The sequence below is a fragment of the Anas platyrhynchos genome, chromosome 4 (genome assembly GCF_047663525.1).
Source record: "Anas platyrhynchos isolate ZD024472 breed Pekin duck chromosome 4, IASCAAS_PekinDuck_T2T, whole genome shotgun sequence".
Taxonomy (NCBI): domain Eukaryota; kingdom Metazoa; phylum Chordata; class Aves; order Anseriformes; family Anatidae; genus Anas; species Anas platyrhynchos.
In genome coordinates, this window is record NC_092590.1 from 74,920,273 (window position 1) to 74,992,361 (window position 72,089).

General features: G+C 36.4%; 1 long non-coding RNA gene across 2 annotated transcripts; it reads right to left on the reverse strand.

Annotated features, from left to right (window-relative positions):
* Positions 1–2,132: 2,132 nt before the first annotated feature.
* LOC106017942 (uncharacterized) lies at positions 2,133–27,137 on the reverse strand. Of its 2 annotated transcripts, none has more exons than XR_001191727.5 (3): positions 26,978–27,137; positions 26,724–26,781; positions 2,133–2,192 (listed from the first exon to the last, which is right to left on the reverse strand). It is a non-coding gene; the product is annotated as an uncharacterized lncRNA (long non-coding RNA). The 2 variants fall into 2 exon arrangements; XR_011809288.1 differs by lacking the exon at positions 2,133–2,192 and adding an exon at positions 23,036–23,453.
* Between the last annotated feature and the right edge of the window lie 44,952 nt (positions 27,138–72,089).

A 72,089-nucleotide genomic window follows, 5' to 3' on the forward strand; every position in this document is an offset into this window, starting at 1 on the left:
ACCTGCACAACTGGAAGTCCTAAGCAGAAGGAAGCACATGCAAAAGCTTCTTGAAAACAATGGCCTCTGTCTTTCTTGTTTCCCAAATAGCTTTTCAGAAAGACAGACTGAAAACCTTCCTGGTTCTCAACAGCAGTTAACCAAAAGTTAACCAAAATCTGCCACAGATCAGAACTTTTTTTCTTCTTCTTCTTTTTTGTATGAAATGTAGACACATTTTAACTGAAAATTCTGAATTAATTTTATTCCCTAAATATGTTAAATCCAAGGTATGATTTCTGAGGAAAGTATACCTCTCAGAGCGTGTTGAATAAACATGCACAAGTTTCCACTAAATTCCCAGCTTTCCCATGCTCCCTCCTAGGCAGTGTTGTGAGCCTTGAAAAATGTTGATTCTGTGCTATGAGGCTGTCTGCAATGTGGGTGCTTGACAATTGAAGTTAAATACATATGTATTGTCATATTCATTATATATAAAAGATATATAACAGCAGGAGAGAGTCAGACTTTCAACCTTAAGCAGGAAACAATCAGAATATGATCCAAAATATGATAGCACATGTCACCAATATAATACAGACAGAGAACAAAGATGCAGGGAAAGAAGAAAAAAAAAAAAAAAAAAAAAAAAGAAAGTAAGAAAGAAAAAAAAAGAAAAAAGATGAACAGAAACATGAAGAATGTCTTGAATATAACCAGTGAGAAATACTGAAGAAAGGCATAAATACCAATTTATTCACTATCCGGTTCCTGAGTCTAGTATCCATTCTTTATTTTAGACTTTAATACATATATTTTAAAAGAACTAAGAATGAATAAAGCTTCTACCTTCCTAGCCTAGTGGTTAGAGAACTCATCTGGGAAAAGCAATTTCAAGTTTCATTCCTCGACCTCTTGCAAAAACCGGACCAAAAAAAGAAATGAACCTTAGAGCAGACAACACAGCATCCATCTCTTGCCTGAGCTCCTTCCTGGCTGCAGGAAGAAGGTAATACCAGTCCTACCTCTGCCTCCAGTGGATAGTAGAGTGATTAAAAAAAGAATATATATATATATATATATATATATATATATAAAATAAAAAAATCACTTATGAACAGAAGAGAGTGTTAAGCTTCCCCTTGCTTTATTTCTGATACTACAAGCATTCCTTTCCTTCCAACACAGTGACCCAAGATTAACAAAACTTGGAATAACCAAGGACACATTTTCTTTGAGACAAACATGAATATTCATGCCATGGTAGATACATAATTTTAAAAGCCATCGTCAGTCTATCCATCCATTCCAGTTCAAGGCATACTGAATACTATATTTAGTCTCCAGCTTCCCAGATATAGCATGCAGCAGAGGGAGAAGAAATATGGGCTGTGTGGAAATTGTAAAGGGATGTATTACACAGTAATTCATGAATCTATTGTAGCTAATGTTGTTATCATGAATCTACTGCTATTTACACTGCTATGATACGCACAGAAGCACTCTATTCAGTTTTACATATGTAAATTAAACATATAAAACTGTACATTTATCCTTATTAGGCTGTGAAATGTTATGACTCAAATGTGACAAATAAGTTATTCATAGGTAACAGTGGCTATCCATTTTGCACAATTCCCTGCAGACCACAAATACCTTTATAGCCTGATGAATTTCCTGACTCCATGGCAGAATGAGCCAAATAGGTTTTAAATATTTCAAAGCATTTCTGAATAAGATAGTGGAGAATCCATTCCAGATCCTATTATATTCCCCAGAGAGAATAAATAAATAAATAAACAAACAGACTTTTCCATTTTGTTTCTTTCTGGGTTCAGTTTCTTTTTGTTTTGGCTAATCGAAGAAAGTATTGCTTGGCTTTAACAGAGATAAAGAGTCATTTGGGTTAAAAGCCACCCTGATGACTGCCAAAGTCCATCTTCCTGCAATGATACGGAGTTGAGACTGCCTTGTGTAAATAAGTTTTTTATATTTTGTCAGTCAGTATTCTCAGATTTGAAAATGCAAGGCTGGGTTCCCTTATTTGCCACTGAATTTGCTCATGACATAAAGAGGCCCTTAAATACTTTGCATCTCATACTAATATATGGAATGCATATCTCACAGTTCAATGTAATGTATAAAGAATAAAAGGTACTTACACAGTATCATAGGCACGCCCTTGAAATGTCCCAGGCATTCAAGAACTTATCCTAGGTAATGGAACAAGTTCAAGAAAAGGAAAGAAATGTGGAATTGATGTCAGCGATCTGTTCAGTTTGGTAAAAGAGCTAAGTATCAGAGACATTGTGATCCTCAAAGTATTATGAAATTAATCATTATCTGTTCTCTGGAAGTTCAGCTTTTCCTGTTTGTTCTAGGATTGGGAACACTACACAATGGAGGAACTGTTAATCAAGAGTTACTAAATAAGCAGAGAAATTAGATACTCCCGGGTAGTCATCTCAATCTTTTAAAAGTATTTGTTTATGGCCAGTGGCCCTAAGAGAATATTAAGCTTGAATGATGTTTGATTCAGGCATTCTCTAAATCTTATGGTATGTAAGAATAAGCCATTTTTCCTCCAAGACATAAGTTTGAAAAGGGTAATTGGGAACCATTACAAACTTTTCTCCTATACAAAATACTTCACTCTATTTGAGACATTAAATTGTGCTTCAGTGCTTTTAGTAACACAGTGTTAGATAGCATATGCTGAAACACGTTATTATGTTGAAATGTCATATTAAGCTAACTTCTGAACAAGATATAGAAGCCAACTTGATAGGACTCACAACAGAACTGCCAAATGTTTTGACAATGTTAAAACAGAATGTTTAAACTTCTTTCCCTTCTTCCCCCCCCCCCCTCCCCCCCGTCAGAGATATTCCATTGACTGGCTGCTGTGAAACATTCAGATTTTGATGAAACTTCATTATACGGTAGTACCGTGCTATATATTTGGTTAATGACCTCTAGTGAAGATAACACAGGCTCTAAGTGAACATGTGCTTGCTGGCTAAAACATCTACATGATTTTACCATCAGTTAGGGAAATTTGATAAAACATTTTGTGATAGATGTTGGAGGCTGCCAAATCTACCTACTAGTCCAGTAGAAGTGAAGCTGCTGCAGCTCTGTGTCCCCATGCCCAGCCCACAGGACAGCTGCACATGGATTCCCAATAGGCACACATATGCCTGCCCAAAATATACATATACACTGCTGACCACACGGTAGTACAGACAGAAAATACAGCATACATGCAAACATGAATGGAACCAATGGCTTGATCCTGTCCCTGCTCAATGTCTGACCAGGATGGAAATCCATTGGTAGAATATACATATGTGTGTATATACACATAGGTATAGATACAGATATACGTATATAAATCAACACACAATATGCATCCCTCTAGTAACTGCCTCAAACACCCAGCCTAGCCTGTAGCTGACCTCCACGTCCCAGGTCACCCTGATTCTGGCATCCTGTATCCCACAACCCCACTTCAGCTACAGGTACTCAGATTTACACACATGCAGACACATAAATACATGGGCCTTTTGGATCTGGTCTAGATCTATGGTCTTTGAAGTAGCTAGCTCTTGAATTTGTGGTCTCCCCAGTAGCTGGCTCCTAGACCCCTTTAGCCTACATGACAGCTTCTCTAGTTGTGTTTACTAAAGAATTACACACGTATAAACACATAGGATTGAAGTTACACAGGGAAACATACGCACACCAGTTGTCTCCTGTTGGTGGCCTCTTAGATCTGTGGTCAACTGTGACCAAGGTCCCTTCTCCAGCTGCTGCCATTTAGATTTCCTCATACATACATAAATACATATATAGATACACACACACACACACACATATACTCACACACACACAAGTCCCTCTCCTAGGACAATACTTTGAAATGGATATTAATAATAAGTCGTAATTGGGTGCAAAGCTTCATTAGGCAGGTGTCACCAGCAATAGGTCTATACCCAGCTGGCTCCTTTTATCCAGTTTTCACTGTATTTTCACATTTACACCTTTCCAATCCAATCCACCTTGTTTCCTCTCTTTTCCTCACCTCCAAGCCTTCTCCGTCCACAGCCCTGGGAGAAGCCAAGATGTTCCTTTTGCCTTGGATAGGAAACCAGGAAACCTTATAGCTGTTGTTACTCCTTGTCAAAGCCTCATACTCCTTGTCAAAAGACACAAGAAACCACCTAGAAGTAGTGGAAAAAGTCTGGGAAATGCTGATCTACTGATGTACATCTAATTATAGTGAATAATAATCCTGGAGATTTTAGCTGTCCCCAAGGCATAATCAGGAAAAAACACTTTGCAAACTTTTATCTACTGACAAAATTCCTTATGCTATTTACGCTAACACACAGGCTTTTGCTTAAAAATTAAAAATGAAACAGCAAGTGAAAGAAATATATGTACAAAATACGTAATGGATAATAGTTTCTTTGAAATTCTTTTTCATTCAGTGTCACAGTTAACTGATGTCTTATGAGCCACCCACCAGCTGATTTTTATGTAATCGCTGAGCTCATCTCACAGTTTGGAATTCACCCAAATCGTCATATACTTTATAAATTCATTGATCCTGAGCTACCATCTCCAACCTTTTGAAATGCCAGGCCTGCTTGTTTTTGCCATCTCTTTCCATTATCCAATTAACGACCACTTTTCATTCAGTAAAGTGATTCTAATCCACTTACGTCTGACTACATGTATTCTTTGCAGTTTGTGGAATAGAGGGTCAGATCTTAATCTTGTGTAAATAAGAAAAATTCAAGCAAAACTGAGGAATACCATGATGTCAATGATTTTAGACTTCTTTCTACCTAGTGAGGACAAGGCCATGATATGTCACTTTTTTTTGTACTGAATTTTCCTTTTTTTTTTTTTCCCCCTTCACGGAGAATAATAGTGATCTAGTAGTAAAATAGCTTACCATCTTTCTTCTATATTCTGTATTGCTCTTAACTCTGTTTCCTGGAAATTAAGTCTACCACCTCATGAATCCTGAATATTCTGCTTGGATTTTCTACCAAATTCTACTCTTGGCTGCATTGATTTACATCAAAAATAATTATCCTGATTATTAAATGTGATATACATTGTGCTACTAGGAGATTTTTTCATTTTATTTTATTTTATTTTTGGAGGGGGGGGCAGGACAGAAAATTAAAATTACAAAATTGTGTCTGATAGCTGTTTAAAAACTCTTCTTGTTTACGTAAAGGAAGAAGACACCATGAAAGTAAAACAAGCAAATTGAAACTGTAAAATTAAAGAATTTAAGTCCTAAGTCCTGGTGAAAGACTTAGATAAAAATATGTATAATTTAATAGGCACATTCAGAAGAAATTCACAATAGAACAACACAAATGGCTATTTCTGAAATCATAAAAAAAGCACAGACAGGTGAGGGAAGTCCTTGTAGCAATTGCATTTAAAATATGAATTTTCTATAATTTATTTGTAGCTTTACTATTTCACATCTGATTTGTCTTTCTTCTCTTTCTTCTTTTTCTTTTATTTCTTTATATGCTTATAGCTTTTTTATTCTTTGGATATTTTAAGACATATCTGACCTTTAGAATAATTCATTTATTTTGAAGGTTGTTCTGTATTTGTCACAATACATCTGAAGCATTTAACATTTAAAATAAGTTTTATTTTTGATGCCTAGCAGGAAGGAGAAGGAAAAAAAAAAGGAAAGAAGAAAAAAAAAAAAAAAAAAAAAAAGCAAGCTGTGGTTATGTTGTTGTGTTTGACAATTGTTTTTTATTTCTAAATATGCCAAGTCTAGATTCTGTAGAATGAATGGCATTCTGCAGTTGTTCTCATCAGTGTCTCTGTCTCATGGCCTGTTGAAATTTTTTAAACGTTCTTACAAAAGTGCCAGTATTCATTCAGTTTTGTATGTTTACCTTTTATATCAGAATTTATATGGGACTCATCCCTTTCTGCACCCTAGTAAACTAGATAGCAATATGGTATCTGCTCAAAAGACCTACAGTATGTAGTATGTACATTCAGCTTGAGCTCAGGTGTATGGGGGAGCACAACAGAGTAATGAAATGTGAGTTGATATATAAATCATAATATCAGCATATTTTAAGCATAATTATTGCAAAAATATGAAAACATTATTTTCTAAGAGACCACTAATGAAAGAATGAGTTCCAGAGGTGAGCTAGTGCCCTTGACATAATGTCATCTCTGATAGTTTCAATACCAGCCCTGAAAGCTTTACATCTCTTTACAACATTCCCTGGTTTTGAGGTTTTATTTTCCAGGTAATCGATCCTACAACTTTTTCCACTCATAAACATGCCAGAAGACACTAGCAGAAAACAAATCTTCCACTCCAGGGTCTCTCAGTCACGAACCCTCATGGGTTCATTCTGGATTTACAGAGTAGGAATAACTCTGATGTTCTTGTACTTATTAGTTACTAACTGGGCTTGAAACGAGAAATTATACTTATTTCCTGGAATTTCCTGAGTACAATAAGCAGGGAGACTCTGTTTTAACTCTCTCAGTATTACATTGTATATTGATTGTTGGTTCTGAATCTGCTGACTGGATTCACTGCTCAGTTGACAGTAGTGCTTGGTAAAAATCAGTTTTGGTAAGAAATACCTAATGGAGTTATTCAGACCCAACACATAATGGCTAAGAAGGCAGTACCAATGATAACAAAACCAAGTTTTTTTTCCACCACACATCTTATTGCATCTATTTATTTTATTTTATTTTATTTTTGATTTGATAAAAGCACACACATTGATGTGGGATAAGCTCACGTCACTTAGACTGCCCCTAAGGACAACAAGGAGACAGAGAGATGGGGCAGGAGGTACCTTTGAGACTGTTGCTATTGCAGTGGATTTCTAAGAACATGGACGTATCCATAGGTCAGAATATTCAGGTCAGGTTTTGACCTGAATTAGTTGGAAGGTATAGATTTTGTTGAGCATATCAGGGAAAGCAACGGGAATATAAACTGAGAAAATCTATTAAGAAACTCCCTATTTAGTGCATTTCTGGACTAAATATATTACATCATACACTATCAGATCACTCAGGGGATTATGTCTTCGCATTCTAGACTAATGCAATGCTTGTTACACACTAGGAACAGAGGTGAAGTCTTGAGAGACATGGGATTAGACAGCTGAAATCCATAGAAGCCTATGATTTATGTAGGTTTGCTTACTGAGCTGACAATGTAATTTGCCAGTTTGTACTGGAATGGGGTATGAAAAGAAGTGAGATCAGTGATCGATTAAAAGCAGACAAAAAGAGCAAGAAAAAAATGATATGTTTGTATTTTTGACACTATAATGTTGTTAGAAATCTGTGTGCTATCAGAGGATGAAAAAATATTTAGTAAAAAAATTATTTAGTAAAAATAGGCTGGTTTTTTTGTTTGTTTGTTTGTTTGTTGTTGGTGGTGTGTTTTTTGTTTTTGTTTTTGTTTTTGTTTTTCAATAGCTTTGTAATAGAAGAAATAGTATTTTTTACTGGAAGACCAAGTAGCTAAGTTAACATTGTAGGGCGAAAAATTTCAAAAATTATGCAATTAGCAATTTACGAGATTTCATAATTCACGTCAATGTCAAAATATATACTTGGACTGCATTGAGTGGCCATCCATCATAATTTGAAATGTATTTTCTTGAGGGTCTCATTAATAGCACCTTCAGTTGAATGTTTCAGACTGTCTAGATACAGTGGCTTGTTATGTTTTTGAACATCATACTTTTGCCTTTTCAAGTTGCATGTGGGTATAGAAAACTAGACCCATTTCCTCAGGCATGTTTTTCTACTTCTACAAAGCTAAAAAGATCTTAGTAATATAATCTAATATTCTGTCAAGTTTAGTATAACATATACTCCACATATTAAACTATAAACCTAAAAAGTGGATTTGGAAAATAAAATAGGATAGAATGAAAAGAAAAATAATACTTGAAACAGAAAGAACAAGCTTGTCCTCAATGTTAAACATTCTCTTAAATTCTCCATTGTATTGCACTTTATATGGCAAGGTTTTGGTAGCTGGGTGGCTGTAGGGTCAGCTTCTGTAAGAGATTACTAGAAGCTGCCCCATCTCAGATCAGAGACAGCTCCAGCCAGCTCCAAAAGGGACCCAACAACAGCCAAGGCTTGAGCCAATGAGCACCTCTGTGAGCATATTTAAGAAAGGTGAAGTACAACTGCAGAGCAGAAGATAGGAGAGGGGTGACAAAATATCAGAGAAGCAGCCCTGCAGTCCCCAAGGCCAGTGCAGCAGGAGGGCAGGAGGTGCTCCAGGCATGCAGCAGCAGTTCTCCTGCAGCCTGCGGAGAGGCCCCTGGTGCAGCAGGCTGTCCCCGTGCAGCCCATGGGTCCCACATGGAGCAGATCTCCACGCTGCAGCCCATGGAGGAGCCCCTGGTGGAGCAGGTGGATGTGGCCTGGAGGAGGCTGCGGCCCATGGAGAGCCCCTGCAGGGGCAGGCCCCAGGCCGGAGCTGCAGCCCATGGAGAGGAGCCTACGCAGGAGCAGAGGGTCTGGGGGGACCTGCTGCCCATGGGGGACCTGTGCTGGAGCAGTTTGCTCATGGGGGAGGAATCCCATGGTACGGAGCCATGTAGGAGCAGTTCTTGAAGAGCTGCTGCCTGTGGGCAGCCCCTGCAGGCTCAGTTCGGGAAGGACCCTGCATGGAGCAGGGGCAGAGAGGGACTGTGATGGAGTGGCGGAGGCGAAGATTCAGGGACTGATCACTGCCCTCATTCCCCCCTTCCCCTGCACCGCTCAGAGGGAGGAGGGAGAAGGGATTGGGTAGGAGGAAGGTGTTTTTAGTTTGCTTTTAGTTTTGCACTGCTCTAATCTGCTAGTGATAGGCAATAAATTATATTAATTTCCCTATGTTGAGTCCACTGTGCCATAATTGTTGAGTGATCTTGACCTTATCTCAACCCATAAATCTTTTTTTTATCCTATTTTCTCCCCTAGTTCTTTTGAAAAGGGAGAGTAAGAGAGCAGCATGGTGGAACTTAGCTGTCTATTAGGATGAAACCACGACAACCATCAGGAAAACACAAATATTGAACACGACTTTTCAGAAGTAATATTAAACAAACATCATGTGCAGTGGTCTACTTTAATCAAGATCTGTGAAACTGCCACTAACGGTAACTCCCTGTAAAAAGAGACATAAGCAAAACACTAGTTGTATTCTAGAGAATAAAGTGAATTCTAGAGAATAATTATGAGGCCTTCTTACCAACTACCATAATCAATATTAGAAGATACACAAATACATCTAAGTTAGATTAGCTCAGCTTGTAAACCAACATTAGCATCACTGGATCTTTCCCAAGGATGTTTAATAAAGGTCACTGTGTCCTGGAGCATCAAGTCAAAGGCTAAATGTGGGTTAAGAAAGCAACAAATTAAACAGCCAACATTATGGAATGCTTATTCATTCTTACAGTAATAAACATTTGGGACAGCTTACTTCATGCATTTTTTTTTTTTCTCTTTAAAATACATGAGAACCCAAAAAATAAGATTTACTCCAGAGAGAACTACATACTGTTCTTGATGATTGCTAAGTTCTCCTTGGCCTGTATTCTGATTTGTTTTGTTATTTGGGTTTCTATAACATATTTTCAGCAAACTAAAGACCCATTAAGTCAAAGAAAACAAATCTCAGATTTCTTTTTCCCAGAACCTAGTGACTGAGAAAACAAAATTAATGTCTAATCATGAAACATGTTTTGGTCAGTATCCACAGAAAGGTGCATCCCCTAAAGAGCAGTACTATGCCAAAAGACTAAATTATCTACTCCTAAATGCCTGTCTATCCCTTTCAAAGACATTCTCTTTTGATATTTCAAGACTGTGTATATATATGAGTTAAAAGCACTAGTAAAAATATACACAGAATTTGAAATAGCTAATTAATGATAAATGGACATTACATGAAAAAAAAAAAAACCACATTATTTTCAGTATTGTTGTTGTATTAATCAGCAATTAATAATATATTTTTTTATAATTGGATATGTAATAATCCAGAAAAAGAAAAAAAAAACAGTTAAATATTATGAATAATAAATTTTTTCAGGCATTAGTAATAAGATGTTCTAAGCTGCAATGATATTTATAATTCTCATTTTCATAAAAGAATTATTCTGCAGCTTCCATTCTGGCAAGGCAAAAGAATTATGCATGGAATTTTTACTACAAACTCAACATTAAATCATATATTAAATCAGAAATTAAAATATTTCCACTTTTTAAGATTGGTTTATTTAAGATAGCCTTCCTTACTGATTTCTTTGGGTTCTCTTCTGGCTGTATTTGGTGAGATTTCCTTTGGTTGGATCTCAATGTGTCTTTAAATCTGTCCAGTGCAGTCTTTTACCCTCTGTGTATTCAGGGGTGTGTAGTCAGGGATGAATCTGGTCTAGGCATTTACTACTCCAGTCTTATCAAAAATTTCAGTAATATCTGGGGAAAGCCCTGCCTGATCAGCTACTATAGCCGCTTCACCGCCACGGTGAGAAAAGCAATCAAGAGGAGAGGCAGAGAATATTCTCTCAAATGTTGTGCTACTAACATCATTTTCATCAGAAGAAAGGAGCACCTATTAAGACCCAGAAGCTCAGACAACTCTGTTTCCTCTTGTCTTACAAGAACTGCAGTCTGTTCTCTGTCCCTTCAGTGCACCTTTGCACTGACTTGGGAAGATATAAAGTGGGTAGAATGTTTTCCGGTTCCCAAAACACTGTGAATAATGTGTGTGGAAGACAAAGGGATGAGCACAAGCTCCCAGGATCTCAAATTGGTCAGTCCAGGAGAAAAGATTCAATAAAAGATGTGGAGGAAGACGAAAATTAAGGGAATTTGCACAAGTGAAATAGGTGTTGTTTTTTTTGTTTTGTTTTGTTTTGTTTTGTTTTTCTGTTTGTTTTGTTTTGTTTTTTAATTGCATCAAGTAATGATTTTCCTGCAGTTGAATTGACTAAAAATGACATTAGAAGTTAAGGTCAGGAGAGAAAAGTAAGCAGTTCTCTATTTCTTGAGAAATTCATCACACAAGATGTCCTGGTGTGGGAACCGTGGGAACCCTCACAAGACATATGTAGCTGATTACTTTAAGGGAGAAAAAAGAATTCAGACTTGAGTCCACCTGGAAGCAAACCTTCTTTACTGTACAGAAACAATAAAAAAATAATATTCCAGGAATTTGCAGATAGTTTGAGACTGATTTGACCCCCCCCCAAAAAAAAAAAAAAAAAAAAAAGGCTTCTAAATATGCATATGCACATTTACTTGTTGAGTTTGTGTTTGAAGTTTGGTGACAATTTAGTTGATGCTTTCCCTTTTGTTGGCTACAGATTTACTGGGTAGGAAAAGATAATTCTGCTCTTATCTGGCCTGAACTCACTTTTGTGCAGAGGCCATCAATGTATTAATAAATACAGGATGCTGGCTGGCAAGGAAAACTTATTGGAATAAAAAAATAAAATAATACTAATAAATAAATAAATAAATAAACTAAACAAGTAACAGAAAAGCAAACTCCATCTTCCATATGGATAACCAGACTATTGTTTTGTTCCAGCTCATCATAATCCAACATGATATAATTGAAGTAATTTGTAACATAATTTAAAGTGCTATTCCATTTATGCTGTGCTGTCTCTCAGAATATATTTCAGCAAGTGCTCCTTATTGGATTAAATCTTGCCTCCCAACCAAAAACAGATGAAGCAGTTCATGTAAGGTGAATGGCATCTGCATGTAAATAAAATACAAGAGGCCCAGCAATCCCCTCTGTAATTCCTCTGACATCAGTGTGTCTTTAATTCATAATCATACCTAGACTCATAATATGTTTTTTCTTTTTTTTTTTTTTTTTTTAATTATCAAAAGCTCTAGTTATTCTCAAAATAATAATTATTACCCCCTCAAAATAATAGCTATCACCTCCTCCCAAATATTTTCACACCAGAGCCTTCTGATGATAGGCTCCATTCAGTTATGAATTCTGTTAGTGATGATCGTGTTTGTGAGCAGAAACTTAGAACATCATTATAGCAGACAGCTAGGACATTTACACTTTAAAACAAGTTATATATTATAACAAAAGCAGCATAAATTGAAATTGATTTCATTAGAGGAATTTAACACCAGAACAATAATGGCACTGATTTTTCTTTAGGGACACTGTTGCATTACAGTGTTGCTTCACTAAATTAAAAATGTTATCAAGTTGGCAGTAAATTCTGGAATGTGTTACTGTGCTAACTACATGTCTGTTTAATGGCTGAGAGCTCATATATAACAATGGAAACATATAGCACAAATTAAAAATAAATAAATAAGTAATTCCAGGAAACTTTGAGGGCAAATATTGGAAAAAAAAAAAAAAAAAAAAAAAGGAAAGAAAAGAAAAGAAAGAGATACATTTATTTAGTGAGTAGCTTAATGATCCAGTAGCACTGTTGCTGCTGCAGTTAGCTTTTACTGTTACTGGAATTGTTTATTGATTGGAATATTGGAATGACTACATCGTTCACATACTGAACTAGGAATATTTGCAATTCTACAAAAAGAGATGTTTCACGCAAATGAGTGGGGAACTTTTAAGACCATTCTGGAACTCATAAAGTCCTTAGTACTGGTGTGGAGAGAAAATAGTCGTTGATATGTTAGATTTTAGTTGAAGGTGAAAATCCATTTGACAGGTTCCTATTCTCCTTTACTGGTTGAGCAGCACATGGAAATGAGATGCCTGTCAACAGCTGTCCCAAGGATATACCTTGAGGACCAGGAACATACAGTGGAGTGTTTTCTCCACTCCAAGCTTCTTCCTTATAAAGTGAACTATGTACGCTAAGACATACACACACACAAAACAAAACAACAACAACAAAACATGATATTATATGTGTGGTGGAATTTATCCTGTTAGAAATACCCATATTCCTCTTCATTGACAAGCTTCAGAAACACCCATAATTTCCAAGAACCCATGTGAAGATCAGTAAGTCCTGCTCGTGTTGTCTGTTTTGTATTAAATAGTTGAACTCACTTAAAAATGAGAAACCATAAATCTTAATTCATGCAAGCTGCACTGCAAATATTAAGATCGATTCACTTACCAAAACAAAAGATGTCTAAAGTGAATTAAGATGTGTAAAGGTGGTCAGCCTGGCATCCACTTGCCATTTGACAAGCCTAGAGACTTCCTGTAAGACTTCTTTCTGAGACATATCCCAAAAATCCCAGGACATCTCAGATGCTGATAGACTCCTATTTCTAGGTACCTGAATTGCTTCTATTGCATAAGCATCATGAGACAGCTTTTCATTTTATCACAGTATTCTCCTTTTCTATTTAATATCATGTGTTTATAAGGTTACCTGGAACTTTCTATTATAAAATTATGCTTTCAAATATTTACAATACTATTCAACTTTAGCCACTGAAGCTGAAATTTTCTATCTCAGGCTTTGTATGGAAAGCATCTGCAAACACGGCATGATAATATTGGAGACCAGAATCACTGGATCACAGAAAGAGAGATATCACTTTTTCTACGTTTTATAACTATCCCTTGAAAAATTCTGTCAATGGCATAATTTTGAATGTGACATTGTGCCTCTTGCCAAACTCACAACAATTTGACAAAATTACAGATCTTTGGGGAAAAATAACAAATAAAATAAAAAATCACATATCTTTAATAAAGACTTCCAGTGCCTAACAGAGACTGTGTCTACTCTAAGCATGCTTCAGTTCTTCTTGGCTTCAAAGTTACCCTCCCAAGAAGATATTAGAAGCTTTCACCTGATTTAATATAGGTCCTACAGTTTAGATGAAGTAGATTTTTGCTTGCATTCCCAGTTAGTGGCCTGGAAAAGGGAGGATGAAATTTGATTTGATTTTTAAGATGTATGGGTGTAGGGAAAATTAGCTGATGAGAGGGCTAAAGCTGACAGCAATCTGATGAAGCAAAGCAGAAAGTGGTTAAAATTATATAGTGAAGCCCAGAAGTTTTGGTGGTGAGACTTGAGGGTCAGGATGTGAGAAGACTTCAAATTCCATTTTTAGAAGCAGTTGCTCCATGAAACATAGAACGGATGAAGCTTGATTTTCCTTTTATTTATACATCCACAGAGACCCTACCTCAATTTCATCTCCTTATCAAACTTACCTCATTCCCAGGACCTCTACATTTGCCCTCTGCTCTTCCTTGAGCTTTCCCCTACACTGCAGTGTTCCTTTGGCCAACTTGTAGAGAAACAATTGTGAAGGAAGCCATATGTGTAAGGTAGAATTATGAACTCACAAAGCGGCTAGCCAAATATAACAGGTGAGACTTTTTATCTACTTGCTTTTCCTCAACAGAGGATTTAACTAAATTTTCACATAAACTTCCTCAAAACAATCAGTAGCTCACACACACGCAAAAATTAAATAAATAAATTAATAATAATAATAATAATAATAAAGATTTATTGGAAATTGGGGAATAGATTTAAAGTTTACACGTGGACAGATTGCCAGCTTTTTTTCCTTGGAAAACCGAACTTGAAAGGATGGCATGTTGTCTGAGCATAAATTAAAATAGAAGGCAATAACTTAGGTACTATAATGTTAGGATATTTGGGGTTGTTATAACTTTGTTTAACTCCAATATCAAAATTTCTCAAAATCCTTAACTTCTGGATACTCAGCTATCTAACTTGACTGTTTTTTTGTCCATATGTCTTATGAAAAAGGTGGCTCTATAAAAGCTACAGTGGGTAGAGGAATCAAAAAGAAGCAATAATTTTCTTGTACAGGAGATTAATTCCCTTGGTACAGAACAGAATAAAGAAGATTTTATTAGTATTATTATTAATTACTATTATTAAGAAATAATAATTATTATAGGAGACTCTTTCAAAACTTTTGCTAATATCAAGGCAGCTGATCCTACTGTTTGCTGCCATGAAGCACTCTGAATGTTAAGCATGCACTTAACTTTAAGCACATGAATAGTCCCAGAGGAGCCTTTGTCGTTGTTTGCATGTTTGTTTTCCTGTGGATTAAAGTCACAATTATGAACATTTTATAGTCCTGAACTCTGAATTAGTGTATCTACTGTGGGTGTGTAGGAGATAAACAAATACTTCAGTCAGGAGAATTAGAATAAATCTCTAGCACATAATTTAGTTCACGTTTCCTTTCTTGGTGCTGATATGACTAATAAAAAGAGCAATATAAAGAGAAAAAAGTAGTCCAGAACACCCGGCAACAACCTCTAGAGGACACTGCATGAAATAGAAGGAAAACTGTTCCTGGACAGCTACTCTGATTTCTAAGTTTTCCTATGTTGCCTTTATAGCCTTACTTCTGATTACTCAGTCGATTAGGTAAAGAAACCAAGCTCTTTTTGTAACCTCTACTGTGCTGTGAGAACAAAGGTTCACAAACACATAGGAACTGTTTTGAGATATTAATTTCCTCTTCCCTTAAATTTATAGATACAAACAATACGCAAAATTTAGAACAGTGTCAAGTAAACAGCAAATTGTTTTTTTTTTTGTTTTTTTTTTTTTCTCCATGTGAACATATGAAAATGAAAATAGGAAAATGCCATGGGAAGTAGTCTCTTTTCTAACCATGAATCACTATGTTAAGCTTGTCTCCATGCCATGAAAGAAATCCCTTAAAGAGTTGAACTGGGATGCTAATGACAATGGCATAAGATTTATGGCCAGGTATTGACAGGAAGCACTAAAAATATCCAAAGCTGCAGATGATTTATAAGGCACCATTCCCTAGCAACTGCAAATGCAATTTATATAGACTTGTAAGAACTATGGTTCATAGCAGTACTTTTAAACAGTGATTTTAATTGGTAGTATGCTGAATGCATTAATTTAACAAACAATCAGCACGAGATAGACAAATATAATAGAAATACGCTATGTATAACAGAAAATGAATAAAGGAGAAAGTTCAATGACTGCCAGGGAAAAGCATGAAGCATAATGATCATCCCAGCTTGTTCCCTTTCCTACTTATGCCTAGGTATGAGTGATGACCACAGTGGCAGCAATTCTAGTGGATGTTGGATTATCTGAAGCCTCAAGGAGCAAAGACAGGGTACATCTGTCTTTGGACACCTGTGGTCACCTCCCCCTCGTTCCTATCTTAAGCAGACCCATGTAATGCACTGTATCCTGTGTGCTTGGACTTGGAATAAAGCTCTAGCAGAAACTCCTGCACACGCATAGGCTCAGCAAAGGTGTATGCCACCTCACCTTCACCACCTTCACCTTCAGAAAAGCTCAGTGGTTAAGATTAAGATGCGCAATTGAAAAATAACAACATGAAAAAGAGACTGCCATTTCTGTGAATCACTTATCCCAGCCAAATGGGTGATTTGTTTGAAAGGGGGTGAAAATCTTCCTGGAGTTGTCTCTTTCTTCATGGATTATAGGGGAGTCTAGATGACTGGTTAGACCATGATTCTGATATTTTGGAAGACTACAGTCAGATAAGATCCTACTCTCTATGAAGGCCTCTTTATAAACAAAATTAAAAACAAACAAACAAACAAACCACAATAAGGTCATGAAAGAGCAAGCTACTTTATACAAACATATTGAAGAAAATTCTTCTTTCTGTGCACAAGATCAAGTCTTTTTCAGACAGAACTTTGCTAGTTCAATGAGACATCAGGAATAAATTTATTCTAACACACTCAAAAATTTAAAATAAAAACCACAAACCACAAAGTCTAGCAAAATTGACATCCTGCATGTTGATTCTGTATTTAGTTCTAATGTGCTTAATAAAATAAATTTAACTTTAAAGCCAGTGTTAACATTTTCAAATCAGCAAAATCATTGAGGTACTTCTTTGTGCAAATAAAGTACATGTGCTTTGATAAATGAAAAGGAAGAGAATACAGAAAGTTTGCAGGGAAATATAGAAGAAAGAGGTATAGAACATGCAGAGAGCAACTTGTGATGACAGAAATGCCTGTGAGTAATGACCATTTTGAGCTGTGCTACCTGCAAGTGCAAGATGACCCTTTGGGTCATCTGGAAAGTCTTCAGCTCAGGTCTCTGAGATAAACTTGAATATTTTATCTCTAATTTACTTGGCTAGTCAGGACAACTGAATTCTTAGTAATTGAATTTAGTAAGAAACTTTAATGTCAAAATTTAGGGCTATAAGCTTTGTGCAGTATTTTAAGGCAAAACTGGTTTTTTGTTTGTTTTTCCCTCCTGATTTTTATCCCTGCAATTTGGGATATTGGATCCCATATATGAATAAGTTGAAGGAATAATGCCAATAAAAAAATAAACAAACTCCCAACATCCTCACCTGTTTTAATAGAAGCTGCTGATGAATAATACAAGTTGGAATAAGTTACAAAGCTTTTTACTTTCCATTATTCAAGGACATAATTGTTTTTTCTATTCTTCTTTCTTGGGGGTAGGCCTTTGTTCATCACCCTACTTTTATTTGCAATCATTTTCTTCTCTTCTCAGTATTCTGAGCTAAAACTCTTTGAATTCAATAAAAGTATTTCTCTAATCCTTTAGGGTACTCATTTCATCTAAGATTAGCTCCCTCAAAGTTTGAAGTCCAGGTGAAGTTGTGGGGAGCTTGGGGTTGTCCTCTTCTTGCAGATAACTAGCAATAGGACAAGAGGGAACTGCCTCAAGTTGGGCCAGGGGAGGTTTAGGTTGGAAAGCAGTAGAAATTTATTTTCAGAAAGAGCATTCAGGCATTGGAACAGGTTGCCCTGGGAGTGTTAAAGAAAAGACTGGAAGTGGTGCTTGGGGACATGGCTTATTGGGTGATATTGGGACATGGATTAGTGGGCGATTGTTGGACCAGATGGTCTAGGAGGTCTTTTCCAACCTTACATATAACATCAACAATTTATTGTCCATAGAAAGTCATCGAATAGATATCTCAACAGCCAGATTTGTTCTACCCTAGACAGGGCACATACAAGAAACAGAACTGTTGACTTCTAAAGATATTTCTTTCTCCACTGAGCAGACGGGGAACCTAGAGTGCTGTTTTTATTTATTTATTTATTTTGTTTTTAATATTAGATATTTGTCTACTGAGTTCACAAACTAGTAACATTTTCAAAGTACAGAAATTTTGAATTCAAGCATTCCTCCAGTTTTAAAGTTCTGCATAAAGGCAGATAAAAATAATTAGTTTCAACTTTCCTGTAGAAAGAGCATGTAATTTAATACAGAAACTTACGAGACCTAAATGCAAAATGATTTTGAACTCAGACATCAAAACATTGCTTTCAAAATGTCAAAACTGCACGTTTCATTTTGTTTGCAAATCCTCTCTCCCTTCTATCTTCTGCATTTTAAGATCTTTTTTTTTTTTTTTTTTTTTTCAGGGAAAAAAGGACTTCACCACCATTTTCATAGAAAGAGTGAAATAATACTCCATCAACTCCATCAGGTTTTGCCAATCACTTATCCTCATGCATGATCTTTTACACGAGAACTGTCAAAGTCATTATTGTTCCTCAAGATCTCAGTTGTTTGGATTGATAACAGCTAAGCAAACAAATACAGTCTGCTACTGATCTTATCTGAAAACTGTTTTGCTTATACACACAGCTGTCCTCTGCATATGAATGGTCTCAGTGCTATTTCCAACTCTTTTGATCTGTGTTGCACTTGTTTCAGTTTAATTTAGACAAGACAGAATCCCTTTGGTATAGGAACATTCTGGTTTATAATTGCTACAGAATGTGTGCAGCAAACTACAATGGATATGTGGGAGATAACCTCCTGGTTTTCTTTTTCAATTTAACTGGAATTGGAAAGAAGTAAGGCTAATCACACAGACAAGAGTTCAGATTTGCTCTTGGATTGGTATTACTTGTTCTTCTTAAGCTAGAAAAAGAAGTTCAGAGCATAGAGATCTGGTCGTATGATATTATAGACCTTATAACTATTATCAGGTTTTTACCTTATAGGTCTACTTTCAATAATTGGAAGCTCTTCAATTCATATTTGTTTCCAAAACTTTTTCCTCTTATCCTTCCCATTTACTCAGCTCTGCTTCTTATACATTTGTCTAAGATTTGATTTCCCCATGGATGTGTTCTGATATTTGTAATAGATAGAATACATACCTCCTGTTTCTGCTTTTCCAACACCCTCTGTCAAAGGCATTAAATAGGCTCAAAAGCATTATGCCACTCTTTCTGTACTGTAGGAATGCAAATAATTTTGAAATTTTGGATACACGGTATTTGTTTTTTTTTTTAAACAAATTACCTCTATGTAAAGGAAAGGTAGTCTAGTATATACAATTACAGCAAAATACACCCTTCCATATTCCAAATAAATACATTTAAAGGGAATTTCAGCAGATAAAAAGGCTGTCAAATCCCTTGTCTCTGTTGCTTTAACTGAAAAAAATATGTCCCTGAAGAATATATATATACACACACCAAAAAAAATACATCTTATCTTTGTTGTGAGAATCAGTCTTTTGGAACATTTCCTCATTCCCTCCATCCTGCAGGACCTAATTTAGCATCCAGTTCAACTAACAAGGAGATAAAACAACTTCTGTTCACTGATCTTGTTAACAGGAACTAGAACCAATAGAGATACTAGCATCTGCTGCTTTATTTAAGAAAACACATGAATAAAGAAACATCCATGAATAACATCAGGATGTAAAAGACGTAGGTGTGGTTCCCATAAGACTTTGAAGACAGTCCCTCATGGGAAATTACTGGTTCAGATACAGAATAAATTAGATGAAATTTAATAGTACACATTAAAAACAAAAACTTTATTTGATAAAGCTTATTCTATAAGGTACCAACTTGGTTGGAAATAATAGAAAAGAAAGATACTCTAGATACAGGGTGATCCTAGGATGTCTGTAAGTCTTCAATGTGACAAAATCTGAAGACCTAATAGGTGAGATACTTTCAACAGTAATAGGAAAGCACTAATATTTTTTTGTGTTAGGCATTTGTAAAATGTTGTTAAGAATACTGTATTCAGTTCTAGTTACCTACATTCAATAAGGTTAAATATAAATTGGAACAGGTAAATGAGTAGTCTGGGTAATCACAGGACATAAAGACATCACTTTTAAAATAAAGGTTGCAAAGGAATGTATTTGTTGCTAGTAAAATTTGAAGTGAGAGTTATTAAAGCAGAACTGTAGTGTATACTTGAAAACACTGTCCGTGAAAAGATTTAAGACAAAGAACAGGTGGGATTGTAAGAGGTTGTAAACACAACACCCTTCCAGCCAAGATGGTGAGGTTTCATAAACAAAAACAAACTCTGTGTAGTTTTAAGTCTATGAATGGCTTTTGTCTGTGTCAACAAGATTGAACCACTGATCCAATCTTCTGAATGCAAGTTGCAGGGTAAAATGTTCTACAAGAAAAGTTAAGCACATCAAAGAGGATAAACAAACAAACAAAACAAAAACAAACAAACTAAAGTTGCTCAGCTTGAGTTTTATGCTGGGTTATCTCTGTTTCAAAGGCTAATAAAGACAGAAACAGCCTCACGCATTAACTATATGTGCATGTCTATATCCATGTCCTGTGATAGACTAGTGATATTTTCCCTTTACTTCCTATTAGTTCTGGAGAGGATGTAGCCAATAGCAGTAATGTCTGAAAAGGAAATAATCATGCCAGGAAATCCAATTTCACCTTTCAGAAATGCCAATACAGTGGTGCAATGTCTTATTTGAAAACAGATATTACACAGACTGGGAATGGGGAGTGAAAGATATTCTGGTTTATTCAGACTTCTGTGAAAAACAATAATAATAAAATAGAGGTCCCCACATCAGTGATGTTTCATTTCTTGTTCAGCATCAAATGACCATAAACCTGTTCTACAATGAGGTAAAAGCCACTTGTTAGGTGATATTGCATGTAGTTTTCTTTATAGCTTTGATTTACCTTATTCCCAAAGAAACTGATCTCTGTCTTTATAAAAGGATCAGTTTGAGTTTACAAAGTTTATTATGAATGTCCACAGAGGTATAGCAATTGTGTATGGAAAACCTTTGCAGTATCTGAGCTCACAAAGGTGGCTGAACTATTTACTCAAAGTATTTTTCTTTCCATGCCTAAATCATGCACAAGAGACTGTGAATACTTACCTGCTGTTTGCATGTTGTTTATAGCAAGGCGTGTTTCATCCAAGGAACATCCCTAGAACATGACTACTTTTAGAGAGCTAAAAGTTTGGCTAGTTATAACTTCACAGATTTATGGATCTCCAGCAAGCAGGTGATCAAGATTATTTTTTTTTTCCCTTGATGAGAAATGTTTAGTAACAAATGTATTTTTCCACTACAATATATGGTGGAAAACTTTCATCTGATTTATCATGCGTTATATAGTTGCCTTGTAGTGTAGCAGCTATACACGCTATGAATGCAAAACCATGTGATTGGTATACTAACTTTTTTTTTTTTTTTCCATTGTTGAAAGCGAGAGGTAGGTACTGGAAAGTACTTGTGCCCCAGAAGTACTGAATTTTTATTTTCATTCTAGTTTAGGACTTAATTTTTTCACATCTATGACTAGGCCACTGAGAAGAATAGCCATGAAGAAACCTGTTAACCACAGGTCTCCATTAAGCATTATCCATATCTACAGGGAACTGAAACAGATTTTCTTTAAGGCAAGAAAAGCCCTTCAGAGTACAATTAACCTCATCAAATTGAATTTTTATCTATTTACTTCTACAGGATCTGCCCTGTGTGTATTTACTGGCTTGTGTTCCTTTATGCTACATTGTTTTGCTTTAAAATAATATTGTTCACTTCAACTTTCTTACAAATTATAGCCCTTCAGGGGGATTAGTCAGGAGTCTTATGCAATAAACCTAAAAAGAAGCGGAGGGAATATCAGCCAATGATTAATCACATACAGCTCCCAAACAGAGTTTTCTGTTCCCTTTACCCACATTTCATGTGCAGTCTCTTGACTTCCACGAAAAAGCTGAGTTCATCTGTGGATAACTTTGTGGAGGTGAAGAGAAGATAAGCCAAGATTCTTTATTAAGCTGCTGCCAGCAAAACGAATACACGGAAGGACTTGAATTGGCAGTTAACTCCAAGCTGTTTTCTTAAACAAAACACCCAAGCAAACAAATAAACAGCCATTAAATTCTCCACAGCAGAAAAATAAATAAATAAATAAGTGAAATCACCACGTTTGGAAAAGACAATGTTCTTTCAAAATTGGTAAAAAGATAAGCATCTTAGGTTGCTAGAATGATCACACCAATCACAAGCTTTGTGCCCGCACACTTTATTCAGCAGATTTCAGAGCATATCTAATGTTGAATTAGAGGTCCTTTACATGTGTTCTTGGGATTCAAAATGAACACAGCAGCATGTCTTGACTTAACTTAGCTGATTTGTTGTTATTTCTGTGTGAAGCCAGGAGCTGAACTTGATCATTATGGGTCCCTTCAAGATATTCTATGATTTTCTGACAACATGGCAGACCAGAAGAAGAAAGTAGACCCCAACTCCACAGCTAAAGATAAATGAACACTGATTTTGTAATTAAAATCCACTGTGCTAAGTAAGGGAGACTTATTTTACCAAATTGGTGGGTCACCAAAAAGTGAGCTATCAGCTTCTTTGTTTCTGGGAATTACTTGACAGGAGTTCAACTCCTGTCAACTTAATTGTCAATGCTTAGCAGAGTTCACTTGGAAGCATATGTGAAGATGTCAGAACACTAACATAAGTATAACCACTGGACTGAAAGGAGACACAGGTGGTACAGATTACTACCACAGAGGATATGTATTAAGCCCTCAAGAGGCTGGGGCCTCTTTCCTCTCTTTCTTAGTATAATATCAGTGTAAGGACAATTCTTAAATATAGTACTAATAAATACATTCATAAATATAGTACTGTTAATAGCAGTGTAAACATGGCGCTAAGCACATATAGTGAGTACCTACCCCTAATTCTGCCTGGAGCAAGAATACTAAGCAGTGAGTAGAACTCCTAGGCAATATACTATATTCCATCACTATCTTGACTAAATAGCTGGGATTTTCTCTGAAGCTATCTGATGCTATAAATATTTCAATGACCTCATGAAGAAGCAAGATTGCATGACTACTCAAACTACTATAATTAGTTATTATTTATATTGGTTATATAATAATTAGTAACATACATGACATTATGTGCTTATGTTGGCTGTTGTCCAGACTGTAGAACTGAAGTCTTCTACAGCAAGCCATTAACGATGTCTATCCATCTCTAAGATAACTCTAAAAGAGGTTGCCTTGTGTCCACCTCACCTCCCTGTATTTGGTAGGGCACTGTTGGCAAGTGTGATCGAGTCTGGTTCCCTTGTGCTCTGAAAAAGACAATATGGGCTGCACCCAAGTGCATGTGTGAAGGATCCATACCTATACAGGACACAGGTATAGGAATAACAATTCCTAACAAACACAGGTATAGGAATAACAAGCTTTCTTCACCACAGAAAGTAGACAGAATTTGGATTTTTGTATTAGTTTACAAAGTCTCGTTACAATACCATTCTCGTTCCTTTTCTGGCCTCCTAGTACTAGAACTGAACAAAACAATTACAAATGTTCAGGACTTGCTACTTCTCATTTAGAAATGAACTGAACATTCTTATTTTATAACGTCAGCATGTGCAGGGATTAGTAGCTTGTTTTACAAGCATTATGTAGCACACAATTCCCTTGTTCCAGAAGTTAAGAACTCAGCTACAGACATTTTGCTTGGGACTGAAATTTGGCATGCACTGCTTCATTCATAAGCATAATTCTTTCAGCAAATTGCCTTTTCATACTTCAACAAGTCTTTTTGGACAGGGATTTTTATTCTCTCTGCATTTCTAGTTCTCCTTTTTGTTAAGCCTTTTTAAAATAAACAATAATAAAAAAAAAAAATCATAGAAAGTAAAGCAAAGCCTCTATTCTTGCTTTATGTGTGCTCAAGAGAAAATGTTACTCCATGTTTCTAATTGTTCTCAATCTCTACAACATTTCTTCCTTCCGTTTGAAATAGAAAAATAATAATAAAAACTGCATTGAATTAATATGCACTAATGCTTTAATTCCTATGTATTTCAATATAAAAATTATAAAAATATAAAAAATAAGAGTTAATGTTTCATTAACTTCAATAAGAGTCAAACTGTGTATGCTACTGCATATGTATACCACATATTCCAGTATGTGTTAAAAAAAAAAATAAATCTATGTTATGATAAGACAGACCATCCATTGGAGGAACCTGATTCCTAGCTTGGGCTCAGGCTTCTAACTTGTAAGCAATAATAATTGAGTAGATAATTCCAACTCTGGATTTAAGTTTTATACAATATTTTTTCCCATCATTTTGCTTCCCAAGGGTATTTACACAACAAAAAGGACAAATTGCCTCTTTAGCCTGTGATTGCTACTTGACCTGTCAAAAGGTGTTATTTTCATTTTATACAAGACCAGCTGATAAAATTTGATGATCTTGTATAGGGTGTGAAATTATTCATGTAACTCCAGGTTTTACTGCTTCTCATGCCATTTTTAATCAAATCCCCTTTACATATTTATTAGCTTCCTCAGCTGGTGACATAAATCAAAGAATAGAAGTCATTGAAGAACTGAGGACTCATTTCAGCAAACACTTATATGAAGTTTGGTCCAATATCACTCTCTTAGTCTCATTACAGCAAAACATAGGTTAAAGTAAGGAAACATATGGCAACTCTCTAAAAACAAAAAGTTTCAAGTGTTATCTAGCTTGCATAGTAAATTTTGCAGGAGTTATGTTTTGTCCATCCAGTCCTTGCTGTTTTTGCCTGCAGCATTTCCACTGGAGAATATCAGACACTGGTGGCTGCCACTGCTTTTATCTCAACAACAGGTCTTTTTTGAGTAAAATGTCAGAGCAGCTAAACTCTCACCTGGACATATTAGTTTCACATGACCTCCTGTGTGAAATACAGCATGTGTTCAGTGATTAATGTAAGATAATGGAGAAGGTAAAGAACAGGCAAAACAGTTAAACATTTGGGAGAGAAGTGACCAGACAAATCAGAATGACAAGTCTTGTAGCAAATTTAGGAAATAAAACAATTCCAGTGTCAGTGTTTTGACTTTTTTATTTTTTTATTTTTATTTTTTGAAGCCTTCTAGACTGGCAAATTTTGGAGTTGGGATTGAGTAAAGAGGTTAGAAAGGAAACTAAGCATGTCTAACAGGACTGCCAGGATTGTTAATGCCAGGACTCTTAATCCAAACAGCTCTGCAGCATTTGGCAGCACTCAATTCCACTTGTGAAACAGGAGAGACAAATAAAAAGACTGAGCTATTCCATAATTACTAGCTAAGATTCAATTTGTTGAACAGCTGAAAGAAGTAAGAGAAGGACACATCAGATTAGAGGCCAAAACTGAGGGTTTCTGATCTTCTGAGCACTTCTAATTTGCTGCACTGGAACCACTTTACAAATTCTCCTCATCTTTACTGAGAACAGTATCAGATGTTCATTTTCTGTGATTTTTGGGAATGTCTTCTTGGAACACCAATTCATAGTGTTAGTGAAAAGAACCATAGGTAATGATGAAAGCAGTTTGGCTACAATTTAGAAAACAGTTATATTATTTCCAAGGAGAATGGAAAGCTACAGATCTGAATCATCTAAATTAATAGGCACTTTGGAATGAAGCTGAACAAGAGGTTAGCCAAGATCTTTGCTGTTAGAAAACACGGAGTTTATGGTTGCATATAGCCAGCTGTGTACGTCTTTAAGCCTTTAGGAGGTAGTCTGATGCCAAGGGTAGATTTGCTGCAAATTTAAATACTAAGAAAGCAGATTTTGATGAATATAATATTTTGAAACATTCCTGCTTGCTTCAGCCAAAATAAAATAATAAAAAAAATAAAGCACGTACTGAAAAAAAGAAATCTGCTTTAGCTTCCTAAGAAGTAACAGAACATTTATTCCTGGAATGACAGGGTTGGGGATGAGGGGGAAAGAACAGAAAAGAAAGCTGATAGGGAACGTTCGTTGCAAGCAAAATTGATTGCAGTATAGGAAATACTAATGCGTATGTGCCTATAGTGTATCACATACAAGTCATTACATAGCACATCTACTAAATCAACGTTCCTCTGCACCTAGTAAATATAATCACTAACCCCAGTGTTTAGATATTTCATCACCTGGATGTGTTAAAATAAAATGTTTCTCCTTGGCCTCATTTAAAGAAAGTCTATTTGAAGGTCCCTGCCAAAGCTGAATCCTGGGTCAGACCTACATTTGTGATTGCAGCTGAATTAGTCTTTTTAATTCTGTTCTCTGCCCCTCCTCAGTTCAGTCTGGTGCCCTTTAGTTTAAATTGGAATCTGGCAACTTTCCAAAGACTAATAGAAAGTTTGCTGAGACAACATTGTGAACATCTGACTGCTTATCTAAACAGTGTCCCAGTTTCCTCTGTATAGGAAAACTCTTACAAGGAAGGAATTCAAGAGCTAAACATATTTAGACCAGTGAAAAAGCAGTTAAGAGGGTTTAAATCATAGTTTACAAGTACTTTTGAGGGACACAAGGCACTAGATATTGCACTTTTGTATTGCAGAATATATGGGGAGTTTCTTTGGTCAACTTACCTTCTGACTGTGATAAAATGCAGGCTTACCATCTGCGTGAACAGTCAGAGAAGGCAGACTAAAAGAAAGCAGAAACATTCATTACTACCATTTTTTAAGCTTTTCAGACATACATGAAATACAAACTTTGAGCATATATTCAGATAAGTTAAATAGCAGTAGACAGCAAAAACAGAATATGCCCTTTGCCAGGAGAGCATTTCAGTGTTTAGTGCATCTAATCAGCCAATTGAAATAGAAAGAATATAACTCACAGTAAAATTATTTACTTTCAGTTCCAGGCCATTGGCACAATGTTGTGAAGCAGATTTTTGTGCATAGAGTTTAATGGATTTGAAAAGCATCTGCTGTGTCCCTTTGCTAATTAAAGGCTGTCTTCACACACCTTAAATAAGTTAATGAACAAACTGTGAATAATTGTGCAGAGGGCAATTACTTTAAAGACACAGGACAGTATTTCAGAAATTCTGTGATACCAACACCTAAGTCAATTTTACAGGCAGTGAAAGAGCCAAAAAGTTTACTAATAGTTATGTGGTTATGCTTGTGGCCCTAAACTGAAAAATAAAATTCTTGCTTGAAAGACGAAAGTGGTGTTTGGAGTGGTATGTCCCTCAAACCTGTTCACTTTCTCTCATTAGCTGTAATCTGTGCTACAGGTTGCATTTACAGCTGCTGAGGGAACTTTCTTCCACAAAAGTGTCTGGTTTTAAACCCATTTGTACAGTTGACCTTCTAAAAATCTTAAGGTATTGAATTCCACAGTATATACTGAATGAAAACATGCTTAATTTTACTAGCTTCAGACCATTTTTTTCTTTTTCTTATTTGTGTTTTCTGATAGTAGTGAGTATTGAACTTTCCTCTGACCATATATATATATATATATTCGCCTTTTCCATGCAGCTCATGATTTTGCATCCCTCTATCTTACTCTTCCCAGCATTTCTCATCTGAAAAATCCTAAACTACTTTCCGCCTCTTTATAGAGAAGATTCCTCATGATTTTGCTCTTATCTGTCTTTACATGTATTTCTTTTTTTGTATCTCCTTTTTTCAGACAAAGTAAAGGAATTCTATACAAGCACAAAGTACAGTCACACTAGTCACATTATTTTATTATTATTATTATTATTATTATTATTATTAATAATAATAATAATTTATTTTGGCATAATGCTTTTTTATGTTTTATTCTCTGCTGTTTTTAATTGCAATGTTCTATTTGCCTTTATGACAGCTCTTCAGGACTGAGTGGAAATTCTGAAAACATCAGGAACAGTGGCTCTTAGATCACTTTGCACAGTGGCAAAAACTAATTTAGAGGTTGCATCAATTTATATGCAGTTGAAATTTCTTACCTGTGTGTATAGCTTTACATTTAACAAAAATTACCTTCCAACTGCCATTGTATCTCCTTGTCACTCAGTGTCCTGAGAACCTTTTGCAACTTTTCACAATGTATTTCAGTCTGCAATGTCCTGAATCATTCTGTGGCATCTGCAAATTTTGTCATTTCACTACTTGTTCCTTTTTCATAGAATCACAGAATGGCTTGAGTTGGAAGGGACCTTAAAGATCATCTAACTCCAACCCCCTTGTGATAGGCATGGATGCCACTCACTAGATTAGGTGGATCCCTTACAAATACATGTATTTCAAACAACACAAGTATTGCACAGATAAACACATTACTTTGGTGACAATTGACTCTTTCTCTCTTATTACTAATATATTATTATTATTATTATTATTTATTATCTTCTTTTAAGAGCTTTTAGTAAACATATTCTTTACTATGAGGGTGGTGAGGCACTGGCACAGGCTGCCCAGAGAAACTCTGGATGCCCCATCCCTGGAAGTGCTCAAGGCCAGGTCATATGGAACTTCTGGGCAACTTGGTCTAGTAAAGATTCCCCTGCCTATTGCAGGGGGATGGAATTAGATAGTCTTTAAGGTCCTTTCCAATCAAACCATTCTATGATTCTATGATATGGACTTTATATATATATATATACACATATATATGTATATGTGTGTGTTGAATACTAATACAGGTGTGAGAAATAACTGAATTTCTACACATTTTTTAAAACTCTTTACCACTGTACCATAGTTAAGCACATTCTTATCAATTCTAGTTTTTAAGATGCAATTTAACCAATTTACCAATTGGTAATTTAAGCTAATAGTCTAAAATAGAAGTCACATTTACAAATTCATAGTCTTGCTAATATGCTTCTGTATTACTTTTTCCAGTACTTCTTTCTGTGATGGTCTTTTTGATCTCTTCTTAATATTCAAATACCTACTGCAAGAATAACCTCTATGGCATAATCTATCTGGTTGTATAGGCACAATGTGTGTATATATGTGTATATGTATCTATGTATTCTTTCTACTCCCCAGGATTTCGTAATGCACCTTATTTTGTTTCTTTCGATATTTACCCTCTGATAACCTGTTTGCTTTCTGAAATTACAATCACCATTTCATTCCATGGCTCAGCATCCCGCCTCCACCTGGTATAATCACCCCCTTGCTGGCTCCCACTCTGGTGTTACATCTGCAATCACTGACTCTGAAAAATAAATGTGTGATAGAATTTCTTCCTCCCCTGAAGAGATAAACTAATAATGATGGGCTCAATAGGTGCTGTGGGAACAGTGCTCACTGCATGCACATATGCTGGTGAGTGGCAGGAACAGTTGCTGATGGTGAAGTCTCCAGGGAATCCAAGAGAACCAGGAGGTAAAGTGGGAGGTGCTACTTCTACAACAGCTGTTCAGCATCTGCCCTTGGTAGTCCCAGAAAAGGTTTTGAGACTTCCTAGTCTGCCCCTTCTACTCTCTTATGCAGATTAAAAATTTAATACATCATGCTTTTAGGTAGCTATTTTGTATGTGCAATATACTAAGCTTACTTCAACAAGAATTGGGAAATGATTTAGCTTTGATTTATTTATTTATTTTCTGTTCCCTCTCATTTTTGCTTGTGTACCACTAGTGCATCTCTCAAGTCACTGCAACTTTCCACGTCTTGTGTTCAAGAACCTTTAAAATATTTTCATTCATAACAGGGCGTTGGCCCATTTCTTTCCTAATTAAAAAAAAAAAAAAAAAAAAAAAGTTTATTCCTGTATGTGTTATTGTGTTATCCTGGTGCAGATTGATGGATTTCCTTTCCAGTAGGGTATTCACCCTTCCCTACTTCTTCTTTTATATGCATAATTACATTTTAAAACTCTTCATGAGATCATTGTTCCCAGCTGTTGTAAGTCCTGGAAAATTCAGTCCAAAAATATAATTGATAATGTAATAATTACTTGAAGAGTTAATGAATTTTGAACCAGTGTTTCCAAAACCGAAAAAAACACTCAGTCCTCTAACAGTAAGCTAGTGAAACCATTATGTTCACCTCTTTCCCTACAGAGAAAAGTTAGTCTAAGAAACACCTACATTTTTTTTTTTTGTTATTAATACATGTATGTTCCATGTGATTACATAGAGTCAAATTTATTCATTTCAAAAATGTAGTCACCAGTTCTTTCATTTACTGCAGTGTATTGCTTTCTTTTATTCGATGTCCATCAACAGATTTTGGATTTTTAGTACAATATCCTCTTGTTGAATAAAATTTTCTCCTGCTAAGGAAGAAGGTAGATCCACACAATGTTCTGAGCAGTCATGCCAGCATGAGAAGGAATGGGAATCTATACAGAGTTGGACAGAATAGCAAATCATCCCAGTTTACATAGAAACCAAATTGTTCTTCAGCAGCTAGAAATTCCAGCATGTATAGTGTTAAATATGCCTTATCTCAGAAACAAGATCACTTCAAGATTACTTCCTGTTTTTGAGGTTTGGTTTTGTTTTCTGTTAAATTCTCTGGGTTGAGATAATATGGATGAATTCATTTGCTGAGATTAGGCTCGCTGTGGACATTGTACTATCGAAATGTAAGAGACAAAGTTCATGACAAATGTCAAAACCTGTTACTTCCTTTCAAAAATTAGGACTCCCATTGGGATGAAATATTTATAGAGGGGCGTTTGCTTCCCCCAGAAAAGGCTATATACATTTTCATATTACTAAATGAGAGGGATATAGGAAGTGTGGATCCTGTATTTGATAAAGGTCAGTGAATACAAAGGATAGTTCATAGAATCATAGAATATCCTGAGTTGGAAGGGACCCAGGAGGATTATTGAGTCCAACTCCTGGTTCCACACAGGACCACCTCAAAATCAGCCCATATGTCTGAGAATATTGTCCAAACACTTTCTGAACTCCAGTAGGCCTGATGCCATGACCACTGCCTTGGCAGCCTGTCCCAGTGCTCAACCACCCCCTGGGTGCAGAACCTTTCCCTAACCCCCAGCCTGACCCTCCTCTGTCCCAGCTCCATGCCGTTCCCTAGGGTCCTGTCGCTGTCCCCAGAGAGCAGAGCTCAGCACCTGCCCCTCCGCTCCCCTGTGAGGGAGCTGGAGGCAGCCATGAGGCCTCCCCTCGTCATGCTCTGCTCTGGGCTGGACAAACCCAGGGATCTTGGATGCAGTGCTCAAGGTGAGGCTGTACCAGCACAGAGTAGAGCAGGACAATCACCTCCCTCAACCTTTTAGCAATGCCATGCTTGATGCATCCCAAGATACATTCAGCCCTTTTGTCTGTCAGGGCACACTGCTGACACATTCAACCTGCAATCAACCAGAACCCCCAGACCCCTTTCAGTGGGGCTTCTCTCCAGCCTCTTTTCCCTCAGTCTCAACATACAGCCAGGGTTGTCCTGTTCCAGGTGCAGAATCTAGCACTTGCTCTTATTAAAATTCATGCAGTTGGTGATTGCCCAGCTCTCTAATTTGTCAAGATCTCTCTGCAAGGCCTCTCCTCCCAATTTAGTGTCACCTGCAAATGTACTTAGTATACATTCTAGTCCTGCATTCAAGTCATTTATGAAAACATTAAACTAATTGGCCTTAAATTCAAGTCTAGGGGAACCCCACTAGTGACTGACTGGCAGCCTGATGTAACCCCATTGACTACTATCCTTTTAGCCTGGTCCTTCAGCCAACTGTTCACCCATAGTATTATGTATTTGTCTAGCTGCATGCTGGACATTTTGTCCAGAAGGATACTGTGAGAAATGGTATCAAAAGCTTTTCTGAAATCTAAAAAAATTACATCAGCTGTCTTCCCTTGGTCAACTAGGTGGGTAACCTTGCCATAACCTTGTCACAGTTGTAGAAACCTACTCTGCGAGGAGAATTTTGATTGTCCTCAGTGGTATTTATTCTTTGTTTCAAATAAGAAGCATCTCAAACAGTCTTTTGCATTCATTAAAAGTGAATTTTTGATTTGAAATAATGGAGTAATTTGCTTTCATGATTTAGGTTATAACATTTTAAACCAGATCAATTGTATTACATAGATATTATAGTCTGTGAATTAACAACTAGCACAACATCACATAATATGAATACCAGGAAACATCCAGACCAGGCTTTATCCACCTTCCAATGAGTTATAAATAAACTTACATTTGAAAGGACTGACTGATTCTCTCACTCCAAATTTGATTACTAGATAAAATAAACTACTTTTGGAGCAGGGTCTAGATGTATTCAGGATAATTCAAGCCTCAGAAAGGCAAGATAGCTATGGCATGCAATAAACGAGATAGACTAAAATCCACCATATAGCATACGGGAAGAGTAAAGGAAAATTAAAGTAACTGAAATGAATGGCCTAATGATCATCAGTAAGGGAGAAAATTAGATGTCAAACCTCAGCTCCTTAGGTAAGATGCAAAGAAAAAGAAGAAAAAATGAAATCATTGTACATTTCAATAAATTTGGGAAAACATGACCACAGTTTGAATGGATATAACCAACCTTCCTTCCCAAGAACAAGGAGCACCTTTTTCCCATCTTGGAAAGATGTCCTAAGGTTCTCATGCTGATAATAAATGACAATACTGACAAGAGAAAAAAAAATCTCAGTGCAGTACCTCAATGCAGTACAAGTGAAGGAAGTTTAATGTTGTCCCCAATATAGAATTTTATATTTCTATCATATCAATGTTTAGCTTTGTTCTTTCTTGCCTGCCTGCTTTCCTCTCACATTCAATATCGCTTAGAATATTTACTACCATAAATGTGTAATGTTTCCAAGTACTCTGTATCCTTTTGTGATATTTTAAAATATACTTATTTTTTTCTTCTCCCCCACCAAGGAATAGGAAAGTACTGATAAAACAAGAACTGAGAATCCAGTTTTTATTTTTTTATTTAATTTTTTATTTTTTATTAACAGGTCACAGTGGCAACATTTACTGAATTACAGTTGTTATTGATTATGTTAAAAAGGTAAATTGGCATGACCTTATAAACAATGTAAGATCAGGACCCAGGCAGCTGACACACAAAGACATCTCATTTACATTCCTCTGGTATGCAATTTTTTTTTTCATCAAAAGAAACAGATCCTCTTTTCCTGAACCATTGGAACTTGAAATTCAGTGTCACCCTCCTTACCACCATGTCTCGTATCACTGCAGAAAAGGAAGCACAGAGATAGCTGAAGCCAGGCTGAAACATGAGGCAATCCCACTACTGCTGAGCAGGAAGGCTGACCCTTGAGTTCTGCCTGTTCTGCCTTTGAACAAATTAATTATTTGATTCCTTCTATCTACTTGCTAATCTTCATAATGCTCGTCAGTACTCAATTATCTTCAAAATTTCTATGCTTCTTTCAAGCTTGGTGAAGCTGGTCAACAGATCCAGAAGTTATTAGCTAAGCTAATAGCTTGCAAATGAACCGCCAACACAATCATGTCAGAAAAAATTCTTTAAGGAAGCAACCTAAAAACAGTAAAAAAACTACTAGCAATAAATTAATGGCAATAAATTTAGACACTAAAATGGGAAGCTGTGACAAGACTTCTTGCTGAAGCTGATCTGGTTTTAATGAAAGAATTAAAGATTCATCAGGCCACAAAGAAAGAGCAAAAAGAATCATGACTGTCTAGTGGTTAGGGTACATGCCTGATTGAGGAAGGATGAATTGCAATTACATGAGAAACATCAGTGCTCAGAACATACGTGATGAGAATTGCTCTCACCATATAGTTTTTCATATCTGATTGGTTGCAGTATTCATCTGTGATGTGTAGTTTGTCCCTACAGGTGAGGAGGAAAATGGATCTGAATTTTTTGAGTATTCAGCAATGCTTTTCTCATGTAATTCTGCTACTGAAGCAGATATTAGTTTTGGCCAAGCTCCTGTGTTTTGGGCATCCTCCAAGGCTGTCCCTTAGATCAGGTTCTGTAGGTGAAGTAAGAGGAGGGGTGGCCAGCTGGGAGCGTAAGCCTGGCTTAAGCAGGAATCATCACTACTGTGAAGATGAGGCATTTTCGGGCTTTTCCAGAAAGAAAGAAACAGTCTGCACAAAAATAAATAAATAAATAAATGAAATTGAATCACAGTCATGGAAAAACAGCTTTGATGACTTTGTCTGCAGTGCCTATCTGTAGCTGGAATTCAACCAAGTTAAATGCCTTTACTCTTTTGTGAATGCACGTTCCTAATTAATTGGGCTACAGAAGGCTCCACCAGCTGTAAGACCACATATGTTTCTCCAAAACAGGCTCCCACTGGACTGTTCTGGCAATCAAATAATAACTATACAGATATTAATTTCTAATTATATGTAGACTGCTAATGATTCTTAGTTGTCACTGAGTTGGATTGGTTTTGCACCAGAAGCAAACTGGAAATGAGAATTTATTATAAAATAATTAATAATAATAATAATAATAATAACAACACACAACAAAGCAAAACAACAGCAACAACAACAACAAAAAAGTGGGAATTCTGCTAACATTTTCATATAAATTAGAGATTACACCCATATGATACGTTGAAATAGCATTTTTAGCTACAGTTATAAAAAACGTGCGTGTGTTTGCCTAAAACAAAGAATTAAAATCTACAGTATCTCAATTAGGAATATATCTTAATGTGTTAAGTCAGAAATCACTATAACCTGTTAGTACGTAATTAATCATATACTGCTAGCAGAACAATGGGATTCTCAGACAGCTATCTCAGATAAATTTACTCCATTAACCACACAAATATTTAATACTGCATGGATTAGTACCATCATATGTTACAAAATCATTGTTTATTATTGATCAATACTGTTGAGTACTTGCAAATATTATTCACTTTCCCCATGGTAGAACACAGGGCCAAAATCAGATTACAGCAGGTCATTGAAAGGTGCAAAGAATGACTTAGTAAATTCAATATAAACCACCCTGGACCTGCCCATCACCTACTTAAGCATTATGGCAGAAAGTAATAATACTCACAAGGGCAATTTCATTGAAAATGTGGTGGTCAGTGCTGTAGCTTCTCTTGTGTCTTTTAGTCCACATAGGGTTTAAGTGGGAACATACTACTTTATTCATATTCTAAGCACTCCAAGCACAGGGCTTTGCTTTCATGTCACTGCACACCACACAAGCTCTGAATGCCAGGGTGTTAGTGACGAGTGGTCTAGAAGAAGTCAAAAGAGTCGTGGAGATTAAAAATCATCAGTTAAAAGAGAGGTCACTAAGTAGTCTAAAGAGCCAAAAAAAAAATAATAATAAAAAAAAAAATCTTGGCTTCAACATGTGCCAACTCAGGTGGTACACCAAAATGGACATTTGGCAGGAGATAGAAGTTAGAGAAAGCAATCCCACTAATAAGTTTTACTTGAACATCTGCCTGTGTAATAAACTTTCAGCAGGGAGAAGAGTATGACCCTCTGATTCCTTTTTATCAAGGGCAACATCTTCACAAGAGGATGGCTTTTCACAGGGAAAGCAATGTCAGCTTGTGCGTTTGTTTCATTACCAACATGCCTGTTAGCTGCTGGAACACAGAAGCCCATCTTTGATCTGCAAGAAGCTGGCTAGGAATACTGTCTGCTCATCTCATTTTAATTTTGCAAAATTACAGCAGGTAACTCCAATTTCACACCCTGCTTCCCTCACAACTTCTCTTCTCAGTGAAGGTCACAGCCTAGTCTGGATGCACAGAATGGATTTCTCCTCTAATCTCACCATCAACAACAAAAGAAATTCAGAACAGGTGGTTTCAGTGCAAAGCCTGTCTGTCCAGTACTCATGTAGGTGACTGGCGTTTGCAGAATGCCCAGGCTAGCTTTAAATTAGCTGTCTTAAATCCCCCAAATATTGTACATTGTGGACTGTACAACTGAAGTTATAAAACCCTCTTTCAACCCTTAATTAGCATTCAAGGATGACTTGTGCTGAGCTCCAGTTATTTCCACAGCTGTCAGTACAAAAATTTGTCCTCACAGGCTAGTTGGGGTATATAGCTGGATTCCCATGGATGTACCAAAGTCAGAGATCCATTCAGCATGCAAAACCTGGCTCTGTATTATGTATACTTGCCACAAATTCCCTGAAATTGGCCTGCCACATCTTTTCTCTCTTTCTCTCTCCGCCCCCCCCTCCTCAACCCCCTTGCTCTCCCACTATCCAGTGGTAATTCTTTATTACCTCTAGAAACAAGAAGCATGAGGTATTTAATCTCAAGGCTGGCAGGATAGCTTTCTAGACCTAATGGACTTTATTATTCAGTAAAGAAAACAAGTAGCTTGAACACAGTCATTTTAGGTTTTGTGGAGTATCCCACCAAACTGTTGCTTCATCTGTTTCTCAGGAATGGCAATAGACCAAGGTATTCTCTTAACTGTAATTATATTAATTACTGAAACATAACTAAGGTTACATGCTGCAACAGTTTCCTTGAAGGGACAGAATGAGAGAATTCCTGTCTAACTCTCAAGGTCCCTAGCAGGAAGACAAGCCAATAAATTCTGAGGCAATAATTGAAAACAGCTAACCGTAGCAGTCAATGCAATTATATTGGCTCTCAGGATGAGAGATTCGATTCATTGGATCAGTGGGCGTGTTTTTCCATGTATTTCTTGCTCGTTCAGGGTGTACACAGAGAGCAATGTTTGCTGCTAATATTTTACAAAAACAAACAAAAAGAACACAACAACAACACAAAAGTGAGCAGATGAACAATCAGAGCTATTCCTAGCATTTCTTTGACATTGATGTCAGAATGCTCAGCTCAGTGAAGGACGTGGAGATCTGCTTAAGGAACCTATTACTTGTTTGTTGTTCCCTTCAGGATGTAGACATATTGTTTTGGGAGGGGCTAATCAGTATAGAGGACAGCAAAGTCGAGGAATATAATTGAGGGTTTTTTAACATAACTGAGGCTAATGTGAGCATAATCACTGTCATTACTGTGAATGAAAGAATATTTTTCCCAATAAAAGCAATATTAGCAAATTTATTGTCTGTGCACTGAATTTATAATTTCAGAGAATGATTCTCCAGGTATATTGGAGAGGGGTGTGTTGTAAGACTTGATTTACCCAGCTTGGAGTCAATGAAAGAGATATGTTTTGACATATACAAGAGGAGATAGTGATGGAGCCAAGGGTGACTTGCTAAATTTACTGGCAAAGAAAGATATCTGCTTTGCTGAGAGCTCCAAGACATCCCTGCAAAGCTGAGACAAAACCTCAGTAATGAGGTGTAGCTGGCAGGACAAAGAAGTCTTGGCGGGCACAGAACAAAGAAACCATGATAACAAACTGACCTTCCAGGAAAATAGGAGTCAGCAACTACTTCTCTGGGAACTGATGTCCAACACCCTGATGTCCACCAATGATATCATATTTATGATATGATAAATATATAGAGATGTGCACATAAGAAAATAATAAGTAGGAATTCCAGTGGGAATTATGTAGTACGGTATAGAATATACTTGCTTAGTTCTTGTCATATATATTTGCTTTGCTAATGACAATTATGTAGTAGTTTTGTTTTACTAGTAGCAATTCACAGTAAATTGTATTAATAAAAAAACTCATGAAAACGTAGTCTCTATGTTCTTGCGTGTTATGGAATGCCACAAAAAACCTATTTGCAATTTGTACACGTGTGGGTTGGGTAACTCTCATAGGCTGTGGCCATAACAAGCGGTTATCATCTTTGAATTATTCACAGCAATATCATCTATGGGTAGAACTATATACCCTTTTACTCTGAGAATTTAACAGTGAGAGTGATCCTTAAAGACATTTCTGCTTCAGAAGTGTAGAATTTAAAAGGATGTTTTAAGCCCTTATTAGACCTCACCAGAAGGCCACCAGGATTACTAGGGCCTGAAGCACAAGTTCTGTAAAGGGAAACTGAGGAAATTGTGTTTGTTCAGCCTGGAGAAAAGATGAGTTTGGTTGGATCTGCCAGCAGCTGAGTCAACAAGAAGACAGCCAGGCATTTCAGAGGGGTGCTTGGTGGGAGCATGACAGACAACAGGCATAAGCTGAAACAATAAGCTGTCTTTGGATGGGTATAAGAAAGAAAAAAATTCACTGCATGGACAATCAGAAGGGCAGGTGGTCCAGGTGGTCACATTGCCTAGGGAAGTTATGCAGTCTCCACCCTTGGAGGTTTTCAGACTGGACAAAGCATTGAGCTACCCACTCTGATCTAAGAGTTGACTCCACTTTGAGCAGGAAGTTGAACTAGAGACCTCATGTAATTAATCTATGATTTTATGAGTCTTTGAGGGGAAAAAAATAAAAATAATAATAATAATTTAAAAAGTAATTTCTGTATACTTCTGTAAGTTGCTCCTGCAGTTTGCCTACCATTTTTCCAGAACATATACCCCTAAATTTGAAATACGGCTGGTGAAGCTACTCTGAAAATAAAAAGTAGATGGAGGATGAGACATAAGAGGAAAAGGACATCCTCAGAGTTGCTAGTGTAGACAAGGAAACCTTGATATAAATGCAAAACTATTCTATTACAAGGAGGAGACATTCTGATTTCTTAAAGAGGCTTGCATTCAACCAAATCACAGCATTATTTTATTTTTCCTATTTACTACAAAAGAAGAGAGCGTGCATTGAACAACCAGAGCCATTAAACTGTTATTTCTTCCAAAAATTTAAATCAGATGGATGAATGACCTCTGGATTTCTTATCTTGTAGACAGGACTGACTATACTTACATGTTTCTTTCATGGGAAGGCTAGAAGCTTCATAATGCAGTGAATGTGTGTCTACCTGAATCCTAATTTTGTTTTGTAGTGTTTTGTTTGTTTGTTTGTTTGTTTCTTTGTTTGTTTTTCAGCACAGCATTCACACGTTTTCATTTTTTATTTTTAAGAAATTAAACTAAAGGACAAAACCTAAAATGAAGAAAGCGGAAGGAATGTTTCAAATTTAGCAATTTTTTTTTCCTACACAAAACCCTATATTATTGTTATTGAGTTCCTTGTGATAGCTCTAGATAAGACATTTGTTTTTCTCTCTAGAGATATTTTGAATTTTTTAACATTACTAAATAAATTCCTCTTCACTTCTCATACTAAATGGATCAATAGTTAGATATCTGATGGGACATTGCAAACATGAATTCATTAATCTACAGAAAATATTCATTGATTAGACAAGTTTCATATCAACACCATTAAAGTTCACTTTTTATTGTTATTGCTTGTTTTTCTTAGAGGCCACCACTTAGAGGTACAATTCAGCTGCTCTTTAAAAATATACATTGAGGCTGAACAATTGTTAGGAACAGCATCAACAGCATCAAGCAGAAATGCTATACTTAGCTGACAATGTGGTTAGGGTATAATTAATCATGATGAATTCTTTTAATAGACAAAAAGCAGAAATTATTCTTCTTTGAGACTGGCATAAGACTCTTAAAGACTAAAAGTGACCAACATTTTGATTTTATGTCTCATTCTTCCCGCAGAATGTTTCTCTGTTAAAAAAATACTAATAAAGTAATAATAATAAAACAAGTCCAAAAACATCCAAAAACTAAAACTAAAGTTTTATTCACATTTATAGCCTGGGAATCAGAACACCTTATTTCACGTAGCCTCTCCTCTTCGTTATTTGTTAACTTTAGAGAAGAAAGCTCAACACACAAACAATTATATATTTACATCAGGAATAAAATTGCTCTAGGGATCTTCCTTAATGAAAGGCAAGTATAAGAATGCCAGTGTGATACAATTTAAGATTTTTTCACTGAAAATAATACCACATAAATTGTGCTGCATTTCACTGGGGTCTATGGATCAAAAAGTCTTGACTTCCATTGATCCCTGGCATTAATAACTGCTTGTCTGACCAGTGATTCTCTGCCCTCCATCTGACATGTAGGTGGATTTTACCTAATTGTCAAGTTTATGAACAATTTTCTGCTTAGAAACCTCAGTCAATTACTTTCTTATAAATAAATAAATAAATAAAAATAATTTTACCCTGATCTCCGCTTGGTATGTAGCCCTTGATGTCATGAAAAAAATGTATTTGTATATAATATGAAGATGGAACATGTGAATGCACTAACCGTTTGCTCTTAAGGACTAGAAAGGACAAACACTGGTATCCGCAGGTCAGATATTTCCACATCTTTTATCAATCCCCCCTCAACTAGATACATTTATTCTTCTGATCTTGTCACTTTCAGATTCAAAATATGAAATTAAACCTGGACATTTTTAATTCCCATATGCTACTTTAATGAAAATCGGCCAGATGATTGAATATATTCTATTCATTTAAATTTACAAAGCAATCATATAAAAGAGTTCTCTCAGAACAATAATTGTTTTGGAAAATGCAGAATTTTTGATGGCAATATTAAATAGTATTTTTTGTTTAAAAGTAATAGTTACATATGATTTACATATTTCTGGAAACAAGCCTTAAGTACCCATGAAACTGATGACTGGAAATCTATTTCAGTATTCTACAGTAAATGACCTACAAAAAGTATTCTACTACAGCAGTGACCTTCAATTGATCCATGGCCATTTCACTCCAGTTGCCCCTGACTCCCTGCTTTCATATACAAATCTTCCTGTTTGGGTCCTCACATTGATGTTTCTCTTAGTATTTTGGTTCTCTAGCATTATATTTGTTCTGACCTTGTTCTGCTCTACCAAGATGCGCCGAAGCCTATAGGCATGCTGGCTAATGCACAATATAACTGCTAATTGTTGCCCAGCCAAGCTTCTTGAAATGGGGTCATCTTTGATACATCCTGACAAGGAACTTCCTTTGACCTCCTGTCATTGCACTGGGATGATCCTAAATAGCGTACGACTGACCATAATCTGCATCCGACTGACATTTATATATTGTGTAGTATGATAAACTGTATACAATCTTCATTTTGTAGCAAGTAATATCACATATTTGTATTAATGATCCCAAGAAAGAATTGGAATAGTTTTGTCTACCTAACACCCTCTCTCTGCATTTTAGTGATGTCTAACTGCTCAGAGTAAACACTGAAATTTCTTAAATGACAAAATTAATGTTACATTCATGGTCACTTAGTAAAATGAAGGTTTTCTAACTCAGTAATTATTGTAGCATCATTGTAAACATTCAGCATTATTTTTCTATGTATTTGAAAACTACATCCAGAAAGTTTTTGTTTGTTTATTTATCTAGACATTTAGATTTTTAAGGATGTAACTGCCTTAACAGATTTCCTACTTTCTTTCTAAAATGAAAATATCTTGTTAGACAATCACAGCTAAGCATAACATGTTTATAAATGTCTAAAACAAGTTTAAGGCTTCCTTTGTGTACAGTGAGAGGTGACAGACATTTTTAACTTCAGCATGCAATGTGCTGGCTCTGTAATACTGCCAATTCTAACAATACTACCAAAATGGATTATTTTGCATAAAAATGAGAAGTTAAATTATGCTGATGGAAGTCTAGTAGCATCAGTGGGATGGCACCAGAAGAATCTGGCACTATTTCTTTTCTTTGGATTCAACAGCCTCTAGGAGTGTGCAGCTCTTTTTAAGATGAGGATGGTTTTCTCTGTCATGTTTAATAATTCAGATGATTCGAAGTTAACTAAACAACATGTAGGGAATTTACTGTAGATGCTTATAGCACTGGAAAGAACCCTCTGGCACAGAAGTTCATTTTGCTGGCCATTTTATTAGCAGTCAGTAGTTTGGAGGAGAAATTTTGTTGGTGTTTCACTTCGTCAGATACTCACGGACCGAATGTATATGTTTTTGTTGGGTCAACATAGTATTCTGTATTGCTGCCTTTGTATTTCTATTTCACGATAGTAGAAACTTCCAGTCAGGACAAAGAACAAAACAGAACTCAGCTTTTGGCACTGAAAATCCCCAAGACAGTATTTTCTCCATCTTTACAAAAGCAATACAAATAAAAATAGTCATTTTGTAAATTTATTTGTAAATAGTTGGGCAGAGTGATCTTTGCAATCTTGCCTCAACCGGTTCCTTTAACGGTTTGTCTGGTATTTAAGCTCTTTTTATATCCTCAGTCTCCAATAATTTTGCACAAGGTACTATAAACTTACTAGACTACTCAGTTGGCACTGTGATATGATATATAAAGGCCCATCCAACAATTTAGAAGTTAGAATACTTTGTAGGTACATAACAGACAGGAAACCCACTGCCTTTGAGAATTGGAAATAGTATTTAAAATTGATCTTCCAACTGCTTCTTTAAGTCTGAATCAACCTGGAAGTGTCTGGGCGATCACTTCATGCAATACAACTTTCAACCTGAAAAAAAGGATGTACTGGGAGCTTCAGCACACAAGTTGGGGACTTAGCTAACCTTTTATTATCCAGTTTGTGATAGCATGTCAGTGCCTCATTTGCCAGCCAGACTCCTGTTGTGCCGGTAACTTCTTTTTACAAATAACAGATTGAAAATGATGGGTAGACTGGGACAGGTGAACTACTAACCCAATTGCATCTGCAATAGCTTTAACTAGAATTAACAACAGATACTCAAGCTATCAAGCTAGCACATTTTAAGAGCTATGGTAAGCAATTGTCTATATGATTGAACCTTAAACATTTCTCTGCCTGTCCTTCAAGTTGGTAACTCAAATGCTACCCAAAATCTGACAGATTTAGCTTAATGTTATGCCTAAATTTAACACACAGATAAGCTGAGAAACTCTTTGTCCCATAGTAATGTGGATGCTGAGTATTTACATCGATTTCCCCCTTACCCCCAAAAAATCAGGTCTCTATTTTTATTCCCATCAACCTATTTCTTATAACCAATGATCTGGTATGGAGGATGCTCAGGAATATATCTGTTCTGGGTGCTACACTTGGTTATGTTATCTCAAGCTATAATGAATCCAGTTGCTTAAAAATTAAATAAGCAAAATAAGCTTATGTTCACTAATCTTGTGTTTTTCTAACCTTCTCTTTATTTTAAATATCCCAAATAGACTCTCTCTCTCTCTCTCTCTCTCTCTCTCTCTTTTTTTAAGCAACTGCCATTGTATCTGTTACTGTTACGGATGACTTATCTTTAAAAACAAATTGAGTCCAAGAGTTCAAGCTAGAAAATTGCATTTTGGCTGAATGGGTGAGTCTTCTAGTTTAAAGATATAACATTAAGACAGTGGTGTCTAGGTTATGTATCTGTAAAAGACATATTGATTTTTAATAAATATAATGTACCAGTCACTTTGTAATAGCAAAGACAGATGCACCAAAGTGCAAGACTCCTGATCATTTTATATACACTTTAATATATACGTAGACATATATAATTTTATAATCCAATAAGAATACCTTGCACAAAATAAAAATTGTACATGCAGAAGGTATACACACATATATAAACATGTACATACATAAATGAAAAGGTCTTCTTCTCCTTTGTTATTTATCCATTTCTGGTTTTGGACTACTTTCAAACACAATTTTTTCTTTCTAGGGGCAAGATATTTTGTGGATTATTTATATTTCAGCAGATAATACAGCAAGAGTAAGACAGTATTGCAAAATATCATGTCTTTAACAAGGAGAATCTAGGATCACGGGAAAAAATAAATGAATAAACCAAAACCAAAACAATCTGACTGCAAACTAATCTCTCCCTAGACACTAAAAGTCAGTTTATAGGGACTAGAAAGTTTCTCTGAGTTCTGTGTGACTAGGGAGCTTCTGTGTCTACAGTTTTAAACTACCCATTAACATTGCTATTCCTTTCTCAGCTCTCTAACCACAGTTTTGCAGGGGGAACACACCAAATTCATTCAGTTATATGGAAAGTAACCAATCTCACTTCTTTCCTGATCTGACAAGCAGTCTGATTCTCAAAAGCAAATTTCAATACAAACACATCATACACACAATTATATAAATGTGCACATCACAGAAAGTATTCCTAAGTAATTATTTCCTGTAATAGCAACCACATGGGATGGGAACAACCACTTTCCTGATTCTGTGCCAGTGTGATGAATTGGATGGAAAAATCCTCAATCACTGATCAGAATCTGTTCCTTACTTTAAGTATTTAAACCACATTTCTTAACCACAAATTAATGAGTAAATAATGTAATACCGCTAAATAAGGGTAGAAATAATTTTTAAGGACTCTATGGGACAAAGCCTGCATGTCAGGAAAAGTTAAAAGTTTTAAACTGTAAATTACCAAATGTCCTATGCTACTTAGAAAAATGTTTTATTGTGGGTTTTCTATTGAATGGAAATAAAGTAATTAGTTCTGGAAATCAAATCACAGAATCACAGAATCACAGAATTTCTAGGTTGGAAGAGACCTCAAGATCATCGAGTCCAACCTCTGACCTAACACTAACAAGTCCTCCACTAAACCATATCCCTAAGCTCTACATCTAAACGTCTTTTGAAGACCTCCAGGGATGGTGACTCCACCACCTCCCTGGGCAGCCCATTCCAATGCCTAACAACCTTTTCGGTAAAGAAGTTCTTCCTAACATCCAACCTAAAACTTCCCTGGCGCAACTTTAGCCCATTCCCCCTCGTCCTGTCACCAGGCACGTGGGAGAACAGACCAACCCCCACCTCGCTACAGTCTCCTTTAAGGTATCTGTAGAGAGCAATAAGGTCACCCCTGAGCCTCCTTTTCTCCAGGCTGAACAAGCCCAGCTCCCGCAGCTGCTCCTAGTAAGACTTGTTCTCCAGACCCCTCACCAGCTTCATCGCCCTTCTCTGGACATGCCCAAGCACCTCGATGCCCGTCTTGTAACGAGGGGCCCAAAACTGAACACAGTACTCGAGGTGCGGCCTCACCAGAGCTGAGTACAGGTGAGTACAATCACTTCCCTAGACCTGCTGGTCACACTGTGTCTTATGCAAGCCAGGATGCTGTTGGCCTTCTTGGCCACCTGAGCACACTGCTGGCTCATATTCAGCCGACTATCAACCAATACTCCCAGGTCCTTCTCCGCCAGGCAGCTTTCCAACCACTCATCTCCCAGCCTGTAGCTCTGCTTGGGGTTGTTGCGCCCCAGGTGCAGGACCCAGCACTTGGCCTTGTTGAACCTCATACAGTTGACCTCAACCCATCAGTCCAACCTATCCAGATCCTCCTGCAGAGCCTTCCTGCCCTCCAGCAGATCGACACATGCACCTAACTTGGTGTCATCTGCAAACTTACTGAGGGTGCACTTGATGCCCTCATCCAGATCATTGATAAAGAAATTAAAGAGGACCGGCCCCAGTACTGAGCCCTGGGGAATGCCACTAGTGACCGGCCTCCAACTGGATTTGACTCCATTCACCACAACTCTTTGGGCCCGGCTATCCAGCCAGTTTCTAACCCAACGAAGCGTATTGCATTTTTTTCATTGCATCAAAGAGATGCTTTGATGCAATGAAAAGTATTACTAGTTTGAGCTTTTCAATTTTAGACACTATTACTAGGGGAAAGCAAAATGGAGGATAATGAGGAGCTACATGACACTGGAGAGGAAGATGAATATATAGCTGCTTCTGCAGATATTTCAGATTGAATGTACTGGATCTTTCCAGATCTCAGGAGCTAAAGAGTACCGATCGTTTTTAGTAGTTGGATACCACAAACAAGCAAAACAGGGTAACTAAAAGCTCATGTTTGGACCCATGATCCAAATGGCTTTTAGAATAAGAAAAAACAAACACCTAGAAAAAAAAAAAAAAAAAAAAAAAGTAGTGCTTTTAGCTATCACCTGACACAGAGGCTATTAACCTTCATGAGCTCATGCAAGTGGAATGTAGAAGGAAAGGAAGAGAGACTTCTATTTTATTTATTTATTTATTTTCTCTGAGAGTACTTGATGTTATTCAGTTTTTCTTAGTATCTGAAGGAACGGTACTAAAGCTCTGCTAAAGTGGAATTGCACTACTCAGAGAAAGGAGTTGGACCCAGTGGAATTGCAGTGATATAAAAGCTGAACATTAGAGGAATGAGGTTTGGGTCTCACTCATTTACAGTAAATGTTCTTATTCCCAAAGCACTGGGAAGTAGATGCAAGTATTAGATACAACTTTATGTCTTCCACTCTAAAAGGTGGATGAGATAGTCCAAAAAAGCATTGTCACAGAACATTAAGTCTTCATATAAAAATTTGCTGAGAACTTGAAAGTCAGTCAGAGAGGGGAAGGCCCACATTTTCCAATGCAATAAAATAGAGGTTCAGGATTTTAATTCAGAGCAATCCTCACCTCCTCAATAAGTGAGATGTTATAAGATGGATATTCCATGGATATTGGAGAAAAAAAAAATTAAAAAATAGCAGCATAAAATTGATTTTGCTTTCTGACCATAATCTCTTGTAGACAGGTAAGCTGTAGTTCCACTGTGCTCTGCAAATTGCTTTTAATTTAAGCACACAAAGTCAGATCATAGAATCATAGAATCATTTAGGTTGAAAAAGACTTCTAAGATCAAGTCCAACTGTTAACCTAGCACTGCCAAGTCTACCACTAAACCATGTCACTAAGCACCACATCTACACACCTCTGGGGATGGTGACTCAACCACTTACACAGGCAGCCTATTCCTATGCCACATAGCCCTTCCAGTGAACATTTTTTTTCCTAATATCCAACCTAAATGTTCCCTGGCACGACTTGAGGCCATTTCTTTTTGTCCTATTGCTTGTTTCTTGGGAGATGAGAATGACCTTCACCCCGCTACAACCTCCTTTGAGGTAGTTGTAGAGAGCGACAAGGTCTCCCTGAGCCTTCTTTTCTCTAGGCTAAACAACCTCAGTTCCCCCAACTGCTCCTCATAAGACTTGGTCTTTAGACCCTTCACCAGCTTTATTGCCCTTCTTTGGACATGCTCCAGCACACTCCAGATTATAAACTAGTAAACCCAACTGGACCTTCACTAGCTCCATGTGGAGCCACTTTAGGCATCTTTATAGTTGTTACAGGGTTTCTTCATAAACCAAATAGTCTCCCAGCAAATACTTGCTAACACTCTGTATTTTCAAGGCTTTTTTAAGTCTCCTATAATACACAGAATGAGAGAACAATTAAAAATAAATAAAATAAATCAGTTTGTATAGATATCTCTACTCAACTATATAACCAAATAAAAGATAGTGGTTTTCTATATCCACTAATCTGTGAAGAGATAAAGATAGCTTTCAGAGCTGTTGTTTACTTCAAAATGTTATAGTAATCCAAAGGAATGTGCTTTGATTACTTCATACAACAAGCAAGCTCCCATATTATGGTGCAGTGATTCAGCATAGTTGATAAGATCAATGCCAATATGCCTGCAATAAATAAGGTAAAGGTGGAGTGTTCTTTACTGAAAGATTAGTATTCATTGTGCACACTGGATTCTAAGTGGAAAATACCATGTCATTTATGATTTAGTGCATGTTTTGGTATCATAACAGATGCTTCAAAAAAGAAAAAAATATATATTAAAATAATCATAGTGCTGTTTTTGTCTAATAGCAAAATAAGAAAACAAACAAAAACATTACAAAACAAGACAACAATATCAAAAAAATAGTCACCTTATCACTACAAATTAACAAATTATTCCTTAGAATATTCCTCAGAAGGCTTCATTAAAATACCTTAAAAAAAGGTAAAATCAATTTTCATGTTCCTCTCCCTGATCTTATCTTAAAATTTATATCTCATAATTTACATCCACAGATTATTTTGATCAATGCATTAATACCATTGGTAACATGCTTCTTTGACTGTTCTTCAGACAATAGTGTTTTGTATGAAAAGAGTTGCTCCTCATGTAACACCTCCTTTAAGGTATGCATGTATCACTTATCTCATTACTGAACTGTAGAGAAACCACAAAATATGCAGTGTTAATGGTTTTACATGCAAAGTACAAAAATGAAAATTTAAAATTAGTTTTCATAAGCTGATAGTTGTCAATCTGGTCACGTATTTATTTAAAAGAGTATACTCTGTATATAGTCCTGGAAAGACATAGTCTATCCATATAACTTTTTTTAGAGACTTAATCATTTTGACTTCGCTGAGATGCTGAATGTCCTTGTGAAACTCCGTGATCACCAGAATTCCCACTGGCATTCAAGCCCAAAGCTGCTTTCATAATGATGCTGTCAATCTATAAGCCCAGCAGTGGCTGTGGTCTTTTTTGAAAGCTGGAGGTATGGAGACTCTCCATCCTGAATTCCAGTGCTTCCTTAACCATGTTAATCTGAATTCAGTTCTGTACTATACGGTTTACTGCACTGCTTAGCCTATGGGCTGGAATTAGCTTCTGCTCAGCTCTCTTTTAGCATGCGAGGAGAAGTTTTATGACAATTTACACCTCAAGTGCACATTAAGAGTTGCTTGGCCACACATGCCTGCTCTTGTCCCATACAGTTGTGTTTCTCAGACTTTTTGCAAATAAATTCTTTTTGTTTGTCAAAGGTAAGCATGGATTTACCATCCCCTTATCAATATTTTTACAATCTTTTGCAATTCTCAGCATCCTGTTAACTCCTGATATATACTTTATTTGATGAGTAATGTATGGATAAATGTTGGCTCAAGGGTTCTAGGACCATGATTCTGAAGAATGATTAAACAAAAAATTAAGCTTCTGATTTGATGAAATTAAAAGCATTTGAGGTTGCAGCTCTCAGAAGGAATAAAAAGTTGAATTGTTTGATGTCAAAACACAGATAAGTGGTTTGGGAAAATCAGAAGAATAAAAAGCATTAGGATCCTAGAGACTGCTTTTTGTCAATTATAACAGAAATGTTTCAGAAGCATCAGTTAGAATAAAAATTTGGCTAACAATCACTCCATTTTCTGCATCATCTGTCTAGAACATCACTATTCAAAGAAAAGGAGAGAAGAGAAGAGAAGTGGTAGTGCTCTAAAGAAGAGAAGTATGGCTATATGAAAAAGGCTTAATCCTTCAAATTGTTGAGTATTCTGGCTTTATTCCACTTAAATTTCCTTTAAATCCTTGTACTATGAATTAAAAGATTTAGCACAGAAGAGTCAAAGTACGTTGCACGCTTCAGATGTACAAGGATCAAATAACAAGAAATAACAGGAAAAGGCAAATACTGAAACTGAAATTCAAGCTCTGACTATGGTCTTCTGACCTTTGTATACAAAAGAACTTCACACTTGTTTATAGTCTCATTAAAGCTTAGCTCAGTTCTCAGTGCTTTACTGGATTGTGTTTCACTGTCTAACAATCTAGTAGGAACAAGGAGGTATATTTTTCAACCGGAAAAATGATTTAATTTCACTTTTTGCTAAAGATTCTCTTTAGAACACCTTGCATTTAGAAATCTTATTTTGAGATAAAATAAAATAATAAAATAAAATAAAATAAAATAAAATAAAATAAAATAAAATAAAATAAAATAAAATAAAATAAAAAGTACATCTGTGTGTTTATTTGTTCATATTTCAAGGAACTAAAGAAAAATTAAAAATTACCAATCTCAAAAAAAAAAAAAAAAGGTTTAAAATGTCTCTAATATTACTTATTTGAGGAATTTCAAATGTCCCTTTCGAACTCCAAATGAAGACTACACCAGACTCTTTCAAACATTCAAATGCCAGATGGCAAAATTACAGACTCTCCTATTTCTATTGAAATTCTTTCCAAATCTACTTCCTGCCATCTGTCTCTCACCTGAATAGTTCAAAGTCTGCCTGGTGCTTAGGTTGATGCCAAGTGATCTGCAATTACAGCACGTTTAACTTGTAAACTACTATTAGGTCTGAGATTTGTATAAGACAACTCTTAAGTCTAGGAAATTCCTTTCTTAAGGATGACTTTCACACCAAACGAGAACCATAGAAATGTAGATGACCCGAATTCATAACCATTTAACTCCCACATACAGTACCCATTTTTCCTTACTCTCTGTTACACTTAATTTGCAACATAAAACACACATCTAGTGTCATTGAAAGAGAAGATTGGGATCATCTTCTCCTCCTTGGTCACTGGTGGCTTCCAGTCCTGAGTTTTATGCTCAGATTTCCTACCCCAAGTGCCTGACACAATCAGATATGTTGTAAGTCTGGGTGAAAAGCTATATAAACAGACCAGGAAAAAAATAAAAATTAAAATTAAAAAAAGAGCTGCATAATGCAGACAACAGCAAAGATTAGATGCCTAACTGAATGACCTAAACAAGAACAAACTCTCCATTAAATACGTTGACATTTTTCAATGTCAGAAGAAATTGTCCTAGAATTATTTTTTCATCTCATATTTCCCCTGTGTGAAAGAGTTACTTGGCTCTGTCACTTTGCCACAATAGAAATTTTTCTTGCTGAACTTCAGTACTAACACTGTAGATGTAGCTGAAAGTACTTGAGTGCCAGGGACTTCAGCAACAAGAGATCTGCAGACCTGTGGGTGTTAATGTTTTACAACATTTTCCTGGAAGTCTCAGTCTTTTCAGTTCATGGTAAAATTATTCTAATTGTCCTTCTCCGGGTTGTTGTTTGCTTTTGATTTTAACTCATTCTCATTTGTGTTCAAAAGAATGAGTAATGCAAGAAAAGAGCAGCCAGACAATTTAAAATCAATTCAGGAAAAATCTCAAGGAAAACTGAAAGATAGTGTTACATTTCAAGTTTTTTCCTTTCCTTTCCTTTCCTTTCCTTTCCTTTCCTTTCCTTTCCTTTCCTTTCCTTTCCTTTCCTTTCCTTTCCTTTCCTTTCCTTTCCTTTCCTTTCCTTTCCTTTCCTTTCCTTTCCTTTCCTTTCCTTTCCTTTCCTTTCCTTTCCTTTCCTTTCCTTTCCTTTCCTTTCCTTTCAAAAAAAAGGAGTGGGGAGGAAGAGGGGGAGAATTTAAGAGAATACAAGTCATCAAAGAGTTGTGAAGTAGGCCTTCACAGTCATTTCCTCAGAGGAGAGTAGAATACACACAGATGGCATTGCTCTGATATCTAGGATGGCTTCTTCATGAGAAAATATTAAGGGATGGAAAACAAACGTTATTTTAACTGTCAGATTGATCCTCTCAATGGCTATAATTAATCACAGTTAAAGCTATAAAGTCACTGAGAGCTCTCTCTTAAGGAGGTTATATGGTAATGAAACGAAGTTATTCTCGCTCATGTTACTTTCATAAATCGTCAGCAAATATACATGTATATGAGCTGTCTTCCAGCTGAGCTTTTCAGGAGTTAATAAGCCATTTAAAGCTATTTAATGCTGGGGAAGCAAAAACACAAATGGCCTTTGAACCCTGCAAGGACATTTTCTCTTTGAGAAATTTATTTTTTGCTTAAGGATGGTTCAGAGTCATACACATAGCGCAATGTTTCACCACTGAATGTCATCTTAGATATAAGTAGGATCCAGGAATTCATCTCTTGTCTGAATTTGCATTAGGCTATGTTGCAGCAATAGATGTAACATGATACTGTAGAAAAATATAGGCAGAGGGTCTACATAGTACATTAATAGAGGAGATTTTTACCAATTGATTGTGTATACAAATCCAGTGTCGTGACAAAGTTTTATTTCATGTAAAACAGTTCATGTGTGGCAGTTTTTCCCAGTACTGACACTTGTGTTTCATCTTATCTCTAGTCTGAAGGGATATTTGGAAATTTTTTACTGTTTTTGTTATCTTGTGTCTGCAACATGAACAAATGTTAGAATCATTAGAGCTGCTCATTCCTTTTTTAGAGTAATAAAGCCCATATTCAATCCATTTAACAGTAACTTATTTCCCTAAATACTCATCTTTCAGCCTAAACACAGCTGTACCTCACTCATAAGTACCTGTTAGAATGACTCCAAGAAACCTTTAAGAATGCAGAAGAGAGCAGTTTTTGTGCTGTTTGGGATCTGGACAGCTAAGGTGAAGGTCTTAAAGAGGCACAAAAATTTACTGAAGCTATCTTTTCTCTTTTTCCATTTCTATCTCTGTCAGGGGACTGAGCACAAATTGACTGCACCTCCAAATATGATTTCCTATTTCTTTGGACAATGTCCAGCTGTACACTTCTGGTTCCCTAGTTGGACACAGGTAGTCTTGATGCTGGGAAGTATTCTCCCTCCCACCCCTCTCCTCCGCCTCTTTTTTTTTTTTTTTTTTTTTTTTTCCCAGAGCTCTTCAACTTAGTAAACATGCTTTTTAGCTTAATTTATCTCCAATTTATAGGAATTTAACTGCTGGGAAATGTAGTATATGCAATATTAAATAATGAACTATACAGAGCAAAAAGATAACAAAAGAAACATTTCTAACCCCTGCAAATGTTGCACATCTGTAGTCGATTGTTAAATCATAAGGAAAGATTCTTCTAAGTTATTGGTTGTTACTGGTGATTATAATATATCAACGATTCTGAAGTCTTCTAAAAGTGTTCTACTTCTAAAGAGTAGAATAAGAGGGGAATATTTTTTTCTTAGAGCAAGTATGTACTCAGTACTAATCTCTGAGCATACAACAAGTTTTAATCATTTACTACTCAATTTTCAAAGTAAGTGCAGACTGTGAATTTGCTATATCTTGCTTTTTCCCTTGAAAACTCTTCCTATTTATTTTTTTCTACTGATGCATAAAAATCATAGGTTGTTGCTTGCTGACAGCACAAGGCTACCTTTTCATTCTAAAAGACAAAGGTCAATGCTATGTTTGTCAAAGTCAGGTAAAATTTCTCTGCTGTTTTCTTTCTGTCTAAATTTCTGCTGTCAGGAGAAGAGTAAAGGATCCTCTTTTTGTGTTTGTGTGTGCTGAAAATTACTACTCTATACAGAGAGTCTTTCTTGCTGTGCAAGGAGACAAGATACAGAACTATTGGTAGCTTCCACTTGTCCTCACAACATGAGATGCAAATCATAGTAGACATTTTCCCTTAAAGTACCTAAAAATGACTTCAGAAATTCCAAATTTTGTTTTCTTTGTGTCCACCACCCACCTCCACACTTGCCAGTATCTGACAAGGCCATCATTTCATAGATTTGAAAATATCAAAGTTTCTTTTTAGAAATCTACTCCTTCAGGAGCCCAGCCAAACAGCCAAACAGGCTTTCCTTCCATTGTTACTTTTTTTTTTTTTTTTTTTTTCCAGTGAAATTCATAAAAATATAAATTCCACAGAGCAGCTGTCTTGGTTTATCAGTTTGTTTAGAAACTCCAAACATGTGGCTTCTAGGCTTCCAGTACAATGAGGAGGAGCTTGTAAGTCCTATTATCACTTGCCTCCTTGGCACCCCAGTATCCACATCTTCCAGGGACAGCCTACCTGGCAAGTCCACTTAGGATTCACAAACTGAGCCCCTTTTCCAGGACAGAGTGCTCCAGTGTCCATCTCAAAGCCAAAAACTGCATCCAGGAGGCAATCTACCACTAACTGAAAGTCAGATTGCGTTGGAATTACATCTAAAATTCATCTGAAATACAACCTGATTGAATTTTTTAGTTCCTGAAAAACATTTCTTTAACTGGAACATTTCCATTCCTTTAAGCTTTTCAGAGTTTCTGCAATGACATCAGTCTTACTGAGTGCTATCTGGGTCTTAACTCCCCCCAGGTTAGCCTCATGTGAATATGTCTCTACCTTCCTTTATTTCCTCCCTAACACCCAGCTTCCAGGCCCATATACATACTTTCAATTCATACATGTATATAGAGGGACATGGTTTATGGTGAAGATCTTTACCATGGTTATAGAGGCAATTGCAAGAGGATGTGTTTGTCCACTGCAGATGATTCTGGGAAAAACAGCAATGATTGCCACTCAAACCGTCTTGTTTAAACACTTATACAAATCTAAAGCCAGCAGCAGCCAGAGATAAAAGTGCTTCATGGTCTTTTATTCATGTTTGTCAGCTGAATTTTACTGCTTGTAGAGACTAAGTTAACAGGTGTTATTTGTTTGTTTGTCTACTTATTTACTTATTTTCTGTCATTTGACCAAGCTATGCAAGTTTTAAATATTGCAGTTCAAAGGTTTGATTCTCTGTTATACTGAACCTTGGGTATTACGTGAAGTAAGTGTTATATTCCATTCTAGAATCAGAAGTTTCTGTTCTGTTCTAGAAGTCTAGAAGTTTTGTGTTTAGTTTTCATTGATGTAAATACAATTTGAAAGCCTCTATATTTGATGTTTACAAATTGTTGATTACAGATTAGAGATATAAAGAAAGAAATCATTCACCTAAACAAAGAAGCTCAGAGCACATTTAGTCATGAGAAACAAAATGCACATAAAGCTTTTAAACCTAACAGTTGATGCTTATCTTCCTTTTGCAATTAGCTAAGAAAACACTTCCAGTCAGATAATATGAATAGATGAGGGAACAAGTTTATCATCCTGTGTTTAATTGTCCATGGTATAATGCAATAAATCTATATTCCAAGGAACTCTTTGGAATGAAATTACTGAATATATTTCAGAGTTCTGAAATTATTATTGATTCAAGCATGTTTTTACCAAATATTACATATGCAAAGAATACTTCATATTGGCAAGCACCTGGGTGTAATACAATAATAAACTGCAGAATGCTATCAATAGCATACTTTAAGGCCATAACCTCCCATAATTAAAAAGATGTGTCACATTTGCAATCATACTATTTATTACATCCTATTTCTCAGTAATACATGCAAACATATTTATTTGTTCCTTCATTAGGAGAAAAGAACCTTCATTTCCTTTTACAGATTTGGTGATAGATGTTGCAGTGATTTAATTTGTTATAACCTGTCGTCACTGGAGTTTGTTTGGGTTTGCCTTCACTGTGAAGTAGTAGAGCAGGATCTTGCCTTTAAATCCAGAAAATTAATCACATGGGTTTTTTCCTAGATCAGGCACCAACTTGATTTCTCTTAGTCTTCTGCTGAATGCCATCACTCCTCTGCTGCTGGCACTTACCATAGTAAAATATCGAAACCCAGAGCAGTTATCATTTTTAAGAGTACTTCCTGCTTCTCCATGTCTCTTGTGCTAAGCTGCTTCAGAGTTCCCCACTTTCTCTTTTCTCCAGTCCTCTCCCTCAGCCCTCTGGAACTCTTTATCTCTTGTATCAAGAAATACTCCTCGGCAATTGCAGTGTATTTTAGCACTTCCCACTACATGCTAGATTGATTCCATCAACTCAATTCGCATAAGCAATCAAACTATCAAATGGCAATAATATTTCATCACTGATGATCTGGACTACATTCAATCTGTTTATTTTGTGATGTTTCAGGATTTATTATCGACGTTCTGAAATATACAGCCTTGTTGAAGCTGTTGTGTGCATGACTGTAAAGGTAATTTCTTTTTCACTGCAGATACAAATGCCACAATTTCCAGAGGTTACCTCTGGAAGCAGTCAGAAGAAAATTTTCTTAAAGAAATTTCTTCAAGGAAATTCCTTGAAGAAATAAATTTTCTACTTAAATAGTTGACATCTGTTAAAAGTTTTTTAAATATGTCACTTGAATCACAAATACAAATAGAAAAACAATCCTCAAAATGTTTGAGTTGAGGCTGTAGTATACTGTGTCTATAATGGTCAGATGTTTTTTAGCAAATTGATCAAAATATTTTGGTTTAACTTAACACTGTTTATACCACAAACTAATCTGTGAGCACTTCATTTTAGTCTTTTCTAATCAATTTTTGAAAATATTAATACACTGGGAATGTAACACTTCACATATTTTTCACCTGATACTTAAAGAATTATGGAATCTTCCTAATGAAATGAGTTTTCAAGCTGAAATTCAGTAGAACTACAGGAAAAAAAAAAAAATTCTCCCCAAAGGAAATGCAATTAGGGATCATCTTATTTGGTGTCTCCATGTTGATATGCTCTTCTCAGCTACCAAACGCTTTGCTTCTAATATCTCATAACAACCCTTTATTTATTTATTTTTTTTTTCAGGCTATCCAGGATTTTTCTCTTTTGCATCTTTATATTAACCTATTTTTAAATAGTGTAAATAATTTTACTGAGGAGAACCAAATCACATATGCAGCATTGTAAGGATGTTGTATAACTACTTTGTACTGTACATAAAACACATACTGTGACAAATATGACAAATACATGTAGTCAGTAAAACTGGATTTACTTGTAATCTAATGAGGAAGGGAAGGTTAAAAAAAAGTGTATGCAAATCAAATAAATTAACCATTAACATTTTAGTAATATAAATAGTTTTGCAATAAATTGAATATACTAAATGTACATAAAGAGGTGCAGCAGTTACTGTAAAATCCTTTGGGCAAAACCAGTATTTCCAAAGACACATAAACTCCAGTATAAATATGCAACACAGAACTGCCACCAGCTAACTGCAGAAATCCCTTTCATGATTGATTGGTTTCAAATATATTCAAAATGATAGAAATTGACTGCCTCTTGGGTTAACTAGCAGAGTAACAAATTACATGCCACCACATTTTAAACATTGGACTGGGCATGTTTAACTGAAAGAGAAACTGTTTTTAAGTCCAGTGTATATAAGTTGCTGCCTCATAAAAGCAAAATGTGTTCATATTGTTAAATGCCTTATATGCCTTATTGTGATGCCAGTAGAGGTCACTAACAACTGCTCAGGATCACTTAGATAGAGCAGCTCCAGGTTCATGATCATTTATGTAGATGCAAGTCAAATCATAGTGAATGTAATAACATTTTCTGAGCCTTTGTTTTCCGAATTTGCTAATGCTTTTGTTTCAATAAAGAGAATGTTTTGCTGCACTTTCCATTTGCTTGCCAGGTGATTTTAGATGACTGTAAAATTTAATACAGGACACTAAAGCTTACTAAACCCTGAAAAAATGTATCACTTATAATACAAAGAAAAAGAGTTAAAAAGAAAAATAAATAAAAATAAAGAAAAGCACAGTTTTTAGTGTGTATGATCTGCAGAGCTGATATGATAAAGACTATTAAGAATAGATCTTATTACAGAGTGATTAATTGTCAGTGTGTCTGTATGAGCCGGATTTCCTGTGAAGGACTGGCATATAGTCTTCTATATCAGTCACCAAAGAAAACCAAAATGGGCTTATGATAGCAACATCAGAAAACAACAATTTTCTGTGTTGTAGATAGTTTGATCTTTCTTAAGTCTTAAATATTCATAATTTAGAAATGCAATAAGAATATTAGGGTTTAGTCAGCTATCTGCAGGTGTAACTTCTAAAGTTATATTTCCAAATGTCCTCTTCGGAGTTTCGTCATCCTTTCAAAAAACCTAGAGTTCATTTTTTCTTAAAGATTCAGAAGGCAACTTTCTGACCCATGCTGAACTTTTAAACTCATCAGCTTCCTCAGTAGGCTCTGGATTCATCAATTTACTTAGCAGTATGCCTACCTTTTCTACTGGGTCTGGCTGGGCTAGAGTTAGCTTTCCCTAGCTTTCCCTGCAGCAGCCCATACAGTGCTGTGCTCTGCACTGGTAGCTAGAACAACATTGGTATCACACCAGAGTTTTTTCTATTGCTGGCACAACACCTAGACTCCCTCCAACCCTCCCCAAGAGCCATTAGGCAAGAAGTAGGAAGGGGACATCACCAGGGCAGCTGACCTAAACTGATTATTCCATACCATATGATGTCACACTCAGCAATGGGAAGGTGGGAAAGGGGAAGGAGAGGCTCTTGTTATGGAGACATCTGTCCTCTCAGACAACCACTATAGTTGTTTGCTTTTTCTTCTCTCTGTGCTTCTGCAGAGCTTTTTTGTTTGTTTGTTTTGTTTTGTTTTGTTTGTTTGTTTTGTTTTGTTTTCCTTTCCCTCTTCCTTTTCCCTTTAATTCAATTATCCTTATTTCAATCCATGAACCTTTGTTTTTTCTTCCCACCATACTTTCTTCTCCCCCTCTTCTTCTGAGGGGAAGTGAGAGAGCAGTTGTGGTGGAGTTCAGCTGATCGGTAAGGTAAAACCACCACACCTTTAAGTAGAATGAGAAAATTTACATTGAACAAAATACTGAGGCTTTAATAAAGAAATAAATAAAAATAATTGTCACATTTTTGATTTTCGTCATCATGATCTTGGTGATTCCTGGGAACTCTAGATCATGCCTCAATCTACAAAAAATAAAATAAAATGAAATAAAATAAAAATGAATAAAAGGAACAAAGTGTTTTTGTCACTCTAGAGAGAAGTATAGATCAAATACATAACTAGATACCATCAGAGAGATAAGCCTAAGGAAGACATTGAAAAGCTATAACCTAGCATGACAAGTCTTAGTACTTCAGAGGATATAAATAACTTGATAATTTCTTCAATACTTAATTCTCATAATACAGAAATGTGACCTTTAAAATTTAACAGGTATGTAGAGAGGACATCTTTCAGAGCTGACTAGTGATAGAAGCTCACCACTTGCTTAATATTCATTCTGAGTGGAAAAAAAAATAAAAATCAGCCAACCAAACAGGCAGTGCCTCATTCATATTGAGTCAGACGCTAACGATACCTTGAAGTACTTTATATTTCAGAGTGCCCCTTGTATCATGTATGGGACCCAATGCCAACACCATGTCTAAGTTAGAAACAGGCTGGGCTCCTTTCTTTTTCATTCCCTCTTTTCTGTCAAAGCACTCATCAAATAGTATGATGTCACTTCAGGATAACCAAAAGCTAAAGCATATTATTAAGGTCATTCTCAGTGTTTTTTCTAATGCTGAGCAGTGCTGGCACAACACCTAGACTCACTCCAACCCTCCCCAAAAGCCATCAGGCTGGGGGGGGGCAAGAGCTGGGGAGGGAACATCACCAGGGCAGCTGACCTAAAGGGCAGCTGACCTAAAGGTCAGCTTCAAAGGCCTGTTGAACATTGACAGACTTGGGGCATCAACCATCCTTCCAGAAAGCCTGGTCCTTGGTGCTTGACCACCCTCATGATTTTTTCCTAATCTCTAGTCTGAACCTCCTCTGGCACAGCTTTGTGCCATTTCCACTCATCCTATCATTGGTTACCAGGAAGAAGAGACCAGCACCTCCCTTTTTTACCATTTTTGTTGCCCAAATAGAAATACACTACTCCCCCAGTTGTGGCCCTCTAACTCAAGACCAACCAACCAAATATTTATCATTAATACTAAAAACTGAGACAAAAAAAAAAAAAAAGTGTTAATTGTCTCCACCTTTTCCTCCAATGTTTTCCTTAGACCTCCTCTTTATGTTGACATACCTAAAACCACCCATCTCTTTTTTAGCAGCACTCTAGCACCGCTCCCACCATTGTCAACGCAGGTTGAGCTTTGGCTTTTCTTGTTTTCTCCCTTCAAGTGCAGCTCTCTACTCTCCTTGTTAAGCCTGACCTTGCTTCCAGAGATCACGTTTTCTTGTTCCATGATGAGTTCCCTGTTAAGCTAAACTGGTCTTCTGCCCCTCTTGTTTGACTTGAGACACAGAGGGATTGCCTGCTCCTGTGCTTTCAAAAGGTGGTTCTTAAAAAGTGCCTGGTTCTTCTCCAGCTCTTATGGACCTCTGAACCCTTTAGAGCAAACTCCCAAGGGACCCTACTAACTAGCTCCCTGTGTAGCTTAAAGTTCGCTCTCTTAAAATTGTTTTGCTCCTGAACATTGTACTGCTCAGGGTCAGTACTAGAAAACCTGACATAAAAGTGGTGGTACGAAAGTGACAGATTTCAGGGTTGACACTGTCATTATTAATTTTTAGTGAATAATTCTCCCAAGATGTCCAAGAAGGACATCTGTGATTTTATCATATTAATGTTTGACATATTTCAATCATTTTGACTGCATCTCCTTTCTGGAATCTTGTATCTCATTGTCATGAAAATGTATGACTATTTCCAATGCATCAATTACATGTACTCTAACACTTCTTACTATAACTAAAACAGAAAAATATGTTTTAGATTATGTGCCTCCAATTATAATGACTTTTATGGGAAATTGCATATATTTGAAACTGCAAAATTTGAACTTATCTCCTAACAATTTAGTTTTATATCATTTAGAACAAACTTAGAAAATTTTGTTATTATCTTTTCATGCCTGATTCCAAGTTGTCCTCAATATATCAATCTAGTTGTGATATGAATCTTCTGTTGAGATAACCCTATACCTAAATTTCAGAAAAGAGAAGAAAAAGACAAAGTGAACGCCCACACATGCTCTTTCAAAAAAAAATCCTCTACTAGTTGATATTTTTTATGTACAAAAACCTAGGGAAAAAAAGTAAGGAAAAAAAGAATATATAATTTTTCCACCAGCACAAACACAAATGTGTTTGTTAATGACTTTCACTCCTAAACTCCCTATGTGCTATCTGCAGACAAAATATCACAGAAATCACAGAATTTCTAGGTTGGAAGAGACCTCAAAATCATCGAGTTCAACCTCTGACCTAACGGTAACAGTCCCCACTAAACCATATCCCTAAGCTCTACATCTAAACGTCTTTTAAAGACCTCCAGGGATGGTGACTCCACCACTTCCCTGGGCAGCCTGTTCCAGTGTCTAACTACCCTTTCAGTAAACAAGTTAATATGTCTGAGATTAAAATACCTTTTAATCAGAAAAGAACAAATTACTACAGGATTTAAGGTCCAGAGCTAGACATTGGTCTAATGATTAACTATTAGATCACCTTTACTCAATAAGAGATGATCATCAGATCATACCCTATGCCGTGATTACATGCAAGGGCTGTTGATAAACATGTGTTGAAAATTCATTACAAATTGTTCACAGGTGATTAATTACATAGAAAAACAGGGTTCAATCTACTACATCCATTTATCACTTCATTTTCCCCATAGATGGTGGCAAACCACCTCACTAGAGATTACTAATACAAAGGATGGTTATGAAACACTTCATTCCAGTTATTGACAAAGTTATTTAGACCAGATGCTCAGCCATTAGGATACACTGGGGAAATTAAAAGTGTTCAATAGTCCTCAACTTCATATTTTTACCAGTGATAGTGAAAACTTGTTTGAGTATAATATAATCATCTGGGGAAACTCAGTGCTTCTACATATACTCATGCTCCATAAACATATACGTTTTAGTGGAAGATCATTATGGTCCTAGGTCACCAATGGGATTAATTCACTGAGTCTGTCCCATGAATCCTACCCACAAAACCTTCAAATTGATAGTCCCATTGAAGGAAATGAAATTCACACTGGGTTGTAGATATAGAGACAATTAATATAAATACAGTTAACATTATTACAGGTTGGGTAGTATAAAGGGTTTAGACTTTCAGATTAACTGTTTACCTCCGTGATCATTTGTATTAAGTAGGCCAAGCAAGTTAGAAGGTTTTGCAAACTACTTATGTACGTTGTCCTTCACTGAAAAATTAGTGATGCAAAATTGAAAGATACACTACCTAATAAGCTCACCAACAATAATATGATATATGTACACAACACTTATTTTACCTTTACATCCTTCTTTGAATAGCCATTTTTAATGAGAAAGAAGTGGCGACATGTTTAAATGACAAAAAATGACTTTATTTAATCTTGTTGAGGGAGACAAAGAGTACCTTCAGAAAGCAGTGACAGGTATGATTTGCTTCAAACATCTGTCCAAGCTCTAGAGTCTTTCAGTGGTGGACAAGGTAAAAAAATCAAATCATCTTAATGATATGCTACCAAAATACAGAGTTCTTAAGAAAGGCATCTTGCAGCCTTCCTTGGATAATGGTGTTTTGGAGTGACTGGTGTACTCATATGAACATACTGCTTGCATAATAGAGAAAAAGAAGAAAAAATTGCTAACTGAAGTGAAAGCATGAAAAAACATTAAAAGCAAAAATCAATTACTTTAAAAAACAACCAATTCTATATATTTGTTTGGAATACCTTAATACCTTAATAAAAGTGCTTCTATCCAAACATTCATTTTGATTATGATTTTTTTTTTTTTTTTTTTTTCACTAACAGGATAATCTGTTATTTTGTAGAGAAAAGGTGTCCATTCCAGGCTTTCTTGGTTTCAGAATGTATATTCCAATAGAATCATTTTGGGAACAGAGCCTGTCTGAATTATTTTGTGATTCAGCAATCTAAACCACAGCAAAACTATCTTTGAAGTTGTATTTATTTCTTTATTTATTTTGTTTGAGTTATTCAGAGCTCCTTCACATTAGGAGTCCCATAGGACTGCCATGTCAGCATCTGGAAGGATTGAAATGGTTTTGAAATCCTTGCCAGAACTTGTGGCTGAGCACCCAAATCACATTCAAGACCAGAGTTATTGATGATGTGAAAATACGATCTCAGTCAGTTTAGCCATTTTTAATAATTTACTTTCTCCTTTTGAAATGCTGTGTCTGATTTCCTAACTTAGTTGCTGAACAATTATTCACTAGGGTTTTTATTATTTTCGGTTTTTATATTTTAACAGTTCTCACCTTGGCAGAGCAGTGACTGTGATAAAGTCTGAAACTCTGTAGCTGAGAAGTATTTAGGAAAAACTAAAGTACCACAGTGGCATTACAGGATAAATAGTTTGGTCTTAAACATCCATCTTTCACTGACAAATGGAGTCCAGTTCACTCTGTTTCCAGCACACTAGGATATTTTCCACAACTACTACATTTACTTTACACTAATAAATACCAATGCCAGAGGAACTACTCCTGCTAATAAAGCTACATTTAAAAGGTAGTAAACTGCAGAGATTATAGTGTCATGGTTAAGAACTCATCCTTGTGGATACTTTCTTATCTACGTGAGATGCTTTCTTCTCTAGGTGAGCTTCATTATTTAATGCTCAGGTGAGGTACCTGGCCTCCTAAATAGCTGACTAGAATCTGGTTTTGTCCATATGAATATTTAATCCATTATTACCAATTGAAAAGTTTTCAGTTTTTATCTATCTAAAATATCCAGCTTGATTCAAGCACTCCTTGATGTGCAGGTACAATTTCTTTCAACAAAAACTGAGTGACATGAGTGAATTTGTCCTGACATCTCAAGGCAATACTGTAACACAAGGAGGCATGTGGCAAGTACATTCTTTCTGGTGTTATCTCATGGACAGGAAAAAATAAAAAGGACAAAGTACGTACCTTGAGAAGAAAAATTGTAAATGCTAAAAAAGAACAAGATTGGTTCTTAGGTGCTGAGGTGGCCAAGCTTGCCTCTTAGTTTGCATTTTCCTCCCAGCTAGTTTATATAATTCACTGCTTAAGTAATTCTATTATTATTATTTAATAAGAGCTCCTTGCCTCGGGCGACTAATTCTGCTCTCCTAGAGGGGACCCTTAGGGTCTAATTCAAGGCTAAGAATTCACTGGAATGATGGGCAGCCAATGTGATGCTCAGCACTGAGCAAAGTGAATATTTGTGACAGTGAAGCTTTAATTGGAGCTGACAATGTTTGTTTCTTAGAAAGAAAATTCATATGACAAGGATGATTCCATTTATAACTTACCCAAACCTAATCTTCTTCCTAGAAATGTGTGTTTCCCTGTGTGTTAGAAATACAGTAACCTCTTTTTTCATTCCTTTTTAGACAGATCAGTTATCAGCAATAGGGATATAGTTGAGATATGAAATTATCATTTTATGCTGTTTTCTATAGTTATTGAGGCCTCACCTCAAGTGCTGCATGCAGTTTTGGACACCACAGTGTAAAAAGGGCATGAAACTGTTAGAGAGCGTCCTATGAAGGTGGTGATGGGTTTAGAGGGACCTGAGGCACCTTGGTTTGTTCAGCCCAGAGCACAGCAGGCTGAAAGGAGGCCTCATGGTGGCCTGCAGCTCCCTCATGAGGAGTTCTGCTCTCTGGGGACATTGACAGGACCCGAGAGAATAGCTTGGGGCCCCAGCTCCATGGCACGGGATGGCATGGGACAGGGGAGGGTCAGGCTGGGTGTGAGGGAAAGGGTCTGCACCTAGAGGGTGGTCAGGCACTGGGACAGGCTCCCCAGAATAATAGTCATGGCACTGAGCCTGCTGGATGGAGTTCAAGAAGTGTTTGGACAATGCACTCAGACGTAGGATGTGTTTTTTGGGTGGTCCTGTGTGGAGCCAGGACCTGGACTTGATGACCCCGGTTGATGACCCCACTCAACTCAGGATATTCTATATTCATTTGTTTTATACTCAGTTCACATGAATAACTCACATCACAGCTTATATGTTCACACAATCTTTTCTACTTAGAGATTAATACTTATTGACTTTCATCTAAATTGTGAGCCCTCAAATTAGGCAAAATTAATTAAATTAATTTAACTAAGTTGTGTGGAAAGAAAATAATATGAAATTGGATTAGTTCACAGCTTTAGAAAATTCTGATAAGTTCATAGACTTCTCTCAGTCTTTTTAAAATCTTAAACATTTAATAAATATATGTAATAAATCTTTAGATTTACTTCATATTGAAGATGGAATGAAAGAATATAAGATTTGCATAAATCTGCACAAGTATACCTCTTTTGGGCATGGAAAAGATACTTTTGCAAAAAATTTGGTGAGTCTTTCTTGATCTCTGCTAAGGTCTGATCAATTCAAAGATCTATTCTTCTAAATGTTAATAATTTTTTTTTAAGGGAAAATTAAATGATGCTGACAGTATTCCTAACAGTAAATCTGAAATGAATGTTACAATCAAAAAGACTTGTAAGTTCACTTTTCTAGAAAAAATAGTCTGTTCAGTGCTGTTACAGAAACTGTATCAGAAGCCTAGAGCCTGGATTTTACTCATTATTCCCTAAAAATATAATTTTGAGTTAAAAGAAAAAAGAAGAGAGAGACGAGTTAGCAGCTGGGGCCTACAATATGTGAAACCTTGAGCCATTACCAACTATCATCCAACTATCTTGAAGGGTCTTGTTGCAGGAGACCTGCACCATTAATACATACTGCTGTACCTATGCCCAAATATAACTTTGTTCACTCCAAGGAGTGGGGAGCTTAGTCAACTAATGCAACCATTAAGGCCCTCTCTTTGCAAAATTAGGCAGTCTTTGGCAAGCAGTTGGATAATTAAAAGTAAATCCTTTATATGCCACCGCAGCAGGACTATCAAGGACACAGGAGTAGACTAAGCATACAAATTTATATTTCACTTCTCTGTGTGTTCAAGATTCAAGGAACCTAATGTGAATGATGCCATTTGCGTAAAGTATAATAAAAATATCAGTATGATTGTCAATATTAATAAGATTTATATTGCTTTTTTATATGCCAAATTCTGGCTTGTCTTGGAAGCGCGTCAGGAGGGTTAAAGGGCAAAGCTGTAGCCAGAACCCCAGTAAAGGGGTTAACATTACATCCTCCTATCCTGATACTTGATAACAAGGCAGTAATACATGTATATGATATTCTGCAACTTTATGGGCTGACATATTAATGAGGTGACTGTTAGTAAGATATACTTCAACTAATACTATACCTTGGATAAAATGCATATTTATTGTCTTTAAGATTAAAAACAGTAAGTATTGTGCTTATAAAAATAGCATCTTATATTTTGGGTATGTTTTTGAAATATTTACATTTATACATATATATGTATTTTATATATATCCTTAAGCTCATTCAGATGCACTATTGATCATAACATATTAATGTCCTTTTTTGTTGTGATCCAATCATACTACTAGGTTAACACAGCAGCTTGTGCACTGTGGATATTAGAACACTTGTGCAGTATGTTAGAAACTGAAGTGGCTTCCTGCTGTTGACAAAGGCAAAATCCCTGTGCTCAGTATTCAGATATTTCCATATATCCTCCATGTTATTTAGTAATTCTCTACAGTTAATTTCCTCCACTTAATCATGCAACAGGAGATTTGCATCTCAATTCCTATCAATAGAAACAGAAAATAAGATAAAACAATTACTTACATTTATCTACATTTTTATTATATACATTTGTTGTTGCCCATTAAAATGTTTATGCCTTCAGTTTTAAACTGAATGGAATTTTCTGGTTTCCCAAGAAGCATCTTCATCATATTAGTTATATAATTTACTTGATAGCTTATACATATTCACATATATAGTCATAGCTTGTAATTTTTTGTTACATCCCCGTAAGTATGTTTATTTATTACATCTTTTTATATAACAGACAGTTTTGATCAATGAAGTCTAGTTTATATGTAAAACAATCATGTTCATTTAAAGTTTACTAAAAAAGAGGAAAATGCAAATATGTATTACATATAATGTCTTTGCCATATTAAAAGCAAAGAAAGGTTATGCAGACAAAAAACAATAGCTTTTCAAACCTTATTATTTTAGCTAAAATTTTAGACAAATATTGGTCCTGCACCATGCCATTGTTTATTTATGACAAAGAGGACATCCTTATTTTTAAAAAATAAATAAAAAAAAAAAAAAGAAAGAAAAAAAAAGAAAGAAATAATAGGTACAATCCAGGCTCCACATTTAAATGTGTTCCCTAGGAAAATGTGCTCTTGGTAGTGTGGTGGTTTTACTCAGTTGGGCAGCTGAGCTCCACCACAACCACTCTCTAACTCCAGTTCCTCAAAGGGAAAGGAGGAGAAAACACGATGAAAAAGGCTCAAGGTTGAGACAATGACAGGGAAATCACTCAACAATTATTATCACAGGTGAAACAGACTCAGCATAGGGAGATGAACGCACTTTATTACCTATTACTAACAAGCTAGAGCAGCGAGAAACTTAAAAAATAAATCAATCAAAAAACCTTCCTCTCATCTCCCCTATTTTAAGTCTTCCCCCAAGAGATGTAGGGGCACTAGGAATGGGGGCTGCGGTCAGTCCCTGACACTCCACTTCCTCTGCTCCTTCATGGTCACTCTGTGCCCCTGCTCCATGTGGGGTTCCTCTCAAAAGATGCCGTCCTTCCCAAACTGAGCCTGTGGGGGCTGCCCACAGGCAGCAGCTCTTCAAGAACATGGCTCAGTACCACGGGGTCAATTTGTCAGGAGCAACGGGTTCCCCATAGGAAGCAGCTCCCACCAGAACCCCTGCTCCTGCGTGGGCTCCTCTCCATGGGCTGCAGCTCCGGCCCAGGGCTTGCTCCTGCGGGGGCTCTCCATGGGCCGCAGCCTCCTCCAGGCCACATCCACCTGCTCCACTGGGGCTCCTCCACGGGCTGCAGTGTGGAGATCTGCTCCACGTGGGACCCATGGGCTGCAGGGGGACAGCCTGCTCCACCAGGGGCCTCTCCACAGCCCTCAGGGGAACTTGTGCTGTGTGCCTGGAGCCCCTCCTGCTCTCCTGCTGCACTGGCCTTGGGGACTGCAGGCCTAGTTCTCACTCCTCACTCTCCCAGCTTCTGTTCCCAGCTTCTGTTGTGAAGCCTTTTTTTTTTTTTTTTTTTTTTTTAATCTTTTTCCCCTTTCTTAAATCCATGCTCCCAGCAGCACAAGCATCCCTCATTGGCTCAGTGGAGGTCCCTTTGTAGCTGGCTGGAGCTGGCTTTGATCTGACATGGGGCAGCTTCTGGATTCTTCTTACAGAGGCCACCCCTACAGCCCCTGTGCTACGAAACCTTGCCACGTAAACCCAAAACAGGTATCTCTGTTGTGTCAGATCCTGAAAACTATGAGAAAACCATGCTTCTCTGGACTCACCTTGTATTTCAACAGGTTTCACAGAAGCCACGAGAAACAGTTGGAATGTTAATAGTGTAACCTGCTAAAATCCAGAGAAGGAAAGGAGCTGCATGTCCTCACTGGCTGAGACCATTACTTATTTTATCTTTGAGAATCCTCCTATCAAACAGGATTACAGCTCTGTATGATACTTTTGTGTCTTAGTGGTTACCTTGAATGGTCAACACAGGAGTGAAATTGTCATCTTGAGAAATGCCAGTTGATGTATTTGAACCTTTTGAGCAGGATTCACCATTGCTTATAGTTCTATTGACAACAAAACCCCATGGTAAAATATGGCATTAGTTGAAAATATTAAATCTGTAGAGATAGAATTGATACATGGCTTTGGGAATCAGAGCTACAGAAAGCAATTCAAACCTTTCAAGATATGTAGTTTGTTTGCCATGGCAGACCTTGAAATACACTGGGACACAGACTCAAAATAGGCCTGAGATCAAACAAAATATATGTATTTTTAGAAACCACGTTACTGGTATTGTTTTGTTTCCTAAAAAATAGGAAGATTAGGTAAGTATTGCTCGTTTGTTCATTTGCTGAGTAAGTGTGTTAATGGGAACATATTCAACACTTTTTGAATAATTTCTTATTGCAGATTTGTAAGTGCTCAAGTCTTCTGACAGATAATTGTGTTTTAAAGTTTAAATACTTCCATGATGAATTTTTGAGGCAGGTGGTGGTTTGATTAAATTTTTAAGAGCCCTGATTATGCAAAGGATATGAAAAGTATTGCATACATTTGTAAGCCGTTTCTCAACGAAATTTAAATACATTCTTCTTCAGGAAGAATATCTGGGGGCTTTGAGTGTAAATTCTTTTTTTTTTTTTTTTCTTTTACTGTGTAACTGTGTAGATGTGTTTAGGTGACTTAAAGGTAATTTAATTTATGACTAATATCTCAAATTCACCTTTGTCTGAATGCAAAGTTTTGGAAAGCTTGAAAAAGTTTTTTGTTTGCTATTTAGGATTTTTTCTTTTTGTGGTGGTCTAGCAGTTTTGTTTAACATTTTTTTCTTAGTGTGAATGATTTAATTACACAGATTCTCTTAATCTAAAGTGATCTTAATGTTATTCAGACACTATCGCATAGCAATAATCTCATATATTCACATATAAGCAAACCCGATTAAACTGTAAATTATCACACATTTAAATATCCCAGTGGAAAGAATTAGTGAAAGAAATTCACCGAAGCAGCTGCTTCATATGGAGTATTGTGCAGACAACACTACCAACTCCAACCAATGTCCAGACACTACAAAAACTATTTAAAAGCCAGGCATGGATCTATAGATCGTCCATGATTAAAAGATGTACCAGACATCACCTAAGTGTGTTTTCTCTGTTCTCATGAGTCTTATCTTGACTGAAATCAGTTAGAGATAATGTTTACATGAAATGATCAGACCAAATATCAGAGTCCAAGATTGAGGTTCCTCAGCATATTGGAGCCATCTAAAAGTTCAGTGACCAGGCAGTAATTGTTTTTCTGTATCTCTTTACAGTAAGTGAAAAGAATAAAACACCTTAAAAATTCAGTTCCTCCCATCCCTTTAATGCTAAAATAGATATATGGACTAAAACACTATCTGAAGCTAATAACTTTAAATGTTATTCTTGCAATGACTATCCTTTGAGTGTGAACTTATGTTTCTTTACATAATGAAGAGGGAGGGGATTCCCAAAGAGAGATTAGACATCTGAGAAAGCAAAAATAGTCTTGATGTAGAGATTTCCTTGAACCAACTAGATTGTTCTAGAACCAGAAAGAAACCTCTAGGGTGGTTAAGCTAAGAAGCAGACTGCACAATAACATTGGCAGCTCTCAGTGATGTCCTCAAAAAATCCTCAACCAGGATACCATCTATGAGCAAAATGCTGATCCCTTCCTCACACATCTATCTTTACTTTATGAGTAGTCTCCTTAAACTTCCTACAAACATCACAGAAAGAGCACACTGCAAATAAAAAGCAAGTCATAAAGCCAGCAAACGCTAATGGTGCTCCCTCAAACAGCAAACTCATTTGCTCCACAAAAGTTGCTAAGGGGCTTCTTTCATGGTTAAATTGTTGAAGTACTCGCCTCAGACCTGAATGAATGAAATTCAGGTTCTACTGAATTCACAGCTGAAATATTAAGATATAATAAATTGTTGTCATCCAGAGCTCCACAGATTTTCTAAATATGAATCTCAAATAACTGTAGCAAGTGGCCTGACATGATGCTCAGTGCTGAAAGAAATAACTGTTGTAGGATTTGCATTTCCAGGCTGTATTGGGAATGCATTTTTTTGCTTCTCATCTTGGTGTATACACTCCAACCACAATTCAGGCTTTTGGATACATTAAACTGATCTAAGAAATACCTACAATGTGTTGTATATCCTTATTTGTGTATGGAATGAGTTAGATACCTCTTGGCAAATAACATGCATCAAGGTGGCAGTTATCCCTGTAATACATGTATATGTTACTTGGAAGGCAATTCAGTGCCAAGAGTTGGAGGAAAATGCCAGATAATTTGTTTCTGGGGATACAAGAAAAGAAAGAGCATAAAAAATAAAACAAAAACTACAGAGACAGTAATTCTGATAATAGTGATGTTCCTATTCCAAGACAACTGGCAAAGCACTGAGAACAAACTGCCAAAGATCATGGAAACATCCAAAGAGGTGGACAAAAAAAGATTACTAACACAGTTCAGTACCAAGGATATTAGAAACCAGAATAAATAGCAAATGCTAAATAGAAGGTGAAAGTATGGCTGAAAAGAAATGCAAATAGTTCCCATGGGTGAGAAAATACACTTGTGTGAAAGAAAAAAAAAATAGAAAAAGAAAAAAAACCTTATTTTCTGTTTTTATTAATTAGTCTTAAACAATGGAAACTGGGTTTGCTTTTCTTTTTGTTGATTATTTTGTGTGTGTGTGTGTGTGTGTATGTGTGTCTTTTTTTTTTGTTTTGTTTTGTTTTGTTTGTTTGTTTCTTCTCCCAGAAATGTCTTTAGCCATTATGTATTTATTGAATCATAGAATGATTTAGAATGGTTTGGGTTGGAAGGGACCTTAAAGATCATCTAGTTCCAACCCCCTTGCTATGGGCAGGAACACCTCCCACTAGATCAGGTTACCCAAAGCCCCATCTGACCTGGCCTTGAGCACTTCCAGGGATGGGGCATCTATAGGTTCTCTGGGCAACCTGTGCCAGTACTTTACCATGCTCATAGTGAAGAATTTCTTCCTAATAACTAATCTAAACCTACACCCCTTCAGTTTAAAGCCATTACCCCTTGTCCTATCACTACGTGCCCTTGTAAAAAGTTGCTCTCCAGCTTTCCTGCAGTCCCCTTTAGGTACTGGAAGGCCTGGCCATGGAAGGTCTCACTGGAGCCTTCTGTTCTCCAGGGTAAACAACCCAAACTCTCTTAGCCTGTAGCCTTATCCATAGGAGAGGTGCTTCATCCCCCTGATCTTTCCTCTGGACCCACTCCAACAGGTCCACATCCTTCCTTGTGCTGGGGACCCCAAAACTGAATGCATTACTCCAGGTGTGGTTTGTAGAATACAAAGAGTTAAAACTTTCAATGAAATGTTTTCTACTTACCTTCCAGGAGTGCCTATGTTTCAGAGGAGAAACTATATTTAACATTGTGAAAAAGTAAAACATTTTCCCCTCAGAGCTTTTGTTAAAAAGAACTGAAGAACCTGTGTGGTCAAAACTCTGTTTTGACTCATGCCACAAAAACCAAAGCCACAAAACAAAAGGTAGACACATGATATGGGAAAAATAAGAACAAAAGCCTCTTGAGTCAAATAATCTCTGTGTGAGGTTAAAAGTAATAAAAAGACAGTCTTGTAATGTAAAATGCTGGGCAGACTTAATAAAAGGCAGTGTCATCTTCCTGGCATTCAGTATTTGCGGTTCATTTAGAAGATGGTGGTGATATAATTCTCAACTACATTGCAAGAGACCAAAACTTCACCAGCTCTGAATTTACAAACTGAAGGCTTTTAGTGCACATTCAGATGCTGTTTTCATCCATCAGAAAGTGGAGTTGCAATATTTCTGAAAAATGCATTAAGGGGTTTTGGTGGAAGTCTGCTGAATATTTCATTTTCAATCATCTAAACCAGTAAAATTACAAAAGAATGCCTTTAAGCTGAAAATGTAGTTTTACAAGCAGAACGGCTCATACTGGGAAATGACCAATGCTTTTCTTCCGTTTTTGTGTTTTCAAGAGAACACTTTTAGCAGCTGGCTTTGCAGTTTTTATTTTTTAGTGTTCTATAAGATCCTGTTTGCTGAAAAATGCTGCCAGTTACTGGTCACATAATCTGAAGACCATACACTTTATCACTGATTGGCAGAATAAGGATTTTTTTAA